Genomic DNA, 71,464 nt, shown 5'->3' on the forward strand with positions numbered 1-71,464 from the left:
ACTGGAAGTCAATGAAACAAAGAAATCCATCCCACATAGCAAAAGAAGCAATGCGAAATAAAAAGCAGAATCTGTCAAAACTGAACAGTCCGTAAAGACGAATTTTATTGAGGCACCATACTTGCTCAAATGAAAATGCTCAAATTTAATGAAAGTTGCGTACATATCTGAGGATCACTCACGTAAATTGGCATAATTTTCTGAGTTACCTACAGAGAATTTGGCCCAGATTCGTGACAGAGAGAAATCTGTTTATGCGCAGTAATCCAAATCTAGTATGAACCTTACTATCAAAGACTTTACTTGGCACAACAATGCAACAACTAAGATAAGGAGAGGTTGCTACAGTAGGAAACAACTTCCAAGACACAAATATAAAACAAAGTACTGTAGCAAAATTACACATGGGTTATCTCCCAAGAAGTTCTTTCTTTATAGCCATTAAGATGGGCTCAGCAGTTTAAATGATCCACTCGCAAGAAATAGTATTTGAAGCAAAAGAGAGCTTCAAGAGGCAAATTCAAAACACATTTAAGTCTAACATGCTTCCTATGAAGAGGAATCTTGTACACAAATGAATTCATGAAGAACAAAGTGACAAGCATAAGAGGATAAAACACGAGTAACTTCAAGATTCTCAACATAAAGAGGGGAAACTTAATATTATTAAGATGCATATAACCATACTTCCCTCTCTCATAATAACTTTCAGTAGCATCATTGATGAAATCCACAATATACCCATCACTTAAAACATTATTATCATGGTTCATATGCATAGAAGTATCATTAATTTTGGCATAAGAAGAGTTCTTCTCATTAATAGTAATTGGAGCAAGATTATTATCAAGAATTTGAACATGGTAAACAAGTTGCATATTAAAAGAATTGTTTTTGGTAATCCAATCATGACTATGACAAGTTTCATAAGGATAGTTATAACCTATATCATAGCATTCTTTATAATAATCATCAAAGATCGGAGGCACAGTGTCATCATAAGAAATAGAATAGCTATCTTTCACAGTCGGTTTATCTATGACCATACCATCATTGTTATTAGAAGGAGATGTATCAAGAACATAATGACCAGTAGCAAAAGGATTTTCAAACACCTCTTCCCCAAGCTTAGAGCTTTCTATATCATTATGGGAGGAAGCATGGATATCACTGACACTATGGCAATTATTATCATCATCATTTTCAGAATTAGTTTCCCAGAGATTTGCAATATCAAAAGTAATGTGCCCATTCAAATCATGATCGCTAATGTATGTAAAGGGCATAGGAAGATCATCGTATTCAGATTCATTATCACAATAATTATTAGGAGCAACATACTTACGGTTACCTAGCGTTATCTCATTCACGCGGGGATACATCGTTACCTCTTTCTTTTTATTCTCCTTCTTCTTCTTCTTCTTCTTCTTCGTTCCCTTCTTCTTCTTCTTCTCTTCCTTCTCCTCGTTCCCTTCTTTAGGAGGAAGAGGCTTGAAGGGTGGCTTGTCCGCATAACCTGATTTACTTTTAGAAACAATAGAAGAAACTTGGGAGGATTCCTCCTTTCCATTAATTAGTTCAAAACACATAGCGGTCCTATCATATTTTGGAAAGGTGTCATCTTCTAAAATATTTTGTATGTAAGTATTTGTATGGCTATTATCAATGCAATAAGAAAAACACCCATGCAGGACATCATCAATATCAAGATCACTCATATGTAACAAAGAGATTTTTCTCGACAGTTCTTCACACCCCAAAAATAAAGTAAGTTCATCATGCTGATTAGGAGTAATTTCATCATCACAATACAAATTTGCAGCACTCATTGGGTTCAAATTATCATTGGAGGAGCATTGAAAATTAAAATGACCCACTTCATGGCAAACTTCACAAATAAAAGGATAGAGGGCACAAACTTTTTTACCAAGATCATCTAAACCCTTAAACCACTTTCTAGTTTTTTCATTAGCATGATGGATACAATATTCATCTTTGATTTGATTAATTCCACAAGATCTATGTATTCCACAAAAATTAACATGCTTATAAGAAATAGCATTCTTAGGAGTTTGAGCATGCTTATTGCAATAATTAACAACAATTTCATTCTTCATGCAAGCCTCTTTAAAAGGTTCATGATACTTATCAAAATTCTTTTTAGGCAATTCAAAATGAGAAGCAAAGGCTTTATAAAGATTTGCAGCAACTTGAGAGTCAAGACCATAAGTAGCACTCATATTTCGAAATTTATCGGTATCCATAAAAGCTTCAATGCATTCATAATCATAATTTATACCTGACTCTTTACCTTTGTCGTTCTCCCATCCTTCAGCGTTCTCCTCAATCCGATCAAGAAGATCCCACCTAGCTTCAACCTCCTTGCTTGTGAAAGATCCCTCCGAACATGCGTCCAGATAGTCCTTGTGTTGTCCTGAAAGCCTCGCATAAAAGTTGTTAACAATAACATTACGGGGAAGCTCATGAATGGGACATTTGAGCATTAGTGACTTCAATCTCCCCCACGCTTGAGAAATACTCTCTCCATCACGAGGATAAAAGTTATAAATATAATTCCTATCAATATGCACTTCATGAGGAGGATAAAATTTAGAATAAAAGAGAGATGCAATTTCCTCCCAACCAAGAGAATGACTATTCTTCAACAATTTATACCAATGCGCCACTTTACCAGACAGCGAAACAGAGAATAGCTTCTTCCTCACTTCATCCATAGAGATACCTGCACACTTGAATAACCCGCATAATTCATGCAAAAACAGTAAATGATCTCCAGGATGGACAGTTCCATCCCCTTTATAGCGGTTATCCATAACACGTTCAATAATTTTCATAGGTATTTTATACGGAATACTTTCAGCAGGTGGATTTAAAATATCAGAAGCATCATTAGAGTTATCGCATATGGGAGATAAAGCATTATCAGAGCAAAATATTTCTTCCAAAGCTGAGGAGCAAAAAGGATTATTTTTATTTAAACTAGCTTCCCCAAGCTTAGACTTATCCATAGCATTAGCAGTGATTGCGTTCATACTAATAACATTGCTACTAGCATGCAATTGAGGCTCCATAGATTCTTTAATTTTCGCATCACACAATTCATGTCTTAACTTAGGAAATAAAATAAGAAGCTCATTGTTGTCCATTATGCCTAACTAGTGTAAAACAAGAAACAAAAAGATGCAATTGCAGGATCTAAAGGAAATAGCTTCGAGCACAAACACAATGGCGCCTTAAAAGTACCATTACCTGGAACCGGAGTATGAGTGCCTTTTACCTTTCCTCCCCGGCAACGGCGCCAGAAAAGTGCTTGATGTCTACGGGAGCTTCTATTCTTGTAGACAGTGTTGGGCCTCCAAGAGCAGAGGTTTGTAGAACAACAGCAAGTTTCCCTTAAGTGGATCACCCAAGGTTTATCGATCTCAGGGAGGAAGAGGTCAAGGATATCCCTCTCAAGCAACCCTGCAATCATGATACAAGAAGTCTCTTGTGTCCCCAACACACCTAATACACTTGTCAGATGTATAGGTGCACTAGTTCGGCGAAGAGATAGTGAGATGCAAGTAATATGTATGAGTATGAGTGGTAATAGCAATCTGAATAAAATATGGCAGCGAGTAAACATTCAACAAAACAGTAAACAAACGGAGATTCGATGCTTGGAAGCAAGGCCCAGGGATCCTGCTTTCACTAGTGGACACTCTCAACAATGATCACATAATAGGACTACTCTACACCCTCTTGTTGGATGATGAACACCATTGTGTAGGATTACACGAACCCTCAATGCCGGAGTTAACAAGCTCCACAATATTCAATGTTCATATTTAAATAACCTTAGAGTGCAAGATAGATCAACACAACCAAACCAAGTACTAACATAGCATGCACACTTCTACCATCACACTATGAAAGGAGGAATAGATCGCATCAATACCATCATAGTAATAGTTAACTTCATAATCTACAAGAGATCACAATCATAGCATAAACCAAGTACTTCATGATGCACACACTGCCAACATTACATCATGGAGGAGGAATAGACTACTTTAATAACATCACTAGAGTAGCACATAGATGATATTAAACTAGATCACATAAAGAGAGAGATGAACCACATAGCTACAGCGGAGCCCTCAGCCCCGGGAGTGAATTACTCCCTCCTCATCATGGAGGCAGCGATGGCGGTGAAGATGGCGGTGGAGACGGCGGTGGAGATGGCTCCGGGGGCAATTCCCCGTCCCGGCAGGGTGCCGGAACAGAGAGTTCTGTCCCCCGAATTGGACTTTCGCGATAGCGGCGGCTCTGGATGGTTTTCTCTGTTTTCGTCGAACTCGTCGATGTTTTTAGGTCAGGGACGAATATATAGGCGGAGAGTCGGAGTCGGAGGGGCGACGAGGCGATGACACAATAGGGGGGCGCGGCCCAGGCCCTGGCCGCGCCACCCTGTCATCTGGGGCCCCTGTGGCCCCCCTCTGGCGGCTCTCGGGTGTTCTGGATGCTTCCGGGGATTCTAAGATGCTGGGCGTTGATTTCGTCCAATTCCGAGAATATTTCCTTACTAGAATTTCTGAAACCAAAAACAGCAGAAAACAGCAACTGGCCCTTCGGCATCTCGTCAATAGGTTAGTTCCGGAAAACGCATAAATATGACATAAAGTATGCATAAAACATGTAGATATCATCAATAATGTGGCATGGAACATAAGAAATTATCGATACGTCAGAGACGTATCAGAGAACTTGGAGAATCCTTTGGAGAGGGATTTGAACTTGTCCTTGCGGACGATCCTTCCACCATTTTCTTCCCTTCTCTCATAGACACAATCCGCAACAAAATGACTTTTGTCGCTGCAATTGTAGCATGTTCTCCCCCTTTGCCCCTCCCTTGTGCTCTTGGAGAAATTTCTTGGAGAGTCACGAGGAGAGTATCTTGAGCTTCCTCTTTGTCTTGAACTTCTAGTCTTGTTCCCATCCCAAAAGCGGCGGCGAGAGCCATGTGTTCATGATAATTGGTCTTGAGATCATCCGGACCCCACTCAATGGGATCCTCATTGAACTTTTTTTATTTTGTTTTAAAGGATTGCTTATACAAGCTTAAGGGACATATTGAATTCTTGAAAAAATAAGTGAACTAAAACTTATGTTTCTATGCTCTTTATAAAAGATTGTCTATATAGGCTTAAGGGCTCTCAAAGAGTAATGATTCTTGGACAACTAAACAAACATAAGTATCATAAAACATATGGTTATAGCATCGTCTTGTGTTTGCCTGTGCGCCGGGGCGCACCGGGTCATCTAGTTTCTTTAAAAATGCAATGTTGTACTTATCTTTCCCATAGTTTAATAAACATCATTACACAAGCACCAAGAACAAATTTTGCACGACCAAGGAAATTGCTACATTTGCCAAATTTCACCCATCGAGAGATATACTGCTCATGGTTTCATTTTCATACCAAACAAGTAGTTTTTTATGGTGGAAATGAAGCTTACTTGTAACAAAGAAATGGTATGTTTTGGCCATAACACAAATGTGGCTATAACAGAACCAAAGCAATATTATGTGTTTTTTTTCATAAGGAGCGTTATTACCTTGTTCCCATTCTGAAACGGCCAGGTCTATGGAGACCTAGTACCATGAGCGCCTCCTAAATAGAAGCCTCCCATCCTGACTGGAAGCAAGAAGGAAGCGAGATGCTGGTGCAGAGAGGGTGACAAGGACGAGCGGCGAAGAGGCCCACAGGGCTCCGAAACCTAGCAAGATGACCATCTCGTCCTGGAACTGCAGCAACACGAGGTGTGATCAGAATCTGCAAGCCATATTTTCTTTGATGCCCAAGTCTTGGAGCAGATTTGATGATTTCGCATACAAAAATAAGAGGCTGCGCTGCTACCAACCAGAAGAACCAACAGGTCACGAAAGGACTTATGACAGGGGCAGGCTGCTAACGGCAAGGGTGCTGAAGGCCGTGGTGCTGCGCCATCCCGTCGCGTCGTCTTCCTAAGCTGGGAGCTCTGACGCTCAGCCACCTTCGGCTCAATGGCCGCGGCGTTGCCCAGCCGCTAGTCACCTGCGTGGGAGAAATCGTGTCGGTGACTTGGCAGGACCCACCATGCACCACCTGAGGCCGCCGTTGTCCACCAACAGCGGCTGCCGAATAGATGAAGAGAAAAAGCTGAACAGAGGCCACTAATGCTCTTCAGACCTGGAGAATTTAACATCTGAATCAGAGACATCACTAAACCCTATAAGTGCAGCAATGGATAAATGTTGCATAAAGTACCGTCTGAAACAACGGGGAACCTGACAATTTATTCTTCCTCGAATTGATATACGCTGTATAGTAAGGAGGAGTAGGAATGAAGTAAACTGGCTAGTTCACAGGGTGTATAGTTCTTACATTGTTTTCCTGCAAAATCCCCACCCTGAATCATGAAATCCTTTGATGATTCGGTGGAAGAAGCAGCCCTTGTATACATCCCCTTTTTCTCCTGCCCCAACCAAAACAGAGAGAAACGATGCATGAGTCCAGATACATACTACTGGACACACTTACTGACATAAGGAATGGATTTGCTCTCAAAATTGGGGCATGGGGAGAGCTAATTTGCATAGTATTGATTAGCCTGATATACCAGTGCACAGGGCACGGAAGTTGTCAATCATCTTTGGGACGACCTCGCTGAAGAGACCGATGACCACCTTGCCCACGCGCTTCCCGCCGATCTCAACCTCGAAGAAGAATTTGCTCGTTACCTTGGCCTGGAGCTCCACGTCACCCTGCAGCAGCAGACCAAGGCAAATTCAACCACCACGCAAAGGCTAGCGCCGAGCACAGAACTGCAACAGCTGGTACACGGCCTCATGGAGGGTGAACAGGTGCGCATACCGAGCCTGAGCGACCCCGCGGAGCTGATAAAAGAAGAGATAAAATTAACCTGGAGTCATTTACCATGTTTCTTGCCATGGAAGCTCCCCTGGTCTTGCCGGAGAAGATCTCGAGGCCCAGGATGCGGTGGAGTCGATTGGCGTGCCACCGCTGACGCCCTCTTCTGGGACATGCTCCTTGAGCTCCTCCTTCGCCCGCGTGCCACGGTGGCCACCCCATCCGGCTCGATCCGCACGCCTCCACTTCTTCCAAGATGCGCTCCACAAAGGCAATTCTATGTAAGGATGAATGAAAGGAACCAAGCATCAAAGTGCAGAATCGAAGTATCCAAGTATTAGAAGTAATGAGCAGAGGGAGCATAGCTTAAAACAAACTGAGTTCAAATCAAGAAACCAATTATCAAAGTGCAGAATCAAACAAACCAAGTATCGAAGTGCAGAATCAAAGAAAGGATGAGCTGAGTTTCATAGTCATGAAAATTAAACACACACATAGCACTCGTCCTCTCCCTATGCTTTTAGTTCAGGATAATATCAGCATGCTATTTCTCTCGCGTGGAACATTATTCAGTCCAAATGGTCTTGCTAATCATTTAGGTGCAACGGTAGAAAACAGAAATGGCACAATCAACACAGCTAAAACTAAAGAATAATAATGCTTATAGAGCTAAGAACAGGTCTATACAGTCCCTCTAATTATTCAGCTACAAAGAGAGAAAATAACAGTGGCACAATACTCAGAACTAACCACATTCTGAAACTCATCATCTTTAGAACCAAAATGACAAGAATCCAAATTGATCATGTACATGAAAATATTAAAGCACGCAAAATTTAGCAAATAAAAAATGCAGCTGACTGAAGATACATGATAAAATAAAAAATAATTCTCTAATTCATTTTATAGAGTAAACAATCAAACAGACTTGATCGAAGATTCCTTTAATCTTTTCAGTTTGGTTACACAGTATAAATGAGCACGGTGATGGTGATATTAACAAATGAAGCTTGCATGCCCACACCAATAGGGTATTATGAATGGAACTCCAAATACTTCAGGACAATACAATACAAAAATAAGTAGGTCATGCAGTATAGTAAAGTTAATTATAACAGTAATACCTTTGTTTCACTCCTAGCTAGATGAACAAACAATTCTAAATCCAGCAAATTAAGTTAGAAATTGAGTAACGAAAAACAAAAAGGTTTCCCTCTACCATAAAAAGAGTGTGGTCGGTATGATGACAGCTCAACTCCTTTTACCTTACGAAAGACTGAAGCCAATGGTTCCCTGCATCCAGTTCTTTGTTTAGCTATATATGGTAAGAAAATGCTAGTACAATCTAATATTGGTGTCTTAGTAGTTGTTGTGGCTTCAACTAAAGAACCAATGTCGTTTCTAATACAAAAGTATAAATATACATATAATGTAGAAGTGAGCTTAGAACTGGGCTGTTTTGATAAATAAAGTACAAAAACAGATTGCCATTAATTCACCGCTATTGATATTTACATGATCATTTCTTTAAAAATGCAATGTTGTATTTATCTTTCCCATAGTTTAATAAACATCATTACACAAGCACCAAGAACGAATTTTGCACGACCAAGGAAATTGCTACATTTGCCAAATTTCACCCATCGAGAGATATACTGCTCATGGTTTCATTTTCATACCAAACAAGTAGTTTTTTATGGTGGAAATGAAGCTTACTTGTAACAAAGAAATGGTATGTTTTGGCCATAACACAAATGTGGCTATAAGAGGACCCAAAGCAATATTATGTGTTTTTTATCATAAGGAGCGTTATTACCTTGTTCCCATTCTGAAACGGCTAGGTCTATGGAGACCTAGTACCATGAGCGCCTCCTAAATAGAAGCCTCCCATCCTGACTGGAAGCAAGAAGGAAGCGAGATGCTGGTGCAGAGAGGGTGACGAGGACGAGCGGCGAAGAGGCCCACAGGGCTCCGAAACCTAGCAAGATGACCATCTCGTCCTGGAGATGCAGCAACACGATGTGTGATCAGAATCTGCAAGCCATATTTTCTTTGATGCCCAAGTCTTGGAGCAGATTTGATGATTTCGCATACAAAAATAAGAGGCTGCGCTGCTACCAACCAGAAGAACCAACAGGTCGCGAGAGGACTTATGACAGGGGCAGGCTGCTAACGGCAAGGGTGCTGAAGGCCGTGGTGCTGCGCCATCCCGTCGCGTCGTCTTCCTAAGCTGGGAGCTCTGGCGCTCAGCCACCTTCGGCTCAATGGCCGCGGCGTTGCCCAGCTGCCAGTCACCTGCGTGGGAGAAATCGTGTCGGTGACTTGGCAGGACCCACCATGCACCACCTGAGGCCGCCGTTGTCCACCAACAGCGGCTGCCGAATAGATGAAGAGAAAAAGCTGAACAGAGGCCACTAATGCTCTTCAGACCTGGAGAATTTAACATCTGAATCAGAGACATCACTAAACCCTATAAGTGCAGCAATGGATAAATGTTGCATAAAGTACCATCTGAAACAACTGGGAACCTGACAATTTATTCTTCCTCGAATTAATATACGTTGTATAGTATGGAGGAGTAGGAATGAAGTAAACTGGCTAGTTCACAGGGTGTATAGTTCTTACATTGTTTTCCTGCAAAATCCCCACCCTAAATCATGAAATCCTTTGATGATTCGGTGGAAGAAGCAGCCCTTGTATACATCCCCTTTTTCTCCTGCCCCAACCAAAACAGAGAGAAACGATGCATGAGTCCAGATACATACTACTGGACACAATTACTGACATAAGGAATGGATTTGCTCTCAAAATTGGGGCGTGGGGAGAGCTAATTTGCATAGTATTGATTAGCCTGATATACCAGTGCACAGGAAATGGAAGTTGTCAATCATCTTTGGGACGACCTCTGAGCGCAATCCAAAAATGCATTTAGCATCAGCACAAGATTCAGTCCGAACAGTAAATATCATTTGTCTAGCAATAATTGAGAAATCCTTCTTATTACCTGAACAACTTAAAATAGTCACGAAGATATAAACCTAACACATAGGTATAAGCAATTAATATTCCGCCATGTAAAGGTTTCACCAAGGACATATACAAAATATGTAGAAAACTACATAGTTTGCCACAGAAGGTACCAACATCAGTAGAAGCTAATATCATCTTTACAGTGTTATGTTTTTCTAGCTCTTAATGCTTATGACATAGGTTTCAGATCTAGAATATGAAGAAGAGAGGCAAAGGAAGGATAACTACCTGAACAAGTGAGAGGAGGGCAGGGAGGAGTATTGCTAGGATACATCAGAATCCAATCGTGTTCAGTATAGAGAGGTGGCATATATTATGATCCCTGGCCGATATAGTTGAAGTTCAAAGACGATTCAAACTCAAGAAAACATTTATCATAAACCGTGACTTCTGGCCAATATACCTTCACAAGCTGATGGTCGGATACGAGCATACTCTGCAACAAAAGGTTCCCCATGAACAAATACAAATGATAGCTTGTATGGCACCATCTGGATTATACACCATATTACCATGTACAATTTTACCTACACGAGAACCACCAATAGGTTGTACTAAAGCAGTAGTAACGCACTAAGAGCTAATTCATCAATACTGCAGTGATTCTAGGTACCTTGCAGAAGATGCATGGACTGAACCTCTGCAGCTGCACATCGCATACAACATCAAGGGACATCAACTCTTTGCTCAAATCACCCTCATGTGACTCTTATCTAATGAGATCGGAAATCAAGATGGGATCCTGCAAGCCTTCACGAGAGAATAAATCAGGTGAAGGAGGAGCTCAATGACAACCAGCCAGCCCATATAACTCAACACAATAGGGAAGAATCAATAAAAAACTGGAAATAGGAGGAGGCAGAGGAACTCACAGGAGAACAGCGAGGAAGTAGGTAGACAGGTGGAGCTAGGCACTGCGATGCGCCCGGAACAAACCTGTGTGTATTGTTCTCAGCTTATTCTTACAGTGAACATAAACAAAATATACACTGCTAGGACATCAAGCTACTACATCATCAATCATCGAAGCGTCAGAAATATGAATAAAAGCCAAATATGCTTGATGGTTCCTCATGAACCAACAAACTATAAATTATCATCTGGGAGGCAACACCAACAACTATTTTAAGCAGTTACTCAAGCATGCAACTAAACTCCTGATCTCAACTAATCCCTCTGGTCTGATATATTATTTCATTGTTAGCAAAAGAGAAGATATAGGTTAAAGTAAAATCCTATATCATCTCCTTTGTACAGCAAAAAATGTGTTAATATCCTAAAAGAAATCTAAAGAATGCTGCAGATTGGCACACTGGCCAAGATTAATATCTTTCAAGATTTACAATTAACGTGTAACAGATTCTAACACTTCAAAATTACCAAGGATGCTGCAGATTGGCACACTCACCAAAGATGAACGGGAGCATCCCGACCTGTGCTCCATGCAAATCTTTCAAAGCCTGCAGTGTCTACACAAACAAAGAGGAAAAGCCCCAAATCAGCTCACCTGATTCACCAAAGAAACAAAAAAAATCGAAGTACACAAACCTGGACTGTAGTTTCCACTCCATATTTTGCCTCTCTTGTGGATCCGACACAATCTTCAAACTAATATAGTACCAAATCTACAGGTTGATAATGGCAAACATGTGTTGCTGTTGCCTCTGCACAAACCTGTGAATTTCCACAAAACTATTAGAGATCAGAGCTCGTCAGCAGCAAGACACAAAAATCTGAATCGCGGCGGACGGACCCATCCATCTCTGGCCAGAGATACAAAGAGAAGAATGGAGGCAAGGAAGGGACGAGCCTTACCTGAAGGTGGATCTGGCTTGGTCATCCCTCGCTTGCTTGTCCTGACGCCACACGTACCTCCGCGGTCGTCGCTCGCCGTCCTCTATCTACCGGCTCTTCTCCACGAGCTGGAGCCCCGGCGTCGTGCTGCTCCACCTGCCCCATGAGACGGAGCCGGAGCTCGCCGCGCCCAACCAAGCCCGCCCGCCCGCCTGGGCCCGCCCTTCCCGAGCTCGCGCCGGCCTCCCCTTCCCTGAGCCAGAGCACGCCGCGGCTGCTCACGGCCGCCCCCGCTCGATCTGGAGCTCGCTCGCGCCATGACGGAGAGATTCAGGAGGCGGCTGGAGCGACGACGGTGAGAGCATGGGATAAGTAAACCGTCGATCTACAAACTTCAGAGAGAAAAAAAGGAATAAGGGGGATTCGATCGATCTAAATTAACACCAAACACATGAAAGACAGGATCAAAAAGATTACCTCAACCATCAATCCCTGCCTCCTGATTCGTTTTCTCTCTCCTGCACCTCTTCCTGTCCTCCCCGAGCCGCCGCCTCGATCTCCACCATGCCGTCGTCGCACCTCCTCCTCTCCTGCCCAGGACCGCCGTCGTCGCGCCTCCCGGCACTGCGCCGGCCTGGTCGCCGCGCCGCTCCGTCCCGAGCGTCCGGTGTCGCCGCGCCGCTCCGTCCCGAGTGTCCGGTGGTCAGACCGGGGTGGCTCAGCGGTCGTCGCCCTCGACGCGCCAAACGGGGACCGGAGTCGGAGCACATGGCCTCCATGGCGCTGGCCGGGAGGAGGAGGAGAGGATTGGGGAAGGAGGAAGGAGGTGCTGATTGGGGATGGGAGAGGAGGAGGAGGCGTGCATTGGGGGCTAGGATTTTCACCCGGTCCAAAACAAGGTGAAAGAAGGCGACCTGAGCCAGCCCCGTTCCGTGTCTCTGGCGGGAGGCCCCACGCGCAAGATGGCCCAGCGGTCATGTACCCAGCAGCAGGCAGCAGGTAACAAAAGTAATAACCGGATCGGATGGCTGTGGGTGAAAGTGGGATCGATTTTTTTACTGTTCGGGAGGATCGAACGGCCAACGAAGAGTGCCCCCTGAGGACCATCTGGCTGGGCGGGTAGTGTTGTAACATTTATAGGAGAAATTCACATGGTGAGGCAGGCGACGTAGAGCGTGATGCCGCAGAGTCCCCGCGGGTTCACGGTAGATAGGCGGTACGTTACAAGTGCACGATGCCACGATGGAGTATATATATAGATGCCGCATGCAGTAAGCTAGTACGGGTAGGCGACGTCGAGCGTGATGCCGCAGATCCCGGGTCCTCCGACGTCGCGGCGCATCCGGATGTATCCACCCTCGCCCCACGTCTGCCCCCACGAGTTCTTGACGATCCAGTACTTGGCCCCCGTGGAGGGGTCAGTGCCGTAGCCGACGACGGTGACGGCGTGCGCCAGCCGCGTCCCGCAGGGTCCCGAGTAGACGCCGCTCTTGTAGAACTGCATGCCGCTGCCGACCTCGATTGCCACCCCCACCGGCTGCCCCGCCACCGCCTTCTGCATCACCAGCTCGTTCCTCGGCCCGATGGCCCCTTGCCCGGTGATCTTGGCGGCGATGCGCGCGGACTTGGCGCGGTTGCAGGGGCCTCGCACCGCCCTGTACGGGTACTCCGCCTCTGTGGTGAGCCCGCCGTTCTCGACCACCCACTTGTAGCCCCTGTGGTAGGACCCCAGGTTGCACCCGCCGTCGTACTGGTCGCAGTCCACCAGCTGCTGCTCCGACAGGGACACCAGCTTCCCCGTCTTGATCCAGTGTAGAGTCTCGATCGTCGCCACCGTCACGAACGCCCAGCAGCTGGCTGCATGCGTGCATCCGGAAACAAAATCATGCATGGTTAAAGGAGAGCTCATATATAGTGCTCCACAAGGTAGAAATTTGGGGACCAGGTCATCACAATTTACGTACAGCATGACGAGCTTTGGGACTTGGGTGGCACCACGGCGCCTTTGGCCCTCCAATCCACGCTGGGCGGAGGCGGTGGCGACGATACCTCCAACGAGTCGTCGCCGCTGCCAGAAGACCTCAGGTCGTCGTCGTCGCCGCCGCCGCCGGCGGTCGTCTTGATGTCCGAGGCGTCATCGTGACTACTGCGATGCTCGGCGTCGTAGGACGTGTACCTTGCCAGGAACTCATCCTGGGTAAGGTCGGCGAACTGGTTCTCGCCGAGTTCGTAGCTGAGGTCGCCGCGCCGGTTGGTGGCGTCGATGTACTCCACGTTATCGCGGTACACCTCGAAGCGATGCAGCCTCTCCTCCGCGCTCAGGTACGTGCGGTTGTGCGTGGCCTGCCACCCGAGGAACCTGTCCATCATCAGCATGTCTCCTGCGTCCACCCGGCCGCTCGACGCCGCAGGGAAGGCGGCGAACAGGCCGCGGATGAGCAGAATTGCAGTGATCAACGGCCATGTGCCAGGGGAGAGAGCCATGTCGATCGATCTGCACACTTGCTGTCTGCTTAAACATGCCATGCCTTTATATAGTGCTCGATCGCCTGGAGCGCGGGAACATGGCTTTAGGCAGTACCGGGTTGGCTGTCGGCCGGTGCGGATCGACGAGATCGGCCGGCGACGAATGCATGCATGTATGCTGGTGCTGGCGATGCACGCAGTTGAGGAATGGTAACGATCTACATTTCCTCTTGGTGTCTCGAAGCGGTGTAGATATATGAGCCATGGCGCACGAAAGAGTTGGTTAGGTTGCGTTGCCGTGCACACTAAATTAGGGCGACCTCAATGTACATCGGCCGAACACCGGTTTGTCTACTAACTTGTGCACCTTGTGGCCTTCCATTTCTGTCAACATTTCGTCTTGTAGCACAGTGTACACACATCAAGTTTCAATTTAGCTGTGTTTCAGCTACTAGAGTGGAACCTAAATGCAGATTATTATTATTATTATTATTATTATTATTATTAATGAAGTGTGTGTTCTCCCTGCTAATAAGTATTTAGTATCTTATTGAGTTGTTTAATAGGAAATAATAATAGTAATAATGATAGTAAAATAATTAAACTTGTCAGCTGATACATGTAAAATATATCCATAAACACTACAGTTTATTGTGTCATATTTCTACATATTTGCACCATAACAAATGTTCCTACCATGGGTACGTTTACATGGATTTTCCACCAAGACCCATTTTATTTTGGTTTTAGCTCTAAAGAATAGGAACCTTGTTGTGTGTATTTTTGCCTTTCAAGATTTTTGCGGACCTCAAAGGGAGTTAGAATTTTTTTTTTTTTGCCACTACAATATTTTGGAAGATAAAAGATTCTGCGTGAAGGGTGAGGAAGCAAAGGCCATGTGTGGCCCAAGCACCATGATGGTCCACTAGAGCATCACATCTCCTTTGCATCAAACTTTGTGCCACCGGCTTCATCTTGGCCTAAACTCATCTATATATACAACCCCTTTCGCAATCTCGCAAGGAGACATCGCAAGGTGGACGCCGTTTGCTCTTCCATTATACAGAATTCTTATAAAGAAAAACTAGGCATTACAAAGAACAGTGTCATGCATTTCCAACTTGGTGACATTTTTCAATCATATGATTTAAGTCAACTAGATGACCCTTTCGTTATTAAGGAAATTGAAGCAGTTGTGACTTCCTCCCGGTCCTAATGGTTTCGATGGGATGTTCATGAAGAAATGGTGGTATATAATTAAAGAGGATTTCATCAAACTAGTCAACGATTTTTATTCTAGAAATCTACATTCGGAAAGCATCAATACTTCCTTGATTACACTTATTCAAGTAAATGATCCAGAAAATATGAATGATTACAACCCCATTTCTCTTGTTAGCCTGCCTCTGAAATTCCTCACAAAATTAATGGCCAATAGGCTTCAGAAAGAAATTATCCCTATTGTCCATCAAAACCAATATTTCTTTATTAAAGGTAAAAGTATCCAAGATTGTCTTGGATGAAATTTTAAGTACTTACATATCCCCCATAAATCTAAGAAGCCTAGCTATTCTCATCCTTTAAATTGATTTTGGTAAAGCATTTGATAAGTTGAATATAGTGGCATTATTGAAATGCTCAAAGTTAAAGGATTTGGACCCATACTGCTATTCCCAGCTGTGCATGAACATGTGTGCTTCTCAATGGAAATCCTGGAAAATATTGTATACAAATCAACTTTTCTTGTCAATACAGGTGATCTCCTACAAGCAGCTATAAATGATGAATGGATAAGAGGTGAATTAAATCTCCCAACTGACAATGATTTTGGACAAAAATATCCTATTGTTCAATATATGGATGACACATTAATGATTATGCCTATAAATGCACAACAACTAATGTATCTCAAGGAGATTCTTGCTATGTTCAGTGCTTCCACTGGTCTCAAGGTCAATTATAATAAAACATCACTGATACCCATCAATATCAGTGAAGATCATTGATGCATGTAAAATGCATATATGAACTTTGTACTTTATTGACACATATTTCACATATTTGCAACATATATGATGTTATATCTATGTGTTATATTGATTTGTGGGGATTTACCAATGATCCCCTTTATTTGTGTTATAACTCTGCAGAACAGGAAAACCCAGTTTTGTGTATTTTTCACTTTCACGGACCTGTACATAGTCAAATTTAGCTAGAATTTCGGGGACATCAATATTTCACCACGAGAAGCATATGGAACACTTGGACCTCACGAGGGAGGGGGAAACTCCGCCGGAGCAGCCGCCGGAGGGATCTCCACCTTATCCAACATCTTCCACATCAACACCATTATGAAGAGGGAGTAGTCCACTTCTAGACTATAGGTTTGTGGCGGTACCTTGATCTATTTCTCTCTTGTTCTTTATAGATCTTAGTATCATATGAGCTACCCAACATGATTATGGTCATATATGTAATTCCTATGTGGTGGATCTTTTTTCTATTTGATATTGATATGTGAGATTGGAATCTATTATGTGCGAGATGTATTGGTAGATGCATATTATGTACCCTATTCTTAAGTGCTTGTTCTTATCCAACTTGTATGCAAAAACATGTGTGCGGAGATGTGTATATTAGATGTAGTAGCATTGTTATAGTGATTGAACAGTGACCCAAAATTCATCATTTATTATGCTTTTTACCTTTACCTTTGCTGCCTCACTAGGGATAAAGTGAATGCATGTGCTATGTTTATCATGTGACAACCGTGATAATCTTATTGAGTCAAGGTAGCATATTTGATATTCAAACATCATGTCAAAACACTTAAAGCTATGCCATGTTAGTTCTTAATACAAGATTGCTTGGAGTTTTCCCTTTCTTGTGGACTATAAGAGAGATGTGTTGCATCATCTCTATGTTAAGACGTGACACCCATATGAATGCTTATCAATCACATATTGAAGTCCCGTTAATATTATGTCATCGGTGAATTGTTAGTGTCCACTACAACTTAAAAAGAGAGTAGACAAGTGAAACCATGAACCCCGGTCCAATTTTAATCATAAGAAACACCTTAATTTCCAACACTTTTATCACACATTATATTTTCAGCAATTATTAAATCCTAAAGTACAAAAATACTTTATTTGCTTAGTTACACACAAACCGAAAAACAACTATATCTTTACCATTTTTATCTAGTCTACATAGTTTATTTACTTTGCATTACTTTACATACCTCTTTTATTTACAATTACTAATACTAAACCTTGTGCTTGACAACCACATGATGGAGTTGAGGGTACAAAGAAAAAACCTTGTTATACATGATTTCTGGAAGAACAAAAAGAGGAGATGACTCTTTACTCAATTCTCCGAGAGTTCTATATAAACCCTCGAGTCATCCTTGTGGGGAAAACTTCTCTCGGTACGAAAATATACGCTTGGAGTCCCAAAATTGATGGTATACGTGAGCATCATCAATCATGCAAAATCCCTTCCAGATACTTTTGGATCAAAATTAGAGGGTTGACATTTGCATATCTAGGCCTTTCGTTGGGCACAACAAGACCCATGTCTCGGATTTAATGTCTCTAGTGTCAAACACTAGATAAGAGGTTGTTAGGAATATCCTCACTTATGTCATACAATGGAAAATTAACAATGTTAAATTAAGTTATCCAGTTGATGCCTATGTATGCAATGTGCTCATTCAGATTAGCAATCACTGGGCAAGGACATTCAGAAACATGGCAAATGCCTTGCAAGTTGGGAGATGGTTTGTCGATCAAAGGACACCGAGGCCTTGGAATCCTAAATCTATGGACTCAAAATAAGGCTCTATTAATGAAAAAATTGCATAAGTTCTACAATCACCAAGACATACCCTAGGTTCGTCTAGTTTGGCAAGCCTATTACAATGATAATATTGTTCCTCATATTTCTAGCAACAAAGGCTCTTTCTGGAAGGTGCACGGCGACGCGCTTGGCCGGGGAGACACTGGTGCGACCTCAGATGCGCAAGGTGAAGGGCGGAGAGGTAGTGGCCGTTAGTGAGTGACCGTTAGTGCCCGTTAGTGAGTATCAGAATCCAACAGTGGTGGACCAAATCCAACGGTGATAACCGGGTGCTCACGTATCCCCCTGATCACCAAATTCACTCTCTTCGGTGGTTCTAGGCAATTTTGTAGAAGGAGAGGGAACTTTTCCTACACCAATTGTTTACCATTAATAGTAGGAGGGTGTCTAGCATTTGAAACTTCATTAATACTGGTGGTGGTGATGGTACAAATTTTAGTCAAATTATTATTTCTAGCAATTTCATCTTCTCTTTCCCATCTAGCATGCAATTCCGTCAACAAATGCTAAACTCTTTAAAGAGAAAGTTAAAAAATGGCATGATAGAAGAATTATCAAAAGAGAATTTAATATTGGGGATAAAGTCCTATTGTATCGGTCTCGTCTTAGATTCTTTGCAGGGAAATTACTCTCAAAATGGGAAGGACCATATGTCGTTGAGGAGGTATATCGTTCAGAGGCGATTAAAATTAGTTCTCTCCAAGGCGATGCCACACAAGTGGTGAATGGACAAAGACTCAAGCATTATATCTCAGGTGATTCTTATAATGAAGATGTTGATGTTATTCGAGTGGAAACTCCGGAAGCTTTCATCAAAGGTCAAATTGACAGTCCGGCAGAATTCGAGTTTGAATAGGTAACAGTACTGGTAATAAAAAGTTCGCGTTTTACTTTCCGAACAATGTTTTTGCTGTTTTTGGGAAATATGAAAAATTACGAGATCGAAACGGAGTGGAGGAGACGCACGAGGGCGTGCCCTCATAGGCCGGTGCGGGCCCCAGCCTGGCCGCGCCGCCCTATGAGGAGAGCCCCTCGCTGCTCCTTTCCGACTCTGGTTCGACCTGGTACTTTCCTTATGTCGTAAAAATTCCTGCTATATAATCTCCCGGACCCCTGGAGGTCCGTATATCGTTTTCTCGACGTGTTTTGTTTCGAGCTGTTTCTGCCAGGATCTGTTTTTGATTTAGAAGCACCATGGCCTCCAACAACAAGGACAAGGGGCTTTCGGAGGAAGAAGTGAAGAGGTTGACTTCAAAACAAGAGCAACAAGCCGTTGGGAGTAAGCAAATCTTGGTGGGATCTGTTGACACTCGACGTTCTTTCTCTCATAACTTGCAGGGACCCTTACCACCTGCTCCTAGCCTCGACTCTTTCCCTGTGTTGGAAGAAGCTCTACGGGTTACCGATGAGTTTTGTGATCAATACCGTGCTCTGAGAAGGGAAGTGGAGATACTTCAGGAGGAGAATTATCGACTTCGAAGAATGCTAGAGCGGTTCTTCACCCCCATCAAGGTTGTCCCATCATCACCACCACCGCCGAAGGAGTAATTCATCATCGGTATTGGCATCCCCTTGGTTTGTTCCAAGCTTGGGGGAGTGCCGCGGTATCACATCATCACTATCTTTTACTTTTTACTATCAAGTAGTGTCATATCATGAGTAGGGAAGTTATCATATAAGATGGGTTGCAGTGTGGAAGTATCTCTCTTTAGTTGGTTGTCTATGTATCCCTTGGTGTGAGTTATCGTTATGGAATATTAATGAGAAGTTTTATCATTTACATATTGCACATCTTATTTTAGTTTGCAATCTCTAATATATGATTGATCTTGTTATTAGTATTGGTATCACTTTGGGAGCATTGAATAAATCTATTTGGTTTTGGCAAACTTAGCATTGGTCAATAGCAACAACACTTTGAGGTTTAAGTAGAAAAGAGAAATACATGTAGATATGTTGTTTCATTGTGTTTCTTTCTTCATTAGCTCTTAAGTTTATTATTCTGAAGTTAAAATTGTTTGTGCTTACAAGGAAGATGCATGATTGTTTCTATCACATGTATATTTGTTTGTTTCCCTCAACTCTTATGCTTGCTAATCAACCTTGCTAGCCAAAAACCTGTACTGAGAGGGAATGCTTCTAGTGCATCCAAACTTTAACCCAAACCTATGCCATTTGTGTCCACCATAACTACCTACTACATGGTATTTTCTACCATTCCAAGTAAATACTTCGTGTGCTACCTTTAAACAATTCAAAATTTACTATCTCTTATTTGTGTCAATGTTTTATAGCTCATGAGGAAGTATGTGGTGTTTTATCTTTCAATCTTGTTGAGCAACTTTCACCAATGGACTAGTGGCTTCATCCGCTTATCCAATAATTTTGCAAAAAGAGCTGGCAATAGGGTTCCCAGCCCCGATTAATTAACTTTCATAATTTTACAAATAGACACTCCTCCATGGTATGTGATTGTTGGACGGCACCCGAGGATTCGGTTAGCCATGGCTTGAGAAAGCAAAGGTGGGGAGGAGTGTCATCTAAATAAAACTAAAATAAAAAGGCACTCCTTCATGGTATGAGATTGTTGGCAGGCACCCGAGGATTCGGTTAGCCATGGTTTGTGAAAGCAAAGGTTGGAAGGAGTGTCAACTAAGAATAAATTTTATGAGAGCCGCTCTTCGAGAGTTTGTCTGGCAAGGGGGTTAGAGAACCCGCTACCAGTCGTTGACAACAACAAACACCTCTCAAAATGTTACTTTTATTCTCTTTATATGATTTCAAAACTTAAAAAGCTCTAGCACATGATTTAATCCCTGCTTCCCTCTGCGAAGGGCCTGTCTTTTATTTTATGTTAAGTCAGTAAACCTATTTCCCTCCATCTTAAGCAAGCATTTGAGTTGTTGTGATCAAACCATCTATATTGTGATTTACTTCATCATCTCTTTTACTCTTCCTTGTTTAGTACAAGTTTTATCTGAATGAATATAGCTTTGAAAGTTATCAATGATTATGAGAGATTATTATGATTGAGTATGCAAGTTATGCCATGTAAACTTTAACATGAGAGCGCTGCTCGATAGATAAGTATAACCTGTTAATTGTTCTCTGACCAAGAACGAAGTTTTCCATCACCAATTATGATTTCTTATGCACCTTTATTTGTGATTACCTTATACTTGTTTCAAGTTGAATTATATGAGGAAGTTGTTCACTGGAATTTCTTGTGTGAATGAATATGATGCTTCTTGTACGTATTTTATTTATCGACTCTTCACTCCATAAACATGTGGTCCTGTTTACCGAGTTCAGTTTCGCTTGGGGACAAGCGAAGTCTAAGCTTGGGGGGAGTTGATACGTCCATTTTTGCATCACTATTTTGTATCATAATTTGCTGTTATTCATTGATATATTTCATATTTAGAGGTGATACTTATGTTATTTCATCTATTTTGCATGTTTCATGATTATTGGAGGATCGCGCACCGGAGTCAGGATTCTGCTGGAAAAAGCGCCGTCAGAATGCAATATTTTGGAAGATCAACAATTGACGGAAATTATATGAAAAATCCTATTTTTCCAGAAGACGAAGGGAGCCAGAAGGGGGAGCCGAGGAGGGCCGCCATGGGCCCACCTCATAGGCCGGCGCGGGCCAAGGCCTGGCCGCGCCGCCTTGTGAGGAGGGGGCCCACAACCCCCTCTGGCCTCCTCTCCTTCGCGTACATCTTCGTCCCGACAACCTAAACTCCAGAGGATAGTCGCGAAGAGTCACAGCCGCTTCTGCGAGGCGGAAAACACCAGAGAGAAAAGAGCTCTCCGGCAGGCTGAAATCTGCCAGGGAAATTCCCTCCTGGAGGGGGAAATCGACGCCATCGTCACCGTCATCGAGCTGGAGATCATCTCCGTCACCATCACCATCATCTCCATCGTCATCACCGCCGTCTCCACCGCTGCACCTTGTCACCGCTGTAAACAATTTGGGTTGGATCTTGATTGTTTGATAGGGGAAACTCTCCCGGTATTGATTTCTACTTGTTATTGATGCTATTGAGTGAAACCATTGAACCAAGGTTTATATTCAGATTGTTATTCATCATCATATCACCTCTGATCATGTTCCATATGATGTCTCGTGAGTAGTTCGTTTAGTTCTTGAGGACATGGGTGAAGTCTAAATGTTAGTAGTGAATTATGGTTGAGTAATATTCAATGTTATGATATTTAAATTGTGGTGTTATTCTTCTAGTGGTGTCATGTGAACGTCGACTACATGATACTTCACCTTTATGGGCCTAGGGGAATACATCTTGTACTCGTTTGCCAATTGCGGGGTTACCGGAGTGACAGAAACCTAAACCCCCGTTGGTATATCGATGCAGGAGGGATAGCAGGATCTCAGAGTTTAAGGCTGTGGTTAGATTTATCTTAATTACTTTCTTGTAGTTGCGGATGCTTGCAAGGGGTATAATCACAAGTATGCATTAGTCCTAGGAAGGGCGGTGCATTAGCATAGGTTCACCCACACAACACTTATCAAAACAATGAAGATTAATCAGCTGTATGAAGCGAAAGCACTAGACTAAATTCCCGTGTGTCCTCAAGAACGTTTGGTCATTATAAGTAAACAAACTGGCTTGTCCTTTGTGCTAAAAAGGATTGGGCCACTCGCTGCAATTATTTCTCTCACACTTTACTTACTCGTACTTTATTCATCTGCTACATCAAAACCCCCTGAATACTTGTCTGTGAGCATTTACAGTGAATTCTTCATCGAAACTGCTTGTCAACACCTTCTGCTCCTCGTTGGGATCGACATTCTTACTTATCGAAAATACTACGATACACCCCCTATACTTGTGGGTCATGAATATTCATTATCAAATTGTCTAAATTTCATTATGTCACTTCTCAAAGATATAATCTTAGTAGGAGGATAGTATTTTCCAATAAAAACATCTTTGAATTTTACCCAAGAATCAATACTATTTCTAGGCAAAGATAGCAACCAATCTTTAGCTCTTCGTCTCAAAGGGAAAAGGAAACAATTTCAGTTTTATAATGTCACCATCTACATCCTTATACTTTTTCATCTCACAAAGTTCAACAAAATTATTAAGGTGAGAAGCGGCATCATCAGTACTAACACCAGAAAATAGTTCTTTCATAACAAGATTTAACAAAGCAGGTTTAATTTCATAGAAAACTGCTTCAGGAGCAGGTGGAGCAATAGGTGTATAAATAAAATCATTGTTGTTTGTGCTACTAAAGTCACACAACTTAGTATTTTCAGTACAACCCATTTAAGCAAAATTAAAACTAAGCAACAGAAATAACAGCTATAATAAAAACTATTTTTGTGTTTTTTTGATATAAAGAAGCAAACAAGAAAAAAATAAAGTAAACTAAGAAAATAATAACAAAGTAAACAGACTGGATGAGAGACTCCCCTTGCAGAAATCCTCTTTCTCCCCGGTAACGGCGCTTGAAAACAGTCTTGATGCTGCTTATCGTAACGCAGACTTCACACTGTTGGGGAACCCAAAGAGGAAGGTATGATGAGCACAACAATAAGTTTTTCCTCAATAAGAAATCAAGGTTTAATCGACCCGTAGGAGAAAGACGTGACTTATGAAGGTGTTGCTAGCTAACTATTGGCAGGACGCACTACCGGCGTCAGCAACAACGTGGAACCTGAACACAACACAACCAAAGTACTTTGCCCCAACTTACAGTGAGGTTGTTAATCTCACCGGTTTTGCTGAACACAAAGGATTAAACGTATCAAGTGGAAAGAGATGTTTGCAGTATTTAAAGAGAGCAAAGCTTGCGGAAAGTAAACAGAACATGATTGCAGTGGATCAATTTATAAGTGTAAAGAAAAGGACCGAGGTCCACAGTTCACTAGAGGTGTCTCTCCATAAAGATAGATAACATGCTAGGCGAACAAATTACAGCTGGGCAATTGACAGAATAAAGACCATACATGACAAGATGATTACTGTGAGTTTCGTTTGGGCATTACAACATAATACATAGACCGTAATCCAACTGCGTCTATAACTAATAATCTACCTTCCGGTTATCGTTCGAACCCCTTCCAGTATTAAGTTGCAAGCAACAAATTATCGCATTAAGAAATGTGTGTAAAGTAAACGATAGAATTACCCTCGGATAAAACGTTGTTATTTTCTCCCTAGTAGCAACAACACATCTACAATCTTAGAAGTTATTGTCACTCTTCCAGAAAACTAGAGGCATGAACCTACTATCGAGCATAAATACCCCCTCTTGGAGTCACAAACATCTACTTGGCCAGAGTATCTACTAGCAACAGAGAGCATGCAAAATCACAAAAAAACATATGATAAGAATATATAATCGATCTCAACATAGTATTCAATATTCATCGGATCCCAGCAAAAACAACATGTAGCATTACATAAGGATGATCTTGATCATGTAGGGCAGCTCACAAGATCTAAACATGAGGCACAAATTGGAGAAGACAACCATCTAGCTACTTCTATGGACCCATAGTCCAGGGATGAACTACTCACGCATCACTTCGGAGATGGGCATGACGATGTAGATGCCTTCGGCGATGATCCCCCCCTCCGGCAGGGTGCCGGGAAGAGCTTTAGAACCCTCCCGAGTTAGGGTCTGCAATGGCAGCCGCGACAGAACTTTTCATGGATGGAGGCTCTGGTGTTTAGGTTTCCCCCGAGATCGTGAATAAATAGGCGGAAGGGCGAGGTCGGTGGAGGCCAGGGGGCCCACACCACCCCTTGGCGTTGGCCCAGGCCTGGCCGCCCTGTGGCTCCTCTTCGACCCCCCCCCCCCCCTCTGGACCCTGTCTTCGTTACGGAAAAGTATTGCATTCGGCTTTTGTTTCGTCTAATTATGAGAATATTTCCTGTACAACTTTTCTAAAATACAAAATAGCAGAAAATAGGGAATTGACACTGTGGCATCTTATTTATAGGTTAGTGCCGGAAAATGTATAAAAGTGTAACGAAGTATGGAGAAAATATATATAAATTGGTGTAAAACAAGAATGGATCATCAAAATTATAGATACGTTTGTGACATATCAACAAGAGAAGAGTACAAACGACCTAAGGAATGATATTCGTAGATTCTAATACACACTAAATCATAAGCAATTTTACTGAAGCATATATGGAATGGAATATTATGTGGCAGATGACATGCCAAATATCAATTGTGCCCAACGGTCCTAACCAAACCAAAAAACATTCGTTTGGGGTAGTATCAAATATGCTCCTTCTAAGTTTTATAACTTCTTATTTGGCCAGCTTCCAGAGGACAATGCATTGAAGGAAATTTAGAAATCCAAGGCTTTGCCTAAATTCATTGCTTTTGAGTGTTGCTCATGCATGACGGTTTGAAACTTTGAATACCATGCTTAGGAAGCATTGGAAACTAGAATCAAATCAATTCCTTGTTCTTTGTCATCTACAGATGCTTGAAACAAGAGGTGCTAAGAGGAGCTGGATATTTCTTGGGACATGTCCCTCCTGCTTTATGAAAGTGTTGGCATGCGGCAACTTGGAACAAATGGAAGAAACATAAGAGCATCTCCAGTCGCGTCCTCCAAAGCGGCCCTCAAAGGTTTTTGAGGCGTGTCAGACATTTAATCGGCCCCATTCGCACGTCCTAAAGGCCTTTTCCACCCGACGCGGCCCAATACGCTGTCTGGTGCCCAAGGCTGTTCCCGCTCCATAGGGGAGGCTCCGGGCGCGTCAGACATAGCGAGAAAATAGGTGGGTACCCACCTGTCAGCGACCACATCCAGAACAGTTGGTTCCCACCTTTTATTTCTCATCGCGCCTCCCGTCCCGCCTCCCACCCTCCACCGTCGCTCGATTTGCCGGCCGTCTCGACAACCAATATTGCCTGAGTCGGGCACAGCCATGAAGGATGGCTCCCTCATCGTCCTTTTCGCCGCCGCCACTTCGCCAACGCGTCCTAGAACGGACCAGCAAATCCCCCTCCTTCGCGCATAGAAGGTGTTCGGCGGCTTGTGTAGTAGGCAAGACAGGTTGTTGTTCGTTGCCTCCTCTGCCGCAGATGAATTTTAACTATTTGTTTTGCTTCAGAAATGGATAGTGAGGATGAGATGATCGTGCAAATGATGGAGGACGAGCAAGCCTTCGATGATGACCTTCGGGAGCATTTGTCGATCATCGTGTCCCTCCAAACATGCTTGACGCCGACACGGAGAAGAAGAAGAGGCCACGCCGTGGAGTTTCAAAGCCGGGAAGAAAGAGTCGAAGCCCCTGCACAGGATGGAGGGCATACCATGCCGCACAACGACTACTTCGCAAATGGCGCAACATAGGCTGACATTTTTTTGGCGTCGATATAGGATGAGCAAGGGTTTGTTCATGAATATCCTCCACGGCGTTCGAGAGTTCGGCCCATACTTCAAGCTGAAGAACGAAGTTGTTGGCACAGTCGGGTTCTCGTCGATTCAGAAGTGCACCGCCGCCATGATGATGCTTGCATACGGAGCACCTGCCGATACACATGATGACTACCTCCACATGAGTGAGTCTACTGCCATTGCATGTATAAGTTTTGTCGAGTTGTGGTGGGAAAGTTTGACAAGTACTACTTGACTACTTGAGAGGGCCAACTAAAGAAGAGACTGCAAGGATCATGGTCCAAAATGCAACGAGAGGATTCTCTGGGATGCTTGAAAGCATCGATTGTATGCACTGTCATGGAAGAACTTCCCGTTTGGTTGGCAAGATATATACAAAGGACTTCATGGATATTGCAGTGTGGTGCTTGAAGTTGTGACAAATTATGACCTATGGGTTTGGCATTCTTTCTTTGGCACGACGGGATCACACAATACATAAACGTGTTGCAACGGTCTCCAGTGTTTAGCAAACTAGTGGAAGGTCATGATCCACCATGCAATTATGAGATCAATGGCCACCAATATACCAAAGGCTATTATCTAGCTGACGATATATATCCAAAATGGGCGACTTTTGTTAAAACAATCCCGGTGCCATCGGTTAGAAGAATTTCCACTTTGCTTTGCGACATGAGGCTTGCAGAAGGATGCCGAGCGGGTATTTGGTGTGCTTCAAGATCAATTTGCTATTGTTTGGTACCCTGCTCTAAGCTAGTCTCACGACCAAATGTGGGAGGTGATGCAGGCTTGTGTGATCATGCACAACATGATCATCGAGGATGACCGCAAGAATCGGGTCAGGAAAAAATGTTGGTCCCCATGAGTGTCAGGACCCTCTTGCGGAGGTTGATCATGAGGTGTCTGCAGATTTAGCTGATTTCCTCGCCATGCACGCAGAGATCCATGACAACAATGTTCACGAGAAACTTCAACATTATCTCGTTGAGCTATGTTTTATAAATTGGTTGTGTTTTTTTGAATACTCTAACAAAAAAATTAGGGCCTCGTTTGGGGGTGCGACTGGGCAGTGACACCCCCAAACACGGCACCAAACATTAACTTATTCGAAAAACTGCGTGATTTAGGAGCCGGGGGACGCGACTGAAGATGCTCTAATGAATTTATTTTCTAGCATCAGCACACTCCTTTGGACGGTGGAGAGTTAGGTTCCAAAGTGATCAGTCTTACATAGGTTCAAGGTTAAGGCCACCTTAGTTCAACTCTTTATCTGGGTGTTTCATTTTTGTTGTTTAGTTCTATGTCTCCTTCTGACTTTTTCCCTCCCGAAGACATAAGTGTACTTTGTGGCATGTGTTTTTTTGTTTTAATATAAAATATACATGTAGAGACTTTCTGTACGGTAAAGTGGTAAAAAGAACCCAGTCCCAGCACCCTAAAACATCAACCATAATCCGAGCAATTCGGCGCGTATCAAGTTGCTGATGGACCATGCATCGGGGAGGGCGGAGGAATGAACCAGTCCAGTAATCCACCATAGAACATAATTTTATAGTGTATTTATTCAATATTATAATTATTGATTTTCTCATTGGTTGGTCATGATTAGTAAGATTTGGCTTCTATTTTGAATTCTGAATTTGCAAAAATATTGATGATATCATCACTTTGTATTTGCATGCATACGAATAATCGTCACATGATCCTATTGTTGTATTATGTGACTATTATTTCTATGCATCATATTTTATCATTTTCGTGTAGCTTGAAACACAAAGAATTATGCATTGAGATTTTGTGCACTTGGAGGATACATGATCACACTTTTTTTCAAGAATTTTTTGAAATTTGTACATATAATTTTCAATTTTTAAACTTGTAAATATACTTTCCAATTTTTTAAAATTAAAGCAACCTATATAATTGTTCTTAGTGAAAATTCTGTGGTGCACCAACACAATTTAATACCAACTATAGATTTTTTTCGGAGGACAAATTATAAAGTTAGAGAGTAGAGAGGCCGCACTTCAAAGAAGTATGATATTTCCTCTGTCTGGAAAAAGATGTAATACATTTGAATTTGGACAAATTTGCTATATCATTTTCGGGATGGAGCGAGGATCTTTGTTGTTCCTGTCCGTTTCAGATGTTTCGATCAAAAATCAGGTCATTCACTTATAAACCTACTAGGTAGAAATGTCTTTTTTTCTTATAATTGCAAATGCCCATTTTCCTCCAAATTTGCTTCGTAAAATGTTCGACTGAAGAATGACCAACTGGTGATCTTCGTAGTGTGTCTTGAATTATTCGAGAGATTTTATAATTTATCATACTTTTTTTACGTCTCTATTATTTGCCACGTAACCACCGCTCATTGTGTGGTGACCATGTAGAAAATGATAGAGGTTCGGTGAAAAATGTGTCAAATTATAAAATATTTCGAATTATCCCAACGACAGCTAAAAAAAATCCCAACAATCCATTTCCCCCTATACTGTAGCAGTCTGCAAAGTCTTACCCCTCCTTTGAATCGATCGATCCGTTGGTCGATGCTCCCTTTCGATCGTCGATCGTCGCTGGAAGATCCCACTCAATCCCAACGCCCTCCATCCAGTTCGCTCGCCCCGACGCCCCCCTGGTCGGGTAGGGCTACTGGCATCCGGGCGCCGGCAGCAGCGCAGGTAAGGCTCCCTTCGTTCCATTCCCTTTCACTTTTCTCCCCAGATTCTTCTCTTAGTAAACCCTAGGTTTGATATGGTGGAATTATCTTTGACCCTACGTTCTGTATCTGAGAGCCCAATTTGTTTTGTCAAAAAATGGATGTACCAATTGATTAGCTCACAAAATCATTCTCGTGAAAAAGATTTGAGGTACATTTGTTTGCGAGAGAGTATTTGAGATAAAGAAAGAGAGGATAGAACTGTGTCTACTCTTTTCATGGAGAGGCCAGCCGGGCTCAGGAACGGAGCTGTGTTTTCATCTTTTGATGTATTTCTGTTGCAATAGACCAATAGTCGGCCTGTGTCGTAAAGTTACAAATGATAAACTAGGACATCTTTTGATGTACTTCCAGGGCAACTTAAAAAGATGCTTGCAAACTAGGGGAAACTACAAATGTCTGTCAAGTTTGGGAAAATTTCGCCTCCAGATTGTATCAATGCAATGGCTGTGCAAGTCTTTTGTGTAGTACTGAAGAGAAAAAACATTGTATGATTCTTAAAATCCAAACACTAGGTAACTTAAAATTCATACACTAGACCACATGGAATATTATGGCGTGGAGGTCTTACTGAACATAGGTACATATATACTCACAGCTAGGTAACTTAAAATGGAGATGTGAATTTTAAGCATGTTTTTTACCATCCACATCTGTATAATGATGCATCATACCATATGATTATGTCACGCTTTCATAAGACAAGAGGTTATGTGAACGGAAACCATGATACTTCGTCCACTCATAACCCCTAGAATCGATGCAGTCAAATCATTCTAATTCAACCAACGATACCATTATGAGTATGTGGATTACATATATGGAAAGGAAAATGGTATGCTTGTATTTGAGTAATCCTTTCATAAATCATAACTTCTTTTTATAACTTATGCAAAATATAGAGCAGAAAACTTAGTGGTTCAAACTGCGTCTCCTTGACTTTGAAATGTAAATACATTTCGTTTATTGATATAGATCGTGTACAAGAGATCTCAAAGAAAAATCTATTAGGAACAATTGGAGTAAATGCAAATGCATTTAGATGTTGAATTTACGGGAATCTGCGTTGTGATGCATAAGGTTACAAAAACCCAAATTTATTAACTATTTTTTCATTGTGTTTTTTACCTGTTCTTGCTGCTAATTTCAAATTACATGTAGAATTGAACTCCTGATGAGCTTCACTGAAAAACCTTGATATACGTTTTCTTAGTTATATGATGAGAATTGAGCCTGTTCCCATGGAAGATTGCACATGAAATGCTTAATGTCCGTTGCCTGGCATTAATGTACTGTAACATATTTTAGATGGCTTCCGATTTGGATAACTTCAGTTTTCTAAACCGACACCATCAATATGTCATATGTAATGTCATTATCTTGCCTGCTTAAATGTTTAATGCAACCTATATTGGCAAAACAGGTACTTTCAGTTATTTGTATTCCGAAAAGTGTACTTTTGAGTTATCTTCATTCATTGGTGGTGCTTTCACATTTTTTTATTTCAAATTTCATATTAAAAGTCAATCATACTCTTTCGTCTTATGTTTATTACTTTGGTAAATTGTCTACATGTATTCACCGTTTGTGTTCCCACTGTAGATACTGCATTATGATGGCCAGACGCAACGTTCCTTATTCTGTTCTTCCCACAGAGGACAAGGATGAAGACAATGTTGATCGTCGGTTCACATACACTCCAAAATCCTTGAGGAGGATCCCCTGGAAGTCAATTGCCATAGCATTGTTCCTCCTCCTCCTAGGAAGCTCTCTTCTGTTCCTTTCATATTTTATATCCACAGGTCACATGGAAGGTGACAGCTCTCAGGTGTATGGTTTACTGTTCCTGGGTATCCTGGCCTTTCTTCCTGGTACGCTAATGTCTATCGCTTCAGTTACCGTAATGAGATTGATATGTGACTATTTCATATTCCAGTATGAGTATTCTTCCTCAAATTATTCCATGAAAATTTAGACATGCTACCTTCAAACGTGTGCCTTCTCATTATGTACACTTCCTATAAAAACAATGGCCACTTGTAAAGAATGGCCACTTCCATCACTTGGAATAAGTTATGTAATATAAGATACATTGTTGATATGTAACCATTACTGGTAGTACACTCTTACATTGAGATTCACTGTTTATGGTGATAGGAAATTGACAGATACCCTTACCGTCAAGGGTTTTGATAGGCAGTTGACAGGTCTACTTATAACGTAAGATGAAGCGTGTCCACATCTCAATTATTATGCTGATAACAGAAGTTTCCTTACTCTTCTGAATCATAACTATTACGTGGAAAAGAAATATTTTCTTGCTCCTTAGCATCTCAATTAACAGATTGTCCGTGGAAAATTATGTCCTTTGGTTTGGTTGCAGAAAAACATTTGTAGAACTGATCTGTTTTCCATAAGAGCCAGCAATTTTGACATGTACATATTTACATTATTCTGCAGGATTTTATGAGACTCGAGTTGCTTATTATTCATGGAGAGAAGCACCAGGGTACACATTTGCATCCATTCCAGATTATTAAGCCTTCGATTTTAACTCATCAACTGGGCCGTAAAGATATTGAACACCAAGGACAAAAACATGAAACTTCATGGAGAACCAGATGAGCACTTAGTGTTAGTACTGTAAACAGTTAACATGTAGATGAATTCACCTTATGATTACTGTGTCACATAATGTCTTGCTTCATCAGGGAAGCAAGACAAGAATAATTTACATTTGCTGCAGATCTAAAGCTACTTTCTTGTCTTTGTTTGTTGCTATTTAGACTTCTGCTTCTTAGCTACCTCATTTATTAGTTTCATGGTTCTGGTATGTTAATCAACACATATATTCTTAAGAGTTTTCTTCTGTTTTCCTTGCTGTAGTTACTATATACTTATCTGCTTTTTCTGTCACTTGCACAAGCATTGTGTAGTTCCTCTCAATGCTGATACGTGAATTGTATGTAAGTATGCTCTCACCATTATTCTTATGCGTTTTAGTCTGTGACAAAAGATGTGATGCATTCTTTGGTTTCAAATGACCATACTGCTAGTCCGGTACAACAGAATTTCCTTGTAAGATTGATATGCATACATATTCTGCTAAAAGAATAACCAGTTCATCCTTAATCCTGAATATGTGACACTGAACACCAAGGTTGTCTACGGAATCCTAATTGTGAGAATGAGCATGAGACATGCTATCAGTTTTGGTCGTTTTTTGGGGCTCAGGACAACACAAGTTATGGCCCTGTGTTTTTTATGCATCTCAGATATATCTTGACAAATTTGACTCCTGTACATGAGCTAAAACGCACCAATTGTTCATTGTAACTAGCAAACAAGTCAATTCAAGATCACGAGCTAACCAAAGGAATCACAAGCCATGAAGCTGTTCCAGTTATCAACACCCCCCAACAGTCTCCATGCTCAACAGCTCAGTGTTTGTTGTTAGGGAACTGAGGTACTATGTGACATTGTGATTACAAATACATTCTGGAGCAGAACTCAGGAACTTAATCTTGTTGGCCTTGCTGGTGCAGCTCCAGTTCTGTTATTGTCTTTGGAGCTGGAATGGGTAACTGTGCTCTTTGTTGATGGATGTGTTCTTGTTGATTTTGGCGATAGAGGGGACAAACTTCTGGCACTGGCTCTGGATGGTTCTGGATGGTTCTGGATCACTCTAGATGTTTTTGGCGATGGGGAGTGTCCATCGCTCGCTCTAGGGGTTGATAGAGATTTGGATAACTCGCTGAGTGATGCACGGCGAGGCAACCTGACTGGAGCTGATGTTCCCTGCTGCATATCTGGCCGAGCAACTGGCACTGCTCTGTGGGCTTTGGAACCAGCCAGTGGCGATCTTCCTGGAGAAGAAGGCGGTGATATGCCATGTTTATTTGCTCGGGGTGACGACGAAGAAGCAGCTATGTGAAATCCGGAGCTAGGACGAGATGTGTTGACACCAGGGAGTGAAGTCATAGTCCTGATCTTTCCTGAGGAAGCAATAGTTGCCGTTTCTGAGATTACTGGCAACGACAGGGATTTCTTCATAACGGCTGTTCGACGAGGAGTGTCTACGACTGATGATACTGTTGCCTCTTGTTTTTGTGTTTTCCCAGTCATAGGGTTCTCAGAGGGACGAGTAACTGGTTTCTTATTTTTATCCAATGGACTATGGCTGCCTTTGCTGTCTTGTTGATTTAGCTCTCGGCCTAGAGGACTCGGTGCAAAAGATGGAGTTGTGTGCCGGGTGAAAACTATTTGTTTTACCTCTGACCTTGTGGCAGTGCCATTTGCAAAATTCTTTTGAGCCGTTGGATCTCCCCTTGCTTGTTGTTGAGAACTATGCTTCAAGTGTTCCTTAGAAAGGTTAGATGTTCGTCTTGCTTGAGCTGCCCCTTGCTTCAACCTGTTAGCAATGTCATATTCTTTGGGAGGAGATGAAGTTGTCTTTGCTTGAGGCGTACTGCCCCTGGAGCTAGAAGTAGCAACAAGTGCCCCCTGTTGTGAGGCTACTCTATTTGATATTGCAGGATTCTTATCATCTGATCCGGTATCTTTCCTGATTTTCTTTCTAATGATGGGAACTGGTGAGATAATGGCAGCTTGTTTCTGTCTAGTTTTTCTCATAGGCTGGTGGTTTAGGTCTCCATATGCTGCCTCATTGCTTTGGCTGACTTCATTGCCGCCTTCTTGCATTGGAATCTGTCCTTCAGGGACTGCTCCATGTGCACTTGTGTTAATTTGAGAACTAATTGGCATCTCTTCATCCATATTACTTGTGGGGACAATTGGCGGAATAGAACTGCTGCTTCCAACTTCCAGTAGATCAGCTTGTTTCTGCCTAGTTTTTCTCAAAGGCTGGGGGTTAAGGGCTCCATATGCTGCTTCCTTACTTTGGCTGACTTCATTGACACTACTTGTACTACCGCCATCTTGCATGGGAATTAGTCCTTCTGGGATTGCTCCTTCTTGCGCACTTTTGTTATTTTGGCAACTAGTTGACATCTCTTGATCCATACTTCTTGTGGGAACAATTGGTGGAATAGAACTGCTGCTTCCAACTTCCAGTAGATAACTTGTTTTCCCTAATCTAGGATCTTTGCTTTGTCTAGTAACATTCGCTCCATGGATCAGCCCAGCCTCATCATCAGTGCTAATACCTCCTTTCTCTTCGGAACTATTACTTGCGCTATCTGATGCCCCGATATCATCATCATCTTCTCTCTCTTCTGAACTACCGCTTGCACTGTCTGAAGCTCCGGTTTCACTCCCCTCTGTGTGGAGATCTGCCTCTTGACTGTAACCTTGTCGTGAAGTTTCGCCATGCCATTCATGATCCTTTAGATCAAAATCCGAGTCGATCAAGATCTCGTCAAAGTCATAGAACTCGTCTTCATTTCCAAGTGATGAAAGTTCACACTCGTCATGGCTCTCATCAATGTCTGATAGTTCCACCTCTGAGAAGAACACCTAGTACAAGGAATCAAGATATTCATCAGACGGGACACGAATAAACAGTATCGATTCAAGGGAGCAGCAAGGGTTGAGAGAATATATATACCTCAATCTTAAAGTCCTGTTGAAACTTCTCCTTGCTGCCATTCCATGGCAGATCAATGTCGTCCAGAGTGAAAATCATCATGTTAGACCGTAGAAAACAAGTGTTGAACATGACCCTGAACATTATATCCTCATGGTTTTCATCAGCAACATGGATGCACTCGATGACCACATCACCTTGTATGTCACAGCCAATGTCAGCCTTGATCACTGTGCTATCTGCCTGTAATTGAGACAGGAAGGATTATATCATGACATTCATATTCCTGAGACGAAGTAGAAGATTATATCAAGCCATCATTTCTGAGACCATTGTTAGACATCACCTGCTTATAGTGCTTGAATTGGTGCTTGATCCTTGGTGTGCTAAACAGAACCTTGGGCGACGCATCGGTGTGCGGCTGACGCGGCTCGCCGTGGACACGAACAACCGGCCTACAGCCACCGCCGCCGTCAAAATCCGGAACAGCTCTGAAGATCAGGCAGTCCAGGACGAAGCGCTCCTGCTTGGCGATGCCAATCAGGGAGCCCTTGTCCCTGAGCCTTGCCACATACTGCAGATACCTCAGATGAGACGGCCGCGGATCCAGCGGCGAGCCGGCACTGAGCATCTCCACCGGTGCTCTCCCGTACACCGCATCCAGAGTCCTCTGCTCCGGCGCGGCCTCCTCGATATACACCAGTAGGCTAGCCATGGTGAAGGCGAGGACAGGCCACGCCGCGCCGTTGCGGCCATCGCAGTGCATGAGCAGGATATTGCGCTGGTGTCCGGACACGAGCCAGTCCACGCACGAGCCGAGGAACGTGCGTATCATCGGGAGGGAGAGCAGCGGGCAGCCGGCGTACCGGGACGGGTAGTCGGTGACGACGGCGGTGGTGCCCTGCCGGAGGAGGGAGTGGACGGCATCGGTTCCGGTCGGTGCCGCGGCGAAGTTGATGACCATGAGCGAGGCGTACGGGTTGGAGCCCTTGAGCTGGATGATGGTGCTGGTCAGGTAATCTTTGTGCGTGTCCTCGTCAAGTGCTTCGGTCGACATGCAAGAGTTGAACACTGCAAAGAGAGGGGGAAAACAAGAGGCATATGAGCCGAGGGACACTAGATTTTGCTTGTGTTCTCCGTTCGACGAGGGTGCGTACCGAAGACCCGCTCAGAGACAGGCGACAGTCCATCCATGGCCTTCCGAGCGAAGAGCTTCCTCATCAGCGCCATGGTGGCTGAATGTACCTGCAAAGGGGAAAATGAAGAAGAGAAGAGAAGGGAGATGAGTTGACATGGAAAGGGGCAACTGAGATCCCTGTGGTTAATTGGTTATCGATCGGAAGGGGGAGGAAAGCTACGTGCGAGGATGGAAGACGCTGAGACGAGTTCATGCTGCGCAGCGCGGGGCGGGCGCTCTGAGCTGTTTCTTCTCCGCATGTGTGATGTTTTTATTGATCACCAAATAGTGTCCACGTGTGTAAGAGCATCTCCACTCGTCTCCCCGACGAGGCCCCCGAGGGACGTTTTTTTCCATCTGGACGGCGAAATTCGGCCCAGTCGCGCCCCCGGTTCCTCGTTTTCGTCCGGATTTGGCCTTTCATCCATCCGGCGAGCCCACGCCATCCCCAGTCCCCTGGGTCGCGCTCGGGGACTCCGGACGAAAGAATCTGGCGCGAAACGTCGTGTGGACCCTCCTAGTCGGCGACAGGAAAACCAAATCCTGTCGATTTTCCCTCCAATTTGCTTGCATATCCCCATTCTCTCCCGCCGAATTTGTCCATTCTCCTCCTCGTCTTCCAGTTCCAGTTCCCGGCCTTGTCTTCTCGTCCACCACCGCTCTCCTCCTCGTCTTCTCATCCACCACAATGCCACCGAAGGCGACGGCGAGGAAGCCGCGGGCGAAGAAGGAGCGGCCGCCGGATATGACGAACGCAGAGTGGGCGGCGGACGAGATCCGGCGCAAAGTCGAAACAAGCGGCAGGGCGGAGAGGGTGAAAAAAGCCGCCGCCAAGAGGGCGGCGGCGGCCCAGGACGAACAAGCGAGGAAGATCAGCATGGCCATGAGCATGGGCCATGTTCACGGCGGCGGCGCCATGTTCCCCGGCCAATGGCCGACGCAAGGTACCAGCAGTTTCCCGTCGTCTTTCTCCCCTTCGATGTACTCGCCGTCGCCGCCTACCATGTTCCAAGAGGGCGCCTACGTCCAACCGTCTAGGTTCACGCCGTCGCCGCCCGAGCTCGACGTCGGCAGCGGCGGCCAGTTCGAGGGCACCTCGCCGGCCCTGCGACGAGGGCCGCTCCCGTTCGGTGCGATGGCGGCGCCGAACGACGAGGAGATCCACGAGATGATCACCTCCGGCTCCATGGCCGCCGCTGCGAGCCCGGGGTTCTTCATGGCCGCCGCCGCTGCGAGCCCGGGGTTCTTCACGCAAGAGGAGGCGAGGGCGACGGCAGCTGTCGCGGCGCGCAACGAGTATGGGGAGGATGTGGCCAACGGAAGCCAAGCCGTCGAAGAAGAAGACGAAGAAGAAGAGCAGCCAACTCAAGCCGCCACCAACCTGTCGAAGGGGAAGAAGAAGAGGAAGAAGGACTCCCCGCCTGCCGAACCGCGTATCAAATGGACGCCGAAGGAAGAGGAGTGCCTCGCCGAAGCTTGGATGACCGTGTCCATGAACGGCATAACCGGGGCCAATCAGTCGTTCGACACATATTGGCTTCGAGTGAAGCAGACGTTCGACGAACGCAAACTCGTCGATCCCTACTTCAGCAAGACGAACATGAACATGAACCGGGGAGACAAGGCAATGGCCACCCATTGGGGGATCATGCAGACGGCGTGCAGCAAATGGCACGGCATACAGGAGGAGGTCAAAGAACGGCCGATAAGCGGCCACGACTTGGAGCAAAAGGTATGCTCCGTCGGCCCTGCATCACCGAGGTTAGCTGTGCACCGTGTACATCGTCGTGAGCTAACCCGTATCGCCGTACTCTTTTTCCCCAGCTGCGCCGTGCTTTGGACATGTACATGGACGACACTGGCATGCAGTTCAAGTTCCTGAACGTCTACGCCCGCATCGAGAACTGCGAGAAGTGGGCGGAAACCCGCAAGACCCTCTCGAAGAGCAAGACCGAGCAGTACAACCCCGACGCTCCGGCGGCTGGCTCGTCTGATGGGCGCCCGGAACTCGGCCAGAAGAAGCTCAAAGAGCTCAAAAAGACGGGCAATCCCGCCGACAGGATGCAGGCGTCGATCGACAAGTGCTGGGCCGACTTGAGGACGCACGCCGACGGGAGGAACGACAAGTTCGACGGCAGGTGGCGGGAGATGCTCGCCAACCAAGGCGTCCGGATCGCCCTGCTGAAGACAACGGCGGCGGCGAAGAAGCGGAACACAGACTTGGCGTTCCTGATGGGAGGCGGCAACATGGACCTGATGGACGAGGAGACGAGGAATTGGTACCAGGGCCACCGTAGCGACATCCTCCGAGCCACTCCGGCCAGTTCTTCGTCGTCTCCGCCGGCTCCTACCTCGTCTTCCTCACCGTCTACCTCGTCGACTGCCGCTGCTTCGACGTCGACTGCCGCTGCTTCGTTGTCGACTGCCGCAGTCGCTTCGACCACGGCGTGTGAGGAAACTGGTCCGTCGAACACCGCCGTGCCGGCCGGGACTGCCGATGAGCCTGTTTCCGTGTAATTTCCCTCCTATCGCCGATCTGTGGCTGATCCTTTTGCTCCTTTTGCCGATCAACTGGCCGTACTTGTAGCGCGGGACGACGGTTTGTTTGAATTTAAACTATGTCCGCCGAACTCCGGGTGGACGACTGGAAATACGGTACTCCCCATGACTTTATTTCGTCCAATCCGGCGGTTGTTTCGTCCGGATTTCGTCGTGGGCAGGCCAAACGAGTGGAGATGCTCTAATGTGAGTGGACAATCACAATAACTAGTCGTTTCTGCGGTTATCCACGATTTTGACGCACTGGTTTGTCCAAAACGACAAAAACAACCCTTTATCCAACTATTTCAAAAAAATAAATATTGGGTGAACTATTTCAAAAAGTAGAGCCTGCCTATGGGGCGCTACCCTCAACCTGGTAGTGCCGAGCTATTGGGCGCTATGGAACTACAGGCGCGACAAATCCGGACCCAACAATTAATATGGTAGCGTCATTGTCCGGGCCGCTACCCTATACACTATGCTCGCTGAGATTCTGGAGAATATATTAGGCTTAGATTGGTGAAATTTTCTAAGTCAAAGATCTTTTTAAATTCGGAGTGGGGTGGCAAGGCAATCGGAACAATCTCACACATCACGGCAAGAGCCCGGCAAGGTTGTTCGAGGACCGGAAGGGCTGTGATGAGAAGACTCTCTTTGTAACCCTCTGGTATCACTGGAATCCAACCCCCTTCTTTGTTGGGACCCCTCTCCTTTTATACACGTGGAGAGATCTTGATAACCCACATGCGTAGGAGATCAATTGTAGTACCTTCCGAATAAAAAAGATTATAGAACCCATGAGAAGCTGAAGGTATTGGCTAGTAAATTCAACAAATTAACAATAAAAGATGCGGGAAAGTAAAAACACGTTGAGTAACATGCTAGTAAAGTAAATCAATGCTATTTTCAGAGAAAGCTCAATCCTCTCTTCAACAAGAGGAGAAGTTTGGTTATGTTTTTATATGAGACAAGTGTTCCCAAGGATGACATAGACTTCATACCATAAGGATTTATAGTCCAGTATCTTAAATACTTTGGCATGTTTTATTCTAATTAGATGGAGCCTAAAATAGGTGCATCCACAAGCGTAAGAAAACACACCCCTAATGATTAGTCTATAAGCCATTTACATGTGTCAACTAGGTATTTATTAAGACATAAATGTTCAACCATTGCCTTAAGTTCTTAAGTCTTCTATCATCTCCTGCTATCCATACTATATTTCATTACATTACGGTGCATCCATATGGACCCATATAGGTGAAGTAACACACAGTCGATGTTTGCATGTTGCCATCATAGAACCACATAAAAGTATAAAACTTGAGAAAACACTCATGACATACTATATATAAATCATAGCCAATCCATCGTATGCTCTCGGGAACATGGGGAACTAGTCACAACGGTGAAACATGGTGATAATCAGTGGCAAATGGTATACAACCAATCTGAAAGTATAATTTCACCACCAAATAACAACAAGTTACCATGCACAATTATGCACACATCACTAGAAACTTATTCGGGGTTTCGATCTATCACAAACTATGAGGGGAATGAAGTGGAACTTCGAGATGGAGTTGGTGCTGATGTTGGGGATGGTGGAGATGCTGATGGGGAGACTCTCCCCTACGCTATAGAGGAGTTGGTGATGACGATGGCATCGATTCCCCCACGGTAGAGGTCTCGAAGCAGCACGAAGACTCTTGCCTCTCCTGCCGCCTCTGTAAATCTTGGGAAAATTATGGTGTAGGTTTTTCCGCAATGTGGAGCTGCTGGTAAAAAGACGAAGGGGACATGGCGCACGAGGACCAAGTAAGCCCCCACGACGCGGCATGGGTATCGATCCGCGCCATGGGGCCCACTTTGGGCCTCTCGTGGTCTTCCTGTTGAGTTCTTGTGCCCATGGTATTTGTTCCTATGAAAAGATTTCATGGTATTTTTCCTTGATTTATTTGAGTCCGTGAAGGTCCCTGAAACATAAAAATATGAAAAAAGAGGTTTTACATCCGAGGAATTAAATACCAAAAGGACGGACTTTGTAAAAAAACTCCCGTAAATTATCTAAATAGTTGGAAATAGTGCAATATCAATGCAAATAGCAATAAAAACTATCCCTATATGATGCATATATGATGGTAAAAATGCATGAATTAGCAGGCCCTTGACATAGAGATGAAAAACATCACACCCCTCGATCCCTAGGACGTACGACCATGAGAAGAAGGTGTGTTTGCACACATCAACCTCTAGAAGCGGTACCGGGCCAGGATATTCGAACCACCGCTGGATCACAGAAGCCACTCCACACGATGCCTCCTCGAGCCCTTCACTACGCATTCACCATTGCAGGAATAAAAAACAGCGGTGCAAAAAAACATGAGAGAAACATACACACCACGGCTAAGATCAGCACGGCCACCGTACCAGCCACACACCGGCGGCAACCGCATGCCAATGCAGCAACGGAAGAAACACACCCACGCAAAATCATCAACTCGCGCCTTCCAGATCTTCCATTGGCTGCAACGAGTCGAGGAACCAAACCGATAACCGGTTAACACATAAAGATCAAGCCCAAAAAATGACTGAAACGCAGGCTCTCTGTAGATCACGGCCGCCCGTGCATAAACAACACCTTTAAAGCAACCAAGAGATCACAAAAACAAAAATGCCTAGCATAAACATACCTCCTATAGAGATATCACCGCAAATAAACAAGAGAGAACCACATGTTCCGCAGGAAACGAACACCAACGCAGACCAAGCTTGCACGAACAAGAGACATGCATGAAAATATAACCGGCCGAACGCATCACCATGGTGAAGAGCGGCGGGGTTAGCAACGGCGAGCAACACATGTTGAAGCAACAACGGTGGAACCACACCCATGCAAAATGCATACATGTTCTTTGTACTCCCTTCGATTCAAATTAATTATCCACTTTGTCTAGATACGAATGTACCTAGATGTGTTTGTTAACGAGATACATCCATATCTAGATAAAATGGAGCCTATTATTGAACCGGAGGGAGTAGTTTATTGTGTTAAAATCCTTAATATTTAGGAACTTCATTATTGGTACCAACCTACTAATAGTTCTAAAAGTGCCAACTTTTTGTATTACACTTTGTTGTGTAGAAATTGCACAAATTTGAAAGGAGATCCCTCATTATGGTGAAATTCAGAGTTTTTCAAAATCTGTCAGAACAATTTTTAAAGATCGCCCTCTCCTTGAAGATGACGTCAAATGAAAAAAAAAACTACAAATTAGTTGCAAATTTCATGGGCTTCGTTATAGACATAACCGAGTTCGAATGCGACTAATGGTCCAAGATTACGGAGGAATCTGAAAGTTTTTGACGGGATTGATCATAACTCTTTGCATACTTGATGGATTCAACCCATGGTCAGTTTTTTGGACTACTTGGGACATAAGGAAGGCCTAGAAACATTTTAGAGGTTCCCAAGAGCCCATGGATCGAAGGGGCATCAATGGCATGGCCTAGATTGCATCTCCACCTCTACCTATTGAAGGGAAACCTTATATTTTGGAACACCAAGCCAAATCCACAAAAATTCCTCTCTTGGTAGACTCCAAGGAGAGGGATGTAGTGACCCTGCATACCACTGCATGTTGTAGTATGTTGGCCGTGGATATAACATGTGCGAAGTACCAATCCGCAAATATCACATCCCTCGGAGTGGTACAACATAAACATAGCTCGTCCAAACTTGCTCACTTAATATTATTACAAGCCATAAATGTACATCATAATGGAGCTCCTCTTGGGTCCGCACAGGATAACTCGGGAGTTCCAGTCGAACTCTACAAAGTCTATGAACTATAGGTAGGACTAGACTTAGAACCATCACTACTCGAGTAGCTTATTCTATATTATTCGGTGATGCTCGACTACCACTACAGTACCCTATTAGTTTATGCCCCCTCCACTGTCTCGTCGGCTCCAAACTCTATCAAGTAGTCCACTCCTTCGACGCCTCCCTAGAGATCTGGCTCCTCGTAGTAGACGTCCTCCGCGTAATCTGCCTCCTCGGGATTCCCCTCAGTGTTGTTCTGGCAATCTAAGTATGGGATTTAAAGAGGGATGAGTACGAGCGCACTCAACGAGTTCATTATAGGAAAGAGGTGTTTTATGCACTAGCTACGTCCATGAACCAGAAAGTCCAAGGCAATGCAGATTTTTATAAACATTTCTTCAAAAAGTTGCTTTTATTCTGAAGAGCTATGTCCGCCAGCCTTCACCGGTTGCTACAACTTCATCGCGTTCCTTTCCAGCAGCGTTCGCAGTTCCAAACTTGGAACAGAGATAGCCGAGTCTAGTTCTAGTCCACACTTCCTTGGTGTGAGGCCAGGTATAAGTCATAGTCAATCACTGGGCCTTCCTGCAACCCTGCATACCCACCCTTTTGTAAGTATATCATGTCCTTTATCTATAGGTAGACCAACCCAGGCAATATGTCCTCCCCTATACCATAATGGTAGACCGTTCTGGACATTTTCCATGCCCTGCCATTTACACTATAGATAGACCGACCCAGACAACCCTTACAATTCCTCATAGGTACAACCCGCAGTAGAAGCAATGGGTGGATTCCCCGGGGCTTCCTCCCTTCCTACGCATGTACATGCTTGCCACCTGCAGTTGTACCCATTGGTACGCGAGAGGGAAAATAACAGTTGATTACTCCGTCCCACTTTAGATCTTATGGTAAACACGGGTATTACGGCGCAATAACCACTAAACGACATTTGATGTTATTCCTATGTGAATATAAACCTATTGCAATGGAACCTCCACCAGATTCATACCATGGTTTCATTTCCAACCACATAGTCATATTCATAGTTATGAAAATAATGCTTTTCTTTTGATGCAAGAGTGATAAGTATAATACTTTGCAAGTAATTTGATAAAAATACTCAATTGACATGAACAAGCGATGAACTTGCCTGAATACTGCAAGGTATTGCAGTTGGATGGTGTGGACTGACTCTTGTCCTCGGTTTCTGAAAGATAGCATCATTGTCTGATAAGGGCAATGGTTAAATATCCAATTGATGCATGCTTTTGGTGTTTTTAAGTTGTCCCCTCCCCCAGCTGGTGTTTTTAATTTAATTCTCAGAGTTTTGGAATAAGAAATATTTAATTTTTCCTCCTTAAGAGTAGAAATATAGTCTTGGAGTGTTTCCAAGAAGTGTTAAGTCCAATAATATTTACGGACTTGGTTATTTATTAAAAACATGATGTCTACTTTATTTTCTTTTATTATTATTTTATTCTTTGGATAATTAATTATCAATTTTCACTTTGGTTCATATATTCAAACAAGTATTTGTTTACAATAGAGAATAATTTTTAAAGTGGTTTTCATATTTTATTATATTTTTTTAGAGTTATCTATGATTTTTGGATTTAGTGCAAATTTTCAGTTAAAAAGGGTTGTGAAATTACCCTTTTGCCCATGGGCCCACCAGTCAGGCTGACCCACTGGGTTAGGCTGGACCAGCCCACCTGGTCTGGCCCAACCGGCCTCATTCGCCCCTTTCTCTCCCGCACGAGTCGAAACACTAACCCTAACTCTCTCATAGGACTCCTGCGTCACCTCCGCCGTCGCCGGTCGATTCCGGCAACTCCGGCCGCCTCGGCCCTCGCCATGGGGCGCAATAGATGCGTCTCACGATGGTGCATCGTTATGTCTGCGTTGATCTAGAAGAAACGGCATCTCCCACTCGTCCTTGACCCCGGTTTGCATCACGGCTTACGGCGTCCTCCGGTGTGGCGCGTCGGCAGCGCCCTGTGCCGTCCTGGTGCTGCTTGGTGGCGTGCTGACGGTGTGCTGGGTGCTGTGGCGCTCGGCGTGGCCTTGCCTGGCCGCGGCTTGGCGCTGCCGTGGCCTGGTATGTGCCACCGTGGCCAACATGGATGCGTCTGCAAGCTCCTGCTCCCAAGTACATGCTTCCCCTCTCTCTCCCTTACTCCTCCTCGTCTTCTTCCTCTGGATGCACTGACATCCATCTCCTTGGTGTACTGGACTTGCCAGTACACCAGCACCTGCTCCATTGCTGCTGTGTTGTGCTCATGGCTAGTCCATGCCATGGCTAGGGCTGCTGTTGTTGTGCTGTTAGCCCTGCCCTGCTACTGCTATGGTTGTTGTTGTTGTTGCTATGCTCATACCTATACTATGTTATTCTAGCTGCTGCTACTGTGATTATGCTCATGGCCATGCCATGCTACTGTTGTTGCTATTGTGCTAATGGCCATGCTATTCTGGATGCTGCTATGCTACTGTCCACTCCTGTTTATCTCTATGTGATGACCCTGGCTAATTGTTGTGAGCAATTCTTGCTTGTGCAAGTGCTAGTGGTGCTTGTTGATCACATGCTATGCCTTGTTGTGCCATCCTTGTGTTGCCTATTGTAGTAGTGCATCAATTCTTCTTTGATGTGCTTCTGGATACAATTATAAAAGGTGATATATATGTTGTATTATCTTCTGTAGTTACTTGCAGTTGATACTGCTTGTAGTTGTGGCCTTGGATGATCATGTGATTATCATGTGCTCACTGTATTCTTATACACTTGTTTATATGATGCTTTTGCTTATATTTGAAGCTTCTCACCAAGTGCTGGTGGTTGTTGTTGCTTGTAAAACCAATACTATTGGGCTGGTGCTCTATCTGATACATATTGTATCATCTGTGTAGGTTGTTGTTGATGCTTTTGCTTGTCAGTGAAGCTTTGCTTCCTAATTTCTGACAAAAGGAATGAACTGCTGATGCAGTGATGATTTCCTATTTATTTTTACAAGTTCGGATGGAAACCAACTATAGTTGTCACCTTCACTTTCTATTGAACTCTCTCGAGTGATGATATATATGTTTGGCTTGCTTGTGTGTATTGATAGGTAGTTGTTGTGACCCTAGCAAGGATTACTTGCTAGATATGGTTTCTCCTACCACTTGTATGCTTTCTGTGTAATGATACTGGTGATCAACCATTTGATTTCAGTACCACTTGATGTTGAAAACCATATAGACACATAGATGCCTTTTTTCTGATGGTTTTTTCTAGGCTTGTGCTGCTAGGTGATTCTGGTTAGGATTTGCAGCTGATTAAGTCCAAATTGGATCCTCTTGGTTGTGCTACTGTGGTGATTCACTTGGGCATACCCAGGGTTCTCTATGGCTTGTGTCTCTGGCCTCTCCCTTATTGCCAGCATCACATGGTCTAGGACCAAGTGATGATGAACTAGGGTAGCCTTACCCTATGGTTTGGTGTGTTGGTGCATGTTGTGCAAGTATGAACAAAACCATTTTCTTGCTCATGGATTTGTGGTATACCTCACTCCAACTCCTAGACAATTTCTGATGTAGAGGTTTTGCTTCTGATGTGGTTCTGCTGGTGATGTGCTTGTGATTTTGCCCTTCTCCTCCTTTAGCTGTTCTTGAAAGTTCTCCTAGCTACCCATGTTTCTGGTTTGTGGCTAAGTGGTGTTCTTGAGGATGAACAGCTATGCTGTTTGGATGATATTGTCGATGTGTTGATCCAGTTTCCTGGAACACTTCATTTATATGGTTGTGCCCTGCTCTCCTTGGTCGACAACAAGGGCTTGGATGTGTTGACTAGCCTATTTGGTTGTGTTTGTGTTGGGCATGCACTGATCCTTATGAGTTGTGTGCTTGCTTGGGGTTGGAACTTGTTCCCTGGCTTGGATCAGCTCGGTTGTGCTATGCTTATCTTCACTGTTGAATTATTTATAACAGCCAAGTGGCTTTGCCACTTGGTTCAATGTGGTTCTTTTGTGTTTGTTGCTGTGCAGGTTTTGGAAGAGATCAAGATCATCAAGATGTTCTTCATCATCAAGATGATGAACAGTAGCTAGGGTTGTAGTTGTAGATACTTGTAATTTTCCTTTATTCATTTTTTTCCTTTTATCTGATTTGTTGTAATTTTTATAAGGAATATTGTAATTGACAATGTAATATGTGTGTTAATTAATAAAGCTCAAGGTTTCTCTATATTGAGCTTTATATTATATATTTGTATTTACCTTTTATTTTTATTTGTATTTACTCAATATTATGATTATATAGTATTTAATTCATTTTGAATTGTTTGAGTTTGAATTTGAATTCAAACTCCTTTCCTTTTCATGTTTGAATTTCAACAAGTTGATGAACAACTCATATTCAACATAAATGCAGAGAGGTCATGTCAAAGTTTGTCGCACTCTTGAAACCCTAAACCCTAAGTGGTGTCGAGAGAGAAACTTGATCCCTCTTTGCTGTATTATGCAATTAAGCGCAGAATTTTCCCAGATTTTATGATGTAATGCACATCCCTTCCTAAATCTACCCCGCAATTGTCTGGAATCCTGGGATGTTACAGGCGAGAAGCTCTTCCATTGATGCACCATCACCAAGGAAGCAGGGGGCCAAGGGGCCTCTACCCCCTAGGGCCACAAGCATGGGGAGCCACCACCGGCGAGCTGCTTCACCGCCGCCTCCTTGGACGCGGGTGTCGTGGCCTTCATCACCTCGCAGTTGCACCTCTTCCTCAAACAACTTTATCAAGCCTCTCATCTTTGTAATTTCTCGGGTTGTGAGTAGTTCCCCATATTCCCGAGGGTATAAGATGGATTTGCTATGATTTCTATATAGTATGCGATGAGTATTTGGTCAAGTTTTTTTTAATTTTCATGTGGTTCTATTACAGTAACATACGAACATAGTGTAATGACAAGGAGTATGGATGGCAGGAGATGATAAAACCTAGCTTGTCCAGATCTTTGGAGTTGCATTAGGGGTTTATATGATCGGGAACCTTAGAACTTAAATAAATGGTTGGATATTTATGTCTTAATGAATCCATGTTTGGCACATGTAATTGGCTTATGGACCAATCATTAGGGGGTGTTTGCTCATGCTTGTGGCTACACCTATTTTAGGCTCCATCCGATGAGAATAAGACTTGACAAATTACCATGATGGAGTAAAAATCTTTATGCCATCAAGTATATGTCGCCCTTGGGAACGCTTCCATCATATAAGAACTCAACCAAGCTTGACCTCTTGCTGAAAGAGTACTGGGCTTTATCTTAAAAGAGCATTTACTTTCTTAAGCTTTAACTTTTAGTTATAAACCTCTCCAAAGCAATCATCCTTGTTTATTTAGTTTGTTTAGTGCATACATAATTAGAATAGTGACGTCTAATTTGAGATAATAAAATACTTAAACCTTTAACCCCTCATGGGATTTATGCTAAGACTTACACATCAAAGATTTCAACGATCCCCTACACTTGTGGGTATCACACGCCCACATAGAAATGGCTGACCGGTTCAAAAAAAGGAGTCTGCCTGCTGCATGAACAATTAAACGAGACACCAAACCACTTATCGACTAATGCAGAAAGATCTTTATAGAGTACGCAAAATAATGAATGGATGCCAGTCTCGCCGCAAATCACGACTACCCATGCATGAACAACAACTCGAAAGCTACTAAGTGAACACGAAAATGAAAAATTCCAGACAGAAACATACCTCGTGCATACACAATGGTGCTAAGAAACAATAGAGAACGACACACCCCATAGAGAACGAATATGACACCAACTAGGGTTTCCCGACAGGAGATTTACATGCAAATATAACGGACCGAACACAGAACCATGTTAAAGAGCATCATGACTAGCAACGGCGAGCAACGCATACTGCAACAACAATGGCAGAATCACGTCCGCGTAGAAATGGAAGATCGCTTCAAATAAAGGAGGTCACCTTCCACACGAACAAATATGTGAGGCACCAAACCACTCGTCGGCTAACGCAGAAAGATTTGTGTACGTATGCAAAACAATGTATGGAACTCAGGTTAACCATAGATCACGGTTAATTACTCGTGCATGAAGAGCAACTTGAAAGCAACCAACATAACACGAAAATGAAAATGTCATACTGAAACATACCTCATGAATTGAAGACACATTCAGGTAAAGAAACATGAGACAAACACATGCCCCGCAGAGAATGAATAACGGCGTATACCATGGTTTCCGAGCAGGAGACATGCATGTGAATATGACCGATTGAATGCATCCATGGAAAAGTGCAGCACGGTCAGTAACAGTGAGCAATGCATGGTACAGAAACAACGATGGAGCCACGCCTGTGTAGAAATGACAAATCACTCAAAATAAATGAGGCCGCCTTCCGCACGGAGAAATATGTCCTCCCATCACCGACGACCGAACCAGCTGGCAAGCACCACCAAATGAGCATCGCACCACGGCAAACCAATGAGGAGAATGTAGCACGCTTAGAAAGATAAGAAAGGGGAGGAAGCAAAAAAAAGGGAAGAGGCTTATGCACCACACAGGACATGCGCAGACAAGAAATAGGTAGACGGAAAGCAACACGTGGCATAGATAAGACAAGTATGCTTTAGATAGCAACATAGCACATATGACGTCACATAGTACGCAACAAGATGGCTAACATGTCGATGTACCCAACATGCAAGACGACACATGTATACACGCGTTGTGGAACGATGACATGTCACCCCATGAATTCCATGCAACCAACACGCCAAGCTAGATAGCGCATGTGAACTAATATAAAAAAAACTAGTTGGGAAGACCCTATCGTGAGAACCGTGCGGATAATCCGATAAGTAACACGATGCAATCCGGAGAAGTGATAAACTAAGCCAGGCCGTATGTCTCACATGAACTCACAATGGAAGAAGACCACGCCAACACACGACCCGCTCCAAAGATCAGCATGGCCCGGAGTGAATGGATCGTAGCGAACTAGAGGGGGGTGAATGGTCGCTAAACAAGTTTTATAGCTTTTCAATTTTAAGCGCGATGCGGAAGTAAAGGTGGTGACTTTGATGATAGGTTTGTTCCTAGTATGATCCTAGCGATACAACGAGTAAAAGAACCGAAAAAGGTAGTAAAGAGAGGAGCAAACAACCGGGGTAGCGGATATGAGGCGAGGTTTGTTTCCCGCAGCTCCTCCCACAAAAGGGAGTACGTCTGTATTGAGGAGGTGCTAACCACGAAGGCTAGGCGGCTACGAAGGCCTCACCTTATTCCTCGAGAAAGCCCCATGAAGGAGCTTCCCCTTATCCACTAAGTAGCCGACCGAGACGGCGATTCCTTCACAAGGTTGGGGCGAGCTCCACAAAACCGGAGGCTCCCAACGCCCTATGAGGCTAGCATAACTCCAAGCTAGCCTCCATAGGAGCACTTCCTCCAAGATCCCACCATAGGAACCCTAACTCCAGGGTCCACTAAGAACTAGATGATATTGGTGAAATCTCTCTTGGTAGAACTATAGATCGGGGTCTCTTCCACCACTCCTCAAAGTTTGGGCAAGATTGGTTGGGTAGGTAGCGAGATCCTCAAGGTTTGAGCTCAGCAACAATGGAGGAGAGAGAAAGAGAAGAGATAAAATCGAGTTGGGGAAGAAGAGGCCCTTTTATAGCCCCCCCTCCCCCAAATCCAACCGTTATGTGCTGATTCCGCACGACCGGTAATACCGCTTGGGCAAGCAGTAGTGCCGCTCTGGATTCGAATTCTGCCCACAGATCTGCCACGTGGGCTCGAAGCGGTAGTACCGCTGCCGGTATGGCTGAGGTACCGGCAGGGCCTCTGCGAGCCCTAGACTCCCACCCGATACCAGATTGGTACCAGGGCGGTAGTGTCGTATCTCATAATTACGGTACCAAAGCGGTACCTTGACGGAACTACTGCTCGGGAGCAGTACTTCCGGTCGAGGTACCGTAACATGTACTGTGGGAAATTTCGTTGTGCAAGTCCAGAGCGGTACCACTGACCGGTACCAATAGGGTATCTGTACTACCGCTCTTGGTACCGGTAACCGGTCAGGAAGATTCAGCCTTTTCCTCTTTCCCTCTCCAACCACGTCACCTCACGACACACACACACAAAACCAGAAAACCTATAAGCTACGCTTGAGTCTTCTGATCCTGATGCGTTCAGCGAGGGCACCGTGCACCTACAAATCTATCAAAGACAAACTATGCACACGGTAAAACTCATTCAAGTGTTGTTATCAAACACACAAAACATGAGGTACAAATTTTGCTCTTTCAATCTCACCCTTTTCGCTCAAGCATTGGGGGCAGCAATTGAACTCCTTCGCACCATAGATCTCATTGTATATCCTCTCTTGATTTGCATGGTAGAAGTAGTCGTTGGGGCACAGCCGGTGATTCTTGTCCACCAAGTATGGATTGATCTTCCTTATCTCCAAGAATTGGCCCTTGGTGACAAGGTATTAACTTGTGAATGCCTACGGGTTGTAGACTAGGGTTTAGTTAGAAGTAGAGGGCAAGTAGATCTCGAAGGTTTCAGCCGAAAAGTACTCGACGATATGAAAAGTAGGGTTTGTGAGACAATGAATCGATGCTTTCTTTGTCCCTCGACTCCCCCTTATATAGGAGGTGGAGCCGAGGGATTCGTGATGTACAAGTTACAGAGTTCGGGAAGGTTTCCAACTCCTCCCGTAATATTTACAAGTGTTCTCTCCTAATACAACTCTAGCTTTCCTTAATACTAATTTGGGCTTCCGAATCTTCATATTCATCGAGTCGTGGGCCTTCAGTAAACCCCGGGTACCATCTTCGGCAGGCCCATTGGGGATGCCTATGTCAGTAGCCCCCGAGATTTTGCTTGAATCGTGGAGTCAGGGAAAATCTCCACCTTTATATTTATTCGATAACTCTGATCTTCACCACATATCTTTGCATACGAATTTCTATATTGTACAGGGATAATGGTAGTTGGGGCTAGTTCATCTGACTGCTCTAGTGGCAATCCGCAAAAACCTATTTCAAGATCACGCCCCTGGACATGATCTCGGGATACTGGTGTAAACTTCGACAGGTGCCGCTTAAGGTCTTACCATTCTGTCGAGTCCCAGTCATATTTATCGGGTACCTAACGCGTTCGTTAGGATTTTTCTTCGTATCTGTTGATGCGGATAAAAGTAGCAAACCGACGTCAGAGACGGCGCCACGCCACACAGAACGGATCCGGGGTCTTACCTTCGCAAAGTTTTGCGGCATTCAGAAATTGTTCGCAACTTTGGCGTTCTGAGAATATATTGTCGAGTGCTTTTTCGGCTGTTGGAATAGCACATTTTATTGAGTCATTGGATGACTTATATTTCTCTCCCGATGGGAGTATATGTAGAGTTATGTATATAACTCGAAATATGCTCACTTTTTCTTCTTCTTTTTCTCTCTCTTTTTTATAATTTCATCGGGCACGTGAACAGCGTTCCCGATGGGAGTAGCCCCGAGGCTACAGTCAAGGACTTGTGCTTGGGTGTAGGCTCCACGCCTTATGTCGCTATATTTTTCACCTGTCGCATAATTTTTCAAATCTCTCGGGTGCGCGAACAACGCTCCCGATGGGAGTAGCCCCCGAGGCTATGAGAAAATACTTGTATTTGATCATAGGCTCTCGCCATTTCTATTTTGTCTTTCTCGAATTTTTCATTTTTCCAAAGTAGCCCCCGAGCATTTGATCAAAAACTTGTATTTGATCAAAGGCTCTCAAAATAGTCCATAATCCTCTGCTGTCGCCTTTTTTTTATAAAGTTGCTTAGTCGAAACTTCCTCTTGTTAATGTGACATCACTGTTGATGATAGCCACGATGGCTGTTCCTGGAAAACGCGAGAAGTTCTCTCTCACTGCCTTGCGGGCCCAAATTACGCATCTTATTGACACGTCGCGCAAGTGGGGGACACACGTCCTCCGCTTTTCCTGGCGCACGTACTGTAGCGCCTGTGCTTTCTCGTCTGTATGAAATTACTTTTCACCCCTCGTCCACGTGTACACCATCTGTCCCGCAATCTCTCAATCCAACGGTGCGTCGATTCACCGCACCTCTATAAAAAGGCATCATCTTCCTCCTCTAGTCCTTTCGCTCGCGCCGCACCTCTGCTTCTCCTCTGCAAAATCCTCCATTACTCCCATTGCTTTCAAGCGCTCTTCCACACTCATACGCTGCTCCGCTAAGCCCATTGAAGCCACCGCGCGCTCGTTTGACCAGGCACAGCACTCCTGAATCCAGGATGGTGACGGCGGATCTGGGAAGTGCTGAGTGGGAGAGATCCAAGATCTCCACCCAAGATATGAACCTGCTGAAGAAGATGGGGTTCAACAAGAAGGAGAACTCGCTCCGCTTCCCCAAGGAGGAGAGCTATCCAAGGCCTCTAATCGAGTATCGGGTCAGTTTTGTTGACCACCTCATCCGAGGTCTTTCTCCCCCAATCCACGAGTTTCTTCGTGGTCTTTTGTTTGTCTATGGGCTTCAACTGCATCAGTTGACACCCAATTCCATCCTCCACGTCTCTATTTTCATCACATTGTGTGAGTGCTTCCTCGGGGTCCAACCTAATTGGGCTCTGTGGAAGCGTATTTTCCGCCTTCGCCGTAATGGCTCCCACAACGTCGCCTACAATATTGGCGGCGTTGTTATCTGTGCTCGCTCTGACGTCGAATATTTCGACGTCAAATTCCCCGACTCTGTCCAAGGTTGGCGGAAAAGGTGGCTGTATGTACACGAAGAAAGCTCCAATCCAGTGGAGGACAACATCGCCCCTTTTGACGGAGAAGCCAAAATCCTTCGCCGCCGTTCTTGGGATGCCGAAGCAACTGAAGCTGAGAAATTAGCGACAGAAGCGCTAATGACTTGCATCCACGAGCTACAAAACACCCGCGGCAAGGAGCTGTCGGGTATTGAGATCACGGCGTATTTCCTTAGGATCAGAGTGCAGCCTCTCCAGGCTCGCAAAAATCCCCTCTGGAAGTATGTTGGTGAGAAGGACGTCGACAGACTCTCAAAAGACCTTCCTCTGAAGGATTTTGAGAAACTTATCCGAAGAATCTCATCGCTCAGCAAGAAGGATCCGATTCCATCTTCTTGCCGTATTACGCCATACAGTGGCGCTAACCCCCTCCCCGAGGTAACATTTCCTCTTGTTTGCTATATTGTCTCCTCGAATTTTATTATTTGTCGACTGCTACTTTTCTAGCTTTTTGTACAACTTCTTTTTTTTTATCGACACTCTTTCTTTTTTCTCAGAACCACCCCAGTCTTGCTTCCCTTCCTCCTCTTCCTGAGGGTGGAGAAGTTGAAGACCGCATTGTTATCGATGATGACAACCAAGGCACCTCGCGTCCCGAAAGTGAAGTCGCGGGTTCTCACAAATCCGCGGCTTCTTCTGAAAAAGACGCTGATTCTGAGGCCACTGCCTCGACACATTCTCTTCCTCCTGCTGTTTCCCCAAGGAACAAGAGGAAAAGGGACGAAGTCGAAGATTCCGGCACCTCCAAAGCCGAAGAAGCTGCTCCTTCAAATCGGAAGGCAGCTTTCGATCCATACCTTGATGCCCTCGTCAGCTCGTAAGTTACCCCTTGCGTCTTATTGTTTTGCTTTTTTGAAGTTTTTTCTCTATCTTGTTTCTTATACTGTCGCCATTTGACTGTAGTGGTGACGAGGAAGAAACACCAGCTATTGACGCGACTGCTCGAACAAGTATGTCGCGTACTTTAGTTGTTTCTGAAGTGCAGGTTGAAGGAGAAGAATCTTCGCCTCCTCAACAAAACACCGACGAACCTACTCCTCCTGCAAGCCCCCATGTCCCTTCGCCAAAAAGGGCGAGGGTTGAATCAATCACGGAGCCTACCTTACAATTGGGTAGCTCCTCGACTCCTCTTTTGGATGATGTAAGTCCTTAAATACTTTCTGATGCTACCGATGTTTTCATTGTTTGCTTCTTTTCACTTTGTGCTGTCGAGCTTTTGACTATACTGACGCTTTCTTTCTCTATCTTTCTTTATCAGCCTTTGATTAAGGAATTCATCCGCTTCGGTGCCCAATTCGTCGGGTACCGTGAATATGCTAGCAAGGCTGAAGGTAATATTTTTCTGCTTCTCCTGGCCCATGACTTCTTACTTCTTTCTTGTCGTGATTTTGACTGGTTTTGAATATTTTGGCAGAAAAACTTGCGGAAGCCAACAAGCGTGCCGATACACTTGCTCAAAAATTGGAGCAAAGTGAGAAGGCTCGTAAAGAGGCTGAAACAGATGCGAAGAAGGCCAAAGCAGATGCTGAAAAGGCCAAGGCAGACGCTGCTGGTGTTGAAGATCTTCGGAAGAGGCTTCACGACGCAGAAACTTCCTTGAGCGACAAAATAGCTGAGCAAGCTGCTCGAGAGGAAAAGATCCTCAGTCGCTTGGAAGCACAAAGTCGACGTTTTGTTAGTAAGTACCCGACCCTTTGTGCATTTCCTCGAGTTACTTCTCATTTTGCGAGCACTCTTTATTTATGAGCTATTTTTTGCTTCTTTTCAGGGAGAACTCATCAAGAGTATGAGGTAGATGGTCCTGTAGGCGACGAGCTTCTCGACGCTCTAACCCTTCTTGAAATCCATGGGGATGAAGCACGCGACGGCCTTGCTGATGCTGAGGCAGGTCTGTCGAAGCTCTTCCCCTACTTCTTCCCGAAGAAAGAGGAGCCCGACACTTTTGTTGCTCTTGCCAAAAGCTTCAATGTGCCGGAAGATCTTGGGCTCAAACTTCGCCAAGAGGGCCTGAAGGTTGGCGTTGAGGGCACCATCGTGCTGATTGGTGATAGCCAGCAAAATGTTGACTGGACCAAGGTTGGCGACATAGGGAAGATGGAAACGAAGAAGTGGCAATCTCTAATTAGAGCTGCCAAACCTCCCTCGAAGCCAATCCTTGCCTACCTTGGTGTTAAACCAACTCCTGCTCCAAGCACATCCAAGCCGGAGGTCAAGTAGACCACCCTTTCTTTCTTTTCTTTTTTCCTTTTGATGCTGTCGCCAAAGTAGCTTTGGCGACACCTACCCCACTAGTTTATTAGGGCTTTCTCCATTGTAATGTCTTGTAAATATTCTGAAAATCAATGGAATTCTATCTTGCTTGATGATTGATGTCGAGCCTTTTCTTTCAGTTGACGTTCGATAACTATACTCCAACTCCTGGTCCTTCCGATGTTTTGCCTACCTCTTCTCACTCGAAGAAAACGCTTGTAAATAGTGAACTTGGTGAAGATTCCTCGAGTAAGAGTTTATCGCAAGACTTGGAAGAACTTCGTCAACAACTTCAGTATGCGAAGAAGCAAACACTTGTGATGATGGAGCAATCTCGCAAGGCATCCGAAAAAGAGAAGATTGCTCTTCAACAAACTCGAGAAGCCATGGCTGCCAAGGAAGCCACCGTTTCTGAAGCTGAAAAGGCAGCCACTCGAGAGAATTCCATGCTTGAACTGATGAATGAAGCCAGTGCCGATATGTCAGGTATGCTTTTCAAACTAGAACTTCTTCTATCTTTCTGCTATATCTTTTTTGAATTTCTCGTGCTGTCGCCCAATAGGTTCCTTTCTCGACGCTGCTGCTGAAGACGAAAGGGTAAACGCGAGGACAAATCTTCTCGTTAACCTTTCTCTTGACCATGGTTGTCTGTTCTGGGCCACTCCAGAACGGACCCGACAGATTGTCAGGTTTCAAGACCGCGCCTGTCAGGTTCGCGAGTTCCTTGATCTCTCCACTAGAACATTGTCCCTTGTTTACAAGACAATGTTTCCTCGGGACGAGGCGCCCGAAACTCTTCTTAGTTTAATGGAAAAATTTCGGGATGCTCCTCGTATTCATAATTTTGTACGAGCTCAGTTGACTGCTGGAGCAAGATTCGCCATGATCATGATACAGATCTGTCATCGAAAATTAGACCTGACGAAGATTGTTTCCAAATGTCTGGCCAAGAAGTCGAAGCGAAAAAGTAACGTTGATGAAATCAATGACATTGTGACTCCTGTAGCCGAAGAAATGATGGATGAACTTCTTCGGATGGACTCTGAATTCTTTTTCAAAGGGAGCTATGCTGATCACAAGACGACAACTGCAAATAACAAAGGTCTATCCATAGATAGTATATTAGGCATTTGACTGAGTTGTACTATATTGCGAAAAATCATCTCTATATTTTTTGTCGAATTCTTTGTGTTAAAGAAGTTGTCTATATTGTGAAGTGTAATCTATATTGCAAAGCCCCCGAGCCTTTTAGCCGCAGCTTACACTATTTTTCTGTCTTGATGAATTTACTATTTTGCGAGAGTATATATATTTTGCTGTCGTGGGTTATGAGCCCCCGAGCCTGTCGACGAAAAAGATGTATGTCACCAATATCTTTTACTATATTGCAGCACCGCGAGCCCGCCTCATTAAAAACCTTTCCAGCCCCACTCGGTGCCCTGAAAAGGAAAAGAGTGCGTCTGAAAACTCGCGGGCGTTTCAGTACATTGTATTTTTACAAAGGAGGACTATATTTCGACTCTAAGCGTAGAACCACCTGAGCTGCGCCATGTTCCAGGGTTTTTTCTCGGGAACCCCTGTCTTCTTATCCTTGATCCTGTATGCTCCTCCTTCGATTACTTCCGTGACGATGTAAGGGACAAGCCATGGCGACTCGAGTTTTTCAGTACTTTGTTGATTGAGTCGTAGGACTAAATCTCCGACCTGAAAAGATCTTGGCTGCAGCCGTCGACTGTGGTAGTTTTTCAAGTCTTGCTGGTACTTAGTGACCCGTGATAGTACTTCATCTCGAGCTTTATCGAGTGCATCGACATCGTCCTCCAATGCTCTTCTTGAAGTTTCCTCGTCATACTATGTGACTCTTGGGGAATCATGCTCTATTTCGATTGGTAATACTGCCTCAGCTCCATGGACCAGAAAGAACGGAGTTTCCTGTGTCGCTGTATTTGGCGTTGTTCGAATACTCCATAAAACACTTGGCAGCTCTTCGGGCCAAGTATGTCGAGCTTTTTCCAGCGGTCCAAGTAAGCGCTTCTTGATGCCGTTGCAGATGATACCGTTGGCTTTCTCGACTTGGCCATTGGTTTACGGGTGCCCAACTGACGCGAAGTGTAATTTGATGCCTACCTCTGCGTAGTATGCCTTGAATTCTTTGGACGTAAAGTTACTGCCGTTGTCTGTGACGATGCTATGAGGTACCCCAAATCGAAAAACAATGCTCTTCACAAATTTTATTTTTGACGCTACATCAGGTGAATTTATCGGCTTCGCTTCTATCCACTTGGTGAACTTGTCGACAGCGACAAGCATATACTCGTATCCTCCTGGCGAGGCCTTGTGCAATTTTCCCACCATATCAAGACCCCATTGAGCAAAAGGCCAAGACAATGGTATTGGCATCCGTTCTGCTGCCGGAGAGTGTGGTTTTGCTGCAAATCTCTGGCACGCGTCGCAAGTTCTTACTATCTCCTTTGCGTCCTCGATTGCTGTCAACCAGTAAAATCCGGCTCGAAAGACCTTTGCCGCGATAGCTCGGCTGCTTGCGTGATGACCACATATTCCTTCGTGTACATCCTTTAAGATTATCCTCCCTTCTTCGGGTGTAACACACCTTTGCAGCACACCTGAAATACTGCGTTTGTACAACTCCCCTTTGACCACTGTAAAGGCTTTGGATCATCGAATAACTCGCCTTGCTTCAACTGGGTCGTCGGGTATCTCGTTCCTTAAGATATATGATATGTACGCTTGCATCCATGGGACCTGCACCATCATTACCAGCTCCTGGTCCTCTTCTTCTTCTAGTGCTTCCTTGGGAGGCACCGGAGTTTTCTCCTCCTTCTCCTTCTTCTGCGCCTTCTTTGGCTTTGTGGATCTCTCGGCTATCTCTTCCCAAAACACACCTGGGGGAATTGCGAGGCACTGCGACCCGTTGTTTGCGAGAACATCGGCTTCATCGTTGCTCAGCCTGCTGATGTGATTTACTTCGCACCCATCAAATGACTTCTCGAGCTCATTGTACACTTCCTTGTATGCCACCATACTGTCATTGACTGCGTCACATTGGTTCATGACTTGCTGAGCCACCAACTGCGAGTCGCCAAAGATTTTTAATCGGGTTGCATCACAAGCTTTCGCCATCTTCATCCCGTGTATAAGAGCTTCATATTCTGCCTCATTGTTAGATGCGTTTGGGAACGTCATCCTTAGGACATACTTTAGTTTGTCGCCTTCAGGTGATATGAGTATCACGCCTGCTCCGGCTCCTTCTACCCTCTTGGACCCGTCGAAGTTCATAGTCCAAGTTCTCGATAAATCTGGGGGTCCTGTATTTTGCAACTCCATCCACTCTGCGATGAAATCTGGCAGAATTTGCGACTTTATTGCTTTTCTTTTTCATACATGATGTCCCGAGGAGAAAGTTCTATTCCCCAAAGGGAGACACGACCTGTAGCTTCTGGATTGTTCAGTATATTTGATAGAGGTGCTTCATTGACCACTACTATCGGATGTGCCGAAAAATAGTGGCGCAATTTCCTTGCAGTTGTGAACACTCCATATGCTAGCTTCTGGTACTGCGGGTACCGCTGTTTTGAAGGCGATAGAACTTCACTAATGAAATATACTGGCCTTTGCACTCCATGGAGTTTTCCTTCTTCTTCTCTTTCGACAACTAGCACCGTGCTGACCACCTGAGGTGTGGCTGCAATGTATAACAAGAGGGGTTCCTTCTCTTTCAGCGCCACCAAGATTGGTGGTGTCGAAATTGTGCGTTTAAGATCCTTGAAGGCTCTATCTGCCTCTTCGTTCCACTGGAACTTCTCTCCTTGCTTGATTAAGGCGTAGAACGGCAGCGCCTTTTCTCCCAGCCTGGCGACGAATCTGCTTAAAGCTGCGACTCGCCCAGTTAGCTACTGTATTTCTTTCAACTTTGTTGGCTTCCGCATTGTTAGGATAGCTTGGATTTTTTCGGGGTTAGCTTCAATCCCTCTTGCTGAGACTAGGAACCCTAGAAGTTCCCCTGCAGGGACACCGAAAGAACACTTCGCCGGGTTTAGCTTGAGGCAGAATTTGTCGAGGTTGTCAAAGTTTCCTTCAAGTCCTCGATTAATGTTGCTCCCTTTTTTGATGTTATCACGACATGATCAATGTACACTTGTACGTTTTTTCCAGTCTGGGTTGCTAAGCACTTCTGCATCATCCTCTGATATGTTGCTCCCGCGTTTTTCAAACCGAAAGGCATTGTTCGATAGCAAAATACGCCATAGGGTATGATGAACGCTGTTTTGACCTCGTCCTCTTCTTTCAATCTGATCTGGTTATAACCAGAGTAAGCATCCAGGAAGGAAAGACGTTCACATCCTGCCATGGAGTCGATAATTTGATCGATCCTCGGGAGGGGAAAGTGATCCTTTGGACAGTGTTTGTTGAGACACGTAAAGTCGACACACATGCGAAGGACTTTAGTGTAATTCTTCGGGACCAATACTGGGTTTGCGACCCATGTGGCCTCTGTATGCAACTCCTTGATGAAACCAGCTTCTCTCAGTCGATCAATTTCTGACAGCATAGCTTTGCGGTTTGGCTCCGAAAAACGTCGCAAAGGTTGTTTGATTGGTCTCACTAATGGATCTAAGTTTAGGTGGTGCTCGGCAAGTTCCCTGGGTACTCCTGGCATGTCAGCTGGACACCATGCGAAGATTTTCCAGTGCTCACGGAGGAACTCGACGAGCGCGCTTTCCTATGCGAGGTCCATGTCTGTCGCGATGGACGTCGTATTCTTGGGATCTGTCGGGTGAATCTGCACCTCCTTAGAATTTTTCGCAGTATTGAAAGTTGATTCCTTGTTAGGCCTTCCTACATCTGGCAACACATCGTAATCTGTCGTGAGCCTTGACGCCATGTACTCTGCTTGCATCCCGAAGGTTTCTGAGAGTCGATGAAAATCCTTGTCACATTTATCGGCTAGCGCGAAGCTTCCTTTAACTGTGATTGGTCCCTTAGGCCCAGGCATCCTCCACAACAGGTATGTGTAATGTGGTACCGCCATAAACCTGGCATATGCCGGGCGTCCCAACAAAGCGTGTTACTGTGACGGGAAATCCACGACCTCAAACTCTAGGCTCTCTATCCTGTAGTTTTCTCGGGTCCCGAACTGAACGTCGAGATTGATCTTTCCCAGCGGATAACTTGGCTTCTCCGGTGTGATGCCATGGAAACGTGTGTTGGTTTCAGATTTGCTAGAGATATGTTCATCTTCCTTAGTGTATCTGCATACATAAGGTTTAAACTGCTGCCTCCATCTATGAATACTCGAGATACGTCGAATCCTGCGATTACTGCCAGTAAGATAAGTGCTGACTGCCCTGGTCGAGGAACTTGCTGTGGATGATCCGCTATTGTGAAGCCAATGTCTTTCCCTGACCAGTTAAGGTACTCAACCGTTGGTGGAGGCATTTTCTCTGCCATGAACACCTGTCGCGAGATTACTTTCTGAGCTCTATTGGATGGCCTGCCTTTCTGAATCATCGAGACCGCTCCGTTGGAGTTGGGATCAACATAAGGTGGTGGTGCAGGTGCTGCCGCTATTCTGAGCTGATGTCGATTTTCGTCCGTAATTGCGGGAGGAGGTGGCAAGTGAATCTCACTCCTGGGCCCTTGCGGGTTTCTATTTGTCGCCTGGGCATTGGCTTGCCCTGCCCACCTTAGCATTGCCTGAAAATTTCGGCAATCCTTCTGTAGGTGTCCTGACTGTCTCTTTCCGTTGTTGTCGAGATAAAAGTGCATTTGGACGGCCCGTTCATCATCTCCTCAGGGGACACGAAAGGTCTCTGGAACCTAGGCCCATTATTTGGCCTGCTGTTTCGAGAATCATCTCTATTGTCGCCTCGCTGCTCGTTGCTCCTTTGATAATCATCTCTGTTGTTTCCTCCAGCGCTTGCTCGAAACCCAGCCGAGATTTGGCCAGGTGCATCGTAGTTTGTATATTGCCGAGAAAACCGGCGTCTATTTTGATAATTTCGACCACGGTCCTCCTCTGGCGACCTATGCCGTTTGTTATGAACAGCATCCTCTCCATCTGCCCATCTATTTGCTATCTCCATCAACGCAGATACTGTCTTTGGATGGTTATCCCCAAGTCCTCGATAAAATCTCCTCGTCGGATTCCTGCGACAAACGCATCTATTGCTCTCTCGTCAGATATATTCTCTGCCGAGTTTTTGATGATGTTCCATCTTTGGATGTATTTTCTCATTGATTCATCCGGCTTTTGTCGACATGCTCTTAACTCCTCTAGTGATGCAGGTTTTTTGCAAGTAGATCGGAAATTCTTAACGAACACATCCTCAAAGCTACCCCAGCTATCGATAGAACCTGGAGGAAGCTTCTTTATCCAAGATCGCGCAGCTCCACTCAGATGTACTTGGATGCTCTGCATGGCTGTTGCTCTGGTTCCTCCTGTTAATTTTACCATCTCGAGATAATCGACTGGCCAATCCTCTGGATCTTGCAGGCCGTCGAATTTTTTGAAGTTATCGGGCAACTTGAAACCCGCAGGAACTCGAGTTTTTCGGACCCTCCTTGTAAAGCACGGCAGCCCGCACATATCTTCGTCATCTAGCTCTGGGGAATGCCGATGTTCTCTTCTATTTTGTCGTGCTCTGTCCACCCTTGCTTGCGCTGCTGTGTCTCTTGCTCCACTTGTTCTTCCGGGAGCTGGTGCTGCTGCCGCGGGCCGTGGACTGTTTTGCCTTGCTGCTTCTTCAGGAGGTGTTGCTGCAAATGCCGTTCCCATGGCCCCGACTCCTGCCATCGCCATGTTGTACAATGCCTCTCTTGGATCTCCGGGAGGTGGCCTGGATGCAAGGATAAAGGCCTGTGTCGCCATATACCCAGCTTCTGGTGTCTTGGGGATAATGTTCCCCTCGTGTCTATCGACATAAAAGACATGTCGAGGTTTTGAACCAAGTGCTCTCTTTCTCCCTCGGGTATGTTTTGCAACCTTGATCTTGCTCTGTTCCGAGCTTCTCTGTGGCTATCTCCCGAAGTTCCTGAATGTCGACTTAGTTCTGCCCTTCGCCTGCTTGATGCGGAGGCTGCCTCCCTTCTTCTATTCAGAGCTACTGTCTGTTTTTCCAATTCCCTTGCAGCTCGCGCGAGCCTATATTGATATGCTTGCAACTCTTCTGGCGTGGCTGTTGTAGCCATTGGTTCTGAACCATCCATAGCTCTTGCGGCTCTATCCCATGCTGCTTGTGGAATTTGAACCCTAACACGTGGTGTAGGTCCGACATATTTATTGCCTAAACCTCGTCTTAGATCGGAGGGATCGACGTATGGATTTCCCAAATCGTCGAAAGCCTCCGACGTTTCCTCCTGATCGCGGCTTGGCTCTTCGATGGCATAAATCTGATGATATTTTGAATTCAGATCTTTGCTGGGTTTGGTGACACCATCATAGAGATTGGTGAAGACCTTGCCCACAGTGGTGGATTTGTCGATGAAGTTGAAGCTGTCGACGCTGCTCGAGTCATCGCTTATATAAGAGTCCGCAGATGACTCGAAGGACATGTCGCTGAAGATCTTGGCGAGCTTTTCGCTTGCCCTGGTGCTGATGAAGCGTGGCGATGAAGTCTCCTCTTCGCCTGACTTGATTGACGATGTTGAGTTCGAAAAATTAGAATCGACCGCTGACAATCCCGACGAGATCGGAATTTCGAGACGATACGCTCCCTCCTTCTCGACTCGAAAGTGGAACCTCCCGAACATCATCTCCATAGGCTCCTCCAGATACGCATATGCATCCAAACGGGAGGGCGGGTGAGGAACAAAATCGACAGGTCCAGGTGCGATCTGTTTACTTCGATCCATCGCGTTGCTTGCTGTTGATGAAGTCGACGATCTTGAACGTGCCATTGAGATCAGATCCTTGACGCCTCTAATTCCCACAGACGGCGCACATACTGACATAGGCATCCCCAATGGGCCTGCTGAAGATGGTACCCGGGGTTTACTGAAGGCCCACGACTCGATGAATATGAAGATTCGGAAGCCCAAATTAGTATTAAGGAAAGCTAGAGTTGTATTAGGAGAGAACACTTGTAAATATTACGGGACGAGTTGGAAACCTTCCCGAACTCTGTAACTTGTACATCACGAATCCCTCGGCTCCACCACCTATATAAGGGGGAGTCGAGGGACAAAGAAAGCATCGATTCATTGTCTCACAAACCCTAGTTTTCATATCGTCGAGTACTTTTCGGCTGAAACCTTCGAGATCTACTTGCCCTCTACTTCTAACTAAACCCTAGTCTACAACACGTAGGCATTGACAAGTTAATACCTTGTCACTTGGTAAGTCCACTCATTGGCTTTGAGGAACCGAGGCGGTTCTCTTGTTGGTTGCAGCTGACCTTTGACGCTTCATAGTCCTTGGCGAAACAATCTCCTCTTCCTTTTGCTCCCTTTGACGACGAGGACCGGGAGGCTTGACCTTGGTGCCACCACGGGGCTTGGATGAACTTGTGAACATCATAGGTTGTAGGAGGAATAGGAGTTAAGTGCACAAGCCTCGAGTTGTAGCACAAAAGGACACTAACAAGCAACAAAAGTGAAACTGTACTGGGCGGTAGTACTGCAACCCAGCCCGGTAGTACCGCTTGAACCGGTAGTACCGGTCACGAATGAGAAGTCTGTGTCCCTTGAATACCATAGTCCGAAATTTGGGGTATCAACTAAATATCGAAAGATCCTCTTCACCGCCATGATATGGATTTCCTTCGGATTTGCTTGAAACTGTGCGCACATACCAATACTCAACATGATGTCCATACAGGAAGCACAAAGGTAAAGAAGCGAACCTATCATCGAACGGTAGAGCTTGGGGTCCACCGCCTTGTCGGTCTCGTCGAGGGTGAGTTCACACTTTAAGTGCATTGGGGTTCCTATACCATTGCCCCCCCTTCATATCGAAGCGCTTGAGCATGTCTTGAATGTACTTTGCTTGATTGATGAAGGTGCCTTGATGCATTTGCTTGATCTCGAATCCAAGGAAGTACTTGAGTTCCCCCATCATTGACATCTCGAACCTATTAGTCATCAACTTGGAAAACTCATCATTAAACTTTGTGTTAGTTGAGCCGAATATGATGTCATCTACATAGAGTTGGCATATGAAGATCTCCCCATTGACTTTCTTAGTAAAAAGAGTGGGATCGATTTTCCCCACTTCAAAACTACGGTCTTCAAGCAATGCCCTTAGGTGCTCGTACCAAGATCTAGGAGCTTATTTGAGACCATATAGAGCCTTATTAAGCTTGAAGACATGGTCCGGAAAATGGGGGTCCTCGAACCCCGGGGGTTGCTTCACATACACCTCCTCATGCAAAGGACCATTAAGAAAAGCACTCTTTACGTGCATTTGTTGGAGTTTGAAACCATAGTGAGTGGCAAAGGCCAAAAGGATATGGATGGACTCGAGCCTCGCAACGGGTGCAAATGTCTCGCCAAAGTCCATGCCTTCTACTTGAGAAGCCTTGTACCACCAATCTTGCTTTGCTGCGAATGACGATGTCATGTTCATCTTGCTTGTTCTTGAAGACCCATTTGGTGCCGATAACATTGCGGCAATGATCGGGGTGCTTCATGAGAGTCCACACATCATTCCTCTTGAAGTTGTTGAGTTCCTCTTGCATTGCTATCAACCAATCAGGATCTTCAAGTGCATCGTTGACCTTGAGTGGTTCCACCATGGAGACAGAGCATGGCGCTCGCAAAAGTTTGCTAGTTGCCTCCGGGTAGTCACCTTGCTCTTTAGATCTCCAATGACACTGCGCAAGGAATGATACTTGAGGCGCAAATGTCTTGTAGTAGTATCTTCACGGCAAGTGTTAGCCATCGGAATAGATTCTTGTGAGGCCACTTGATCTTCATCATGGTTTGGATCCTCGCCTTGACCATCTTTGTTGTTGTAGGGGGCATCATCATCATCATCATGAGAACCGGATGACTTGGAGGTGTTGGGAAATGTAGTGTCCGGAATGTTTGTCCCCGAGGCATCCGATGTAGAACTTGAAGCTTGGCCTTGATCACTTGAAGGTGGTTGTTGTTGTTGAAGAGCTTGCGGTTGTTGTTACTGTTGATGTCGAACTTGAGGTTGTGTTAGCGGTTGACTTGCACTTTTTTGCTCAATGGAAGAAACTTGGCCTTGTGGTGTAGATGTCTCTACTTGAGTAGAACTTGGTCCTTCCCCGGTACTCATAGGAGGTAGCTCTTGAGGTCGGCGAATGCCAACACCCATCATCCCTACGACATCCGGGGGAATTGCATCTCCTTTCTCACAAGAAGCACTTCGCTCCTCCAAAGAACTATCATCTTCGTCGAATGTCACATCACAAGTTTCCACAACTCCTCCATTGGAGTTGTTGAAGACTCTATACGCATGAGAATCCGTTGCATATCCAACAAAGATTCCTTCTTGTGCTCTTGAATCAAACTTGGATAGGCGTGTGTCCTTGACAAGCACATAGCATTTGTAGACGAAGACCTTGAAGTATGAAACATTGGGCTTGTTACCGGTTAGGATCTCATATGGTGTCTTCTCCAAACCCTTGCGAACGGTTAGTAGCATGGCAAGCGGTTGAGATAGCTTCCGCCCAAAAAATATAGTTGGACTTGTACTCCATCATCATAGTTCGAGCAGCTTCAATCAAGGTTCGATTCTTCCTTTCGGCGACCCCATTTTGTTGGGGAGTATATGGCGAGGAGTATTGATGTTGGATGCCTTCTTCGCCGAGGAAGTCAACCAAGGTGTAGTTCTTGAACTCTGTTCCATTGTCGCTCCTTATTGCGAGGATCATGGTGTCATACTTACGTTGAACTTGGTAGGCAAAATCCATCATGGTCCGTGGAGTCTCACTCTTGTACTTCAAGAAGAATACCCAACAATAACATGAATAGTCATCGACGATGAAGAGGCAATACTTCTTTTCTCCAAGACTTTCATGAGACGGTGGACCGAAGAGATCAACATGGAGAAGCACCATGTGGTAGATATGGTTGTCTTGGCCTTGTGAGGAGCTCCATGCATCTTTCCTCGAACGCAAGCCCTACAAACACGATATTTGCAAAAGGAAACATCTTCTTTTAGGCTGAGAATGTGGCCTCCCTTGTGAAGACTTTGCAAAGTCCTCATGTTGACACGGGCTCGTCGGCGATGCCATAACCAACCCGTGTCACCTTTAGCGAATAGGCAAAGAGCGGATGAAGTTGTCTTTCTGTAGAAGTCAACAACATAGAACCCGCTCTCCACATATCCAACAAAGGCTACACGGAGTGTCTTGCTCCACAAGAGGACCACCATATGTTCATCAAAAAAAGGTACAAAGAACCATGCGTGCAATTTGATGAACGGAAAGTAAATTGTAACCAAGGGTCTCGACAAGGAGGACATTCACGAGTGAGATGTCGGGTGTTACCACCACCTTGCCAAGACCCAATACTTTTGAGCTTGTGCTGTCGCCATATGAAATGGTAGAATGAGATGGCTCGAGGTCGACAACAAATTCCTTGCTTCCGATCATATGACTAGTGGCTCCACTATCAACCACCCATTTAGCACCACCGGAAGCATAGTCCTACAAGGAATCAAGTCTTGGATTTAGGTACCCATTTCTCAATTGGTCCTATCATGTTAGTAACAAGGGTTTTGGGAACCCAAATAGTCCAATCAACATTGTCCTCATAAGGACCAATAAAGCGAGCACGAATATGTCCATAGTAATCAACAAAGACAACATAAGAAGGGTTGTTAGCACCGGCATAGCCCCTTGTGGTGGGATCGGGAACTCCACCCCTCCTTGGGTTAGAGTCACCTCCCTCACGGGTGATACCCATGTTCTCGTTGTTCTTCTTCTTCTTGGTCCTTCTTCTTATCTTTCTCTTTGGCTTAGTAGCCACACTTCCTTCATTGCTAGACCCTCATTGGCTCCATATTTAGCTTCAATGACTCCTTCCAAGTATTGGGCTTGGATTTGGAGTCTATCAATCATGGCCTTCAAACGATTGACTTCATCTTCATGTTCAGGGTGAGGGTGAGTGATATCAAACACTTAGACCTCCTTCTCCTTGTTCACCCGGAAATGCTCCATCAATGCTTCTTCTTGGAGAGAGTTCATCTTCATGAGTAGACTCTTGTGGCCCTCCAAAGTGGCAATGTCACCTTCATGATTGCGACACACATGGTCCTTGCTCGGTCAAAGGAAAGTACTCGTTCAAGGCTTCCTCTTGCATGGAATTGATCTCCATGAGCTTGGCATTGCTCCTCTTCAAAGAGGCAATTTCTTCCTCATTATCATAACAAGTGACCTTCTATTTTCTCATGCGGAGTCACTCCATCAAGGACTATTCTTGCATGCCATTCAACTCCAAGAACTTGGCCTTGGTCTTCTCAAGAGCGGCAATCTCTTCTTCATGGTTGCAACACAGTATCTTCTCCTTGCTCAAGCGATAATACTCATCCAAGGCTTCTTCTTGAAGGGAATTGACCTCCAAGATAATGCGTTATGCCTCTTCAAAGAAGCAACTTGATCTACAAGCTCATCACAACAAGAGTTAGGGACTTCAACTTCTTTCTCCTTGTGAGCTTCCTCTTGAGGATGATCACTCGACTCGGAGATAAGTACAAATTTACTCTCCAAGGATTTGAAGTCCTTGGTGAGGGTTGCAACTTCCTCAAGTAACAAATCGTGGTCATCATCAAGAAAAAGCTTCTCCTTCTTGAGCTCACCCACCAAGGCAAGAGCATGATCTCGATCCTTGGTGAGTTGGGAGATGATAGCATTTTTAGATACTTCAAGGGTAATAACACTTGCTTCAAGAGACATGCGCAAGTTTTGCTCCTCCTCATGGGCTTGAGTGAGAAAGGCAATCTCATTTGCCACCTCCCTCTCAAGCCTCTCCTTCTCCTCTATAAGGTATTGAGCCTCACCAAGTTGAGCCATGGAGGCCTCAACATGGGTCTTGGTATCCCCTTGTATGTTAGTGAGAAAAGCAACCAAACCCACAATCTCACACTTAATGGTAAGACTGGTGGCATCATCAATAGATATGGCATTAGATGAAGATGTAGGTTTGGAAGGGGATTCTACCTACGATGATACCTTTGCCATAAGGCAACGGGAGTTGTTGGTGACGAGGTTCTCATTAGGAGAGTCGAAGAGGGAGATGGAGGGAGTGGAGATGGCGATGGCGGCCACTCCCTCTTCTTCCTTGTTCGAGCTCTTGTCTTCACGCTCTTCACCTTCATCGGAGGAATACTCCTCACGGATAATGAAAGCTCTAGGCTTCTTGGTGAAGGATACCTTGGCGTCACCGGGCTTGGAGGAGAATGATGTCTACGGGAGCTTCTATTCTTGTAGACAGTGTTGGGCCTCCAAGAGCAGAGGTTTGTAGAACAACAGCAAGTTTCCCTTAAGTGGATCACCCAAGGTTTATCGATCTCAGGGAGGAAGAGGTCAAGGATATCCCTCTCAAGCAACCCTGCAATCACGATACAAGAAGTCTCTTGTGTCCCCAACACACCTAATACACTTGTCAGATGTATAGGTGCACTAGTTCGGCGAAGAGATAGTGAGATGCAAGTAATATGTATGAGTATGAGTGGTAATAGCAATCTGAATAAAATATGGCAGCGAGTAAACATTCAACAAAACAGTAAACAAACGGAGATTCGATGCTTGGAAGCAAGGCCCAGGGATCCTGCTTTCACTAGTGGACACTCTCAACAATGATCACATAATAGGACTACTCTACACCCTCTTGTTGGATGATGAACACCATTGTGTAGGATTACACGAACCCTCAATGCCGGAGTTAACAAGCTCCACAATATTCAATGTTCATATTTAAATAACCTTAGAGTGCAAGATAGATCAACACAACCAAACCAAGTACTAACATAGCATGCACACTTCTACCATCACACTATGAAAGGAGGAATAGATCGCATCAATACCATCATAGTAATAGTTAACTTCATAATCTACAAGAGATCACAATCATAGCATAAACCAAGTACTTCATGATGCACACACTGCCAACATTACATCATGGAGGAGGAATAGACTACTTTAATAACATCACTAGAGTAGCACATAGATGATATTCAACTAGATCACATAAAGAGAGATGAACCACATAGCTACAGCGGAGCCCTCAGCCTCGGGGGTGAATTACTCCCTCCTCATCATGGAGGCAGCGATGGCGGTGAAGATGGCGGTGGAGACGGCGATGGAGATGGCTCCGGGGGCAATTCCCCGTCCCGGCAGGGTGCCGGAACAGAGTTCTGTCCCCCGAATTGGACTTTCGCGATGGCGGCGGCTCTGGATGGTTTTCTCTGTTCTCGTCGAACTCGTCGATGTTTTTAGGTCAGGGACGAATATATAGGCGGAGAGTCGGAGTCGGAGGGGCGACGAGGCGATGACACAATAGGGGGGCGCGGCCCAGGCCCTGGCCGCGCCACCCTGTCATCTGGGGCCCCTGTGGCCCCCCTCTGGCGGCTCTCGGGTGTTCTGGATGCTTCCGGGGATTCTAAGATGATGGGCGTTGATTTCGTCCAATTCCGAGAATATTTCCTTACTAGGATTTCTGAAACCAAAAACAGCAGAAACAAAGAATGGCCCTTCGGCATCTCGTCAATAGGTTAGTTCCGGAAAACGCATAAATATGACATAAAGTATGCATAAAACATGTAGATATCATCAATAATGTGGCATGGAACATAAGAAATTATCGATACGTCGGAGACGTATCAGCATCCCCAAGCTTAGTTTCTGCTCGTCCCGAGCAAGTAAACGATAACAAAGATAATTTCTGGAGTGACATGCCATCATAACCTTGATCATGCTATTGTAAGCATATGTAATGAATGCAGCGATCAAAACAATGGTATTGACATGAGTAAACAAATGAATCATATAGCAAAGACTTTTCATGAATAGTACTTTCAAGACAAGCATCAATAAGTCTTGCATAAGAGTTAACTCATAAAGCAATAAATTCAAAGTAAAGGCACTGAAGCAACACAATGGAAGATTAAGTTTCAGCGGTTGCTTTCAACTTGTAACATGCATATCTCATGGATAGTTGTCAATGCAAAGTAATATAACAAGTGCAATATGCAAATATGTAGGAATCAATGCACAGTTCACACAAGTGTTTGCTTCTTGAGGTGGAGAGAGATAGGTGAACTGACTCAACAATAAAAGTAAAAGAAAGGCCCTTCGCAGAGGGAAGCATTGGTTGCTATATTTGTGCTAGAGCTTTGATTTTGAAAACATAGAGAGCATAAAAGTAAAATTTTGAGAGGTGTTTGTTGTTGTCAACGAATGGTAGCGGGTACTCTAACCCCCTTGCCAGACAAACCTTCAAAGAGCGGCTCCCATTTTATTTTTATTTTTGTGTGGCACTCCTTCCAACCTTTCTTTCACAAACCATGGCTAACCGAATCCTCGGTGCCTCGCCAACAATCTCATACCATGAAGGAGTGCCTTTTTATTTTAGTTTTATTTAGATGACACTCCTCCCCACCTTTGCTTTCTCAAGCCATGGCTAACCGAATCCTTCGGGTGCCGTCCAACAATCACATACCATGGAGGAGTGTCTATTTTTGTTAATTAATTTGGGACTGGGAATCCCATTGCCAGCTCTTTTTGCAAAATTATTGGATAAGCGGATGAAGCCACTAGTCCATTGGTGAAAGTTGCCCAACAAGATTGAAAGATAAACACCACATACTTCCTCATGAGCTATAAAACATTGACACAAATCAGAGGTGATAAATTTTGAATTGTTTAAAGGTAGCACTTCAAGCAATTTACTTTGGAATGGCGGAGAAATACCATGTAGTAGGTAGGTATGGTGGACTCGAATGGCATAGTGGTTGGCTCAAGGGTTTCGGATGCATGAGAAGTAATCCCTCTCGATACAAGGCTTAGGCTAGCAAGGTTGTTTGAAGCAAACACAAGCATAAACTAGTACATCAAAACTTACATAAAAGACATATTACAAGCATTATAAGACTATACATCGTCTTCCTT

General features: G+C 44.6%; 4 protein-coding genes and 1 long non-coding RNA gene across 6 annotated transcripts; 1 reads left to right on the plus strand and 4 right to left on the minus strand.

Moving 5' to 3' along the window:
* Nucleotides 1–3,935: 3,935 nt before the first annotated feature.
* On the minus strand, nucleotides 3,936–7,739 carry LOC139829889 (peptidyl-prolyl cis-trans isomerase CYP20-3, chloroplastic-like). Its single transcript, XM_071828951.1, has 5 exons — nucleotides 6,981–7,739; nucleotides 6,664–6,808; nucleotides 6,429–6,519; nucleotides 5,926–6,233; nucleotides 3,936–5,809 (listed from the first exon to the last, which is right to left on the minus strand). Exons 1-4 carry the CDS (start codon nucleotides 7,275–7,277, stop codon nucleotides 6,218–6,220), a joined length of 549 nt encoding a protein of 182 aa, XP_071685052.1. The 5' UTR covers nucleotides 7,278–7,739; the 3' UTR covers nucleotides 3,936–5,809; nucleotides 5,926–6,217.
* A 348-nt stretch (nucleotides 7,740–8,087) lies between these two features.
* Nucleotides 8,088–11,936, minus strand: LOC127332542 (uncharacterized). Of its 2 annotated transcripts, none has more exons than XR_011756744.1 (13): nucleotides 11,760–11,936; nucleotides 11,493–11,618; nucleotides 11,353–11,413; nucleotides 10,817–10,880; nucleotides 10,558–10,694; nucleotides 10,348–10,380; nucleotides 10,173–10,266; nucleotides 9,919–9,952; nucleotides 9,775–9,819; nucleotides 9,540–9,630; nucleotides 9,037–9,344; nucleotides 8,731–8,914; nucleotides 8,088–8,207 (listed from the first exon to the last, which is right to left on the minus strand). It is a non-coding gene; the product is annotated as an uncharacterized lncRNA (long non-coding RNA). The 2 variants fall into 2 exon arrangements; XR_011756743.1 differs by having other exon boundaries at nucleotides 10,348–10,471.
* A 914-nt stretch (nucleotides 11,937–12,850) lies between these two features.
* LOC127332540 (fruit bromelain-like) lies at nucleotides 12,851–14,358 on the minus strand. The gene is made up of 2 exons (XM_051358850.2): nucleotides 13,703–14,358; nucleotides 12,851–13,595 (listed from the first exon to the last, which is right to left on the minus strand). The coding sequence occupies exons 1-2, from the start codon at nucleotides 14,262–14,264 to the stop codon at nucleotides 13,015–13,017; spliced, it is 1,143 nt and encodes a 380-aa protein (XP_051214810.1). The 5' UTR covers nucleotides 14,265–14,358; the 3' UTR covers nucleotides 12,851–13,014.
* Nucleotides 14,359–28,953: 14,595 nt separating this feature from the next.
* LOC127332543 (uncharacterized) lies at nucleotides 28,954–32,110 on the plus strand. Its single transcript, XM_051358853.2, has 3 exons — nucleotides 28,954–29,156; nucleotides 30,797–31,065; nucleotides 31,655–32,110. The coding sequence occupies exons 2-3, from the start codon at nucleotides 30,807–30,809 to the stop codon at nucleotides 31,732–31,734; spliced, it is 339 nt and encodes a 112-aa protein (XP_051214813.1). The 5' UTR covers nucleotides 28,954–29,156; nucleotides 30,797–30,806; the 3' UTR covers nucleotides 31,735–32,110.
* A 415-nt stretch (nucleotides 32,111–32,525) lies between these two features.
* Nucleotides 32,526–36,033, minus strand: LOC127328537 (uncharacterized). The gene is made up of 7 exons (XM_071828952.1): nucleotides 36,014–36,033; nucleotides 35,897–35,982; nucleotides 35,595–35,810; nucleotides 35,086–35,486; nucleotides 34,761–34,982; nucleotides 34,126–34,669; nucleotides 32,526–33,852 (listed from the first exon to the last, which is right to left on the minus strand). Exons 1-7 carry the CDS (start codon nucleotides 36,031–36,033, stop codon nucleotides 32,705–32,707), a joined length of 2,637 nt encoding a protein of 878 aa, XP_071685053.1. The 3' UTR covers nucleotides 32,526–32,704.
* Nucleotides 36,034–71,464: the final 35,431 nt, after the last annotated feature.

Source organism: Lolium perenne, chromosome 4, assembly GCF_019359855.2.
Source record: "Lolium perenne isolate Kyuss_39 chromosome 4, Kyuss_2.0, whole genome shotgun sequence".
In the NCBI taxonomy this organism is placed as follows: Eukaryota; Viridiplantae; Streptophyta; class Magnoliopsida; order Poales; family Poaceae; genus Lolium; species Lolium perenne.

Coding starts and splice junctions, on each gene's coding strand:
- LOC127328537 (XM_071828952.1), bottom strand. CDS start 36,033: ATGTCAACTCATCTCCCTTC. Junction 35,983..36,013: donor ATGTCAACTCATCTCCCTTC/TCTTCTCTTCTT, acceptor CCCTTTGCAGGT/ACATTCAGCCACCATGGCGC. Junction 34,670..34,760: donor AACAGGACTTTAAGATTGAG/GTATATATATTC, acceptor TCCTTGTACTAG/GTGTTCTTCTCAGAGGTGGA.
- LOC139829889 (XM_071828951.1), bottom strand. CDS start 7,277: ATGCTCCCTCTGCTCATTACTTCTAATACTTGGATACTTCGATTCTGC. Junction 6,809..6,980: donor CTTCCATGGCAAGAAACATG/GTAAATGACTCC, acceptor CTGCTGCTGCAG/GGTGACGTGGAGCTCCAGGC. Junction 6,520..6,663: donor CTTCCGTGCCCTGTGCACTG/GTATATCAGGCT, acceptor TGGTTGGGGCAG/GAGAAAAAGGGGATGTATAC.
- LOC127332543 (XM_051358853.2), top strand. CDS start 30,807: ATGATGGCCAGACGCAACGTTCCTTATTCTGTTCTTCCCACAGAGGAC. Junction 31,066..31,654: donor TATCCTGGCCTTTCTTCCTG/GTACGCTAATGT, acceptor ATTATTCTGCAG/GATTTTATGAGACTCGAGTT.
- LOC127332540 (XM_051358850.2), bottom strand. CDS start 14,264: ATGGCATGTTTAAGCAGACAGCAAGTGTGCAGATCGATCGACATGGCT. Junction 13,596..13,702: donor GTCCCAAAGCTCGTCATGCT/GTACGTAAATTG, acceptor GCACGCATGCAG/CCAGCTGCTGGGCGTTCGTG.